At 37.8% G+C, this 72089-nt stretch overlaps 2 protein-coding genes, 1 non-coding gene and 1 pseudogene across 4 annotated transcripts in view; 3 read left to right on the top strand and 1 right to left on the bottom strand.

Moving 5' to 3' along the window:
• The first annotated feature begins 23716 nt into the window (after positions 1 to 23716).
• Positions 23717 to 26030, top strand: LOC145132215 (actin). Its single transcript, XM_079066924.1, has 5 exons — positions 23717 to 23967; positions 24380 to 24449; positions 24537 to 24930; positions 25009 to 25622; positions 25716 to 26030. The coding sequence occupies exons 2-5, from the start codon at positions 24390 to 24392 to the stop codon at positions 25779 to 25781; spliced, it is 1134 nt and encodes a 377-aa protein (XP_078923050.1). The 5' UTR covers positions 23717 to 23967; positions 24380 to 24389; the 3' UTR covers positions 25782 to 26030.
• A 22945-nt stretch (positions 26031 to 48975) lies between these two features.
• Positions 48976 to 49082, top strand: LOC145135208 (small nucleolar RNA R71). The gene has a single exon (XR_013719670.1). It is a non-coding gene; the product is annotated as a small nucleolar RNA R71 (small nucleolar RNA).
• Positions 49083 to 69264: 20182 nt separating this feature from the next.
• Positions 69265 to 70800, top strand: LOC145132838 (transcription factor MYBC1 pseudogene; annotated as a pseudogene). The gene is made up of 2 exons (XR_013718265.1): positions 69265 to 70326; positions 70426 to 70800. The product of XR_013718265.1 is annotated as a transcription factor MYBC1 pseudogene (transcript).
• A 561-nt stretch (positions 70801 to 71361) lies between these two features.
• The window catches only part of LOC145132761 (putative methyltransferase PMT6), a 3154-nt gene continuing 2426 nt past the window's right edge, over positions 71362 to 72089 (bottom strand). The window contains exons 6-7 of the mRNA XM_079067663.1: positions 71907 to 72045; positions 71362 to 71810 (exon numbers count right to left, since the gene is read on the bottom strand). Coding sequence (XP_078923789.1) covers positions 71652 to 71810; positions 71907 to 72045 — 298 coding nt within the window. The 3' untranslated portion in view covers positions 71362 to 71651. The remainder of the gene's footprint in view (positions 71811 to 71906; positions 72046 to 72089) is intronic.

Raw genomic sequence — 72089 nt, 5'->3', positions numbered from 1 at the left:
TGAATGATTAAGTTATTCAAACCATCTACAGTCGGTCATATGTTGGAAGTAGATATGAATCAAGACTGTCATGGGTTGGTTTGTAGAGGTCCAAGTTGGTGGACAAAGTGGTGCTACAACACTCATGAGTGCTCATAAGTTCTGAGTATTGGATTCAACCCGCGCTCATTTGAATCACTTTCATGGATTTTATCACGAGTGATCATGAGACGATAATATCTTATATTCTTCAAACCTAGAGATATGAGTTGTTACTATGAGTTGGTTATACATTGATTGCACGAAAACGCATTTGGTAACTCGATGTTATAAAACGTGCCTTTGTGTATGATTCAACAAGTAGTAGAACAAGCCATATGAGTCGAAGTTTATCCATTCCTTTTACCTTCGGGATAAAAGCGATATATGTGGGCCCCTCGATGATTTAGCGATGACACATGTGAGTGCTTGGCCAATCCAGGACTGATTTGATTTGTTCAATCAGTCAGTCATCATAAATCGAAAATCAGGAAACAACAAATAGACAGAGAGAATGATATAATCCATGTCTCAGTCCATATGATATCTAGAATGGAGGAATATATGATCCCTTATCTAATGGACGCGTCATTGATTTGTTCAGAGTTCGATAGCGGCTTTAAGAGCTACGATTGCTAGTCGGGTTATGAAGTCGTACTTGCAATAATAGTTTTAGACTTATCCAAGTGGGAGACTGTTGGATTAGATGTCTAAGCCCATAACTATTATTGGTATGTACTTGACCCGAGAGTAGCATGGTCCATTTGGGTTGCATATCATCAGGACAATTTGTTAGGATGGACTTTTGAGAGAAGGTTATTTATGGTTTATTAATATATTATAAGTTATAATATATTAATATGAAATCATATGTTTTAATTAGTATCGATCAAGAATTAATTTGGAATTAATTTAGTGATCAAAAGAGACTAATTAAATCTATGGGGACTAATTATGATAATTAGTTATATTTATATGTGTTGGGCTTATGATCCATGTTGGACCAAGTTTATGTATGGATACATAAAGAGTTGGGCCACATGAACCATGGATCATAAAACCCATGGGTATGGATTATGGGTTATACCCATGCCCCTTGGAATCCTACATATAAATAGGTTACTCCATAGCCAAAATCACCACTTCTTTTCTTAGAGAAATATGGAGGTGTTTTGGTGCATGGAATTCTCTCTCAAGAGCCACCTTTGTCCTAGGTGTGTTGTGATTCCATTTGAGGCATTTCATACTATTGGTGCTAAGCTCTTAAGGCCAAATACATCAAGACTTCAAGCCACATAAAAGGTATGTTTCCCTAACTAGTATATTATATGGTTTATGTCAAATGCATGCTAGTTATAGGTTTAATGCCTTGGAAACCATTTGCATGTATAATATAGAAAACATAGATCCAAGGTATTTAGGGTTGTATGTGCACCATAGGATGTTGTAGTATACTAAAACCCAACATTTCTTTGGTTTGGCATTGAATCATTGAATTTACTTAGAACAAGGGCTTTATGATGGTAGAAATCATCTCTAGCTTATGAATCATAACTCCTTTATGGATGTGTAAGCATTGACATCCTCTAGGAATTGGGGATTTCTTCATTCTTAAGGCTAATCAACTTCTTGGGTTCAATTGCTTCAATTGGATCTTTGATTTTGATTAAGAAGGTGTGTTGTGGGCTTCCCCAACCTCCATACTACCTATGAGAAATCTTGGAATATCATGCTTCATGATTGCTATAACCAATTTTGGGTGAATTATAAGCTTCATGTTAAATCCTAATGATAAACACACAAATGTTCATTGTGTTGAATTGTCTTGGCTTACCAATTCTCTCCAATATTTGAGCATCTCACTTTCTTGCTTAATTGCAAGTTTTAGTTATTCAAGTCTTTTAGTTTTCAAGCAATCATAACACCCCCCTTTTAGTTTAATTGTAGTTAGTTAGTTTATTTTCACTAGTTCTATTGGATTGCATTGGTGATTGAATACAACCATTTCCCCGAGGATCGATACCCCTTTTACCATTATATTACGTTTTATTTGCAAACAAAGGGTGTAATTTGCTTGGTGGACTTGACATCCCACCAAGTTTTGGCGCCGTTGCCGGGGAAATTGGTTATTGTTATTTGATTGTTTATGCCTAGGTCTACAAGAACCGGTGAACTACTCTACAATCCGCAAATTGAAAAAGAAGAAAAAAGGTTGAAAAAGTTAGCCAAACAAGCAAAGCAACAACAACTAGTTCAAGCTTCTTCCTCTTCTCCACTAATCAACATAGAAGATCAAGTTCATACTTCAAGTGATACCGACACCGAGCTGAGTTCTCCAATTGTTGGTCATTCCTTTGAAGACATTCCGTTTGAAAACTACATAGCCATGAATCACACTCCACCTCACAATCCCAACCCAAACCCAAACAATCAAGATGCCAATACCCCACCCCAACAACCAAGACAACAACAACAAGAATCTCTCATTGATATGCCACCTTGGAATCAAGCCCCTCCTCAAAACCAACCCAATTATCAACCACCACAACTACAAAACCAACAATTCCACCAAAACAACCAACCTCAAATCAATGCTTTTCAAGTTCAACAACAAGTACATTACCCAAATCAACCCAATTACCAACACCCTCCAATGTACCAAAACCCAATGTACCCACAACAACAACCCCCTACAACCAATATCCTAACTACCAACCTTATCCACCACCAATCTACAATCCCCAACAATACCCATATCCACCTTACCAACAACCACCCAATTACATGCAACAATATCCCAATAACCCCAATCCACCCAATCCCCCTCAAGAGTTGACACTTCGACAAATGATGGAGACGGATGTTACTCAGACACCTCTTGGTATTGTTTATCCCGCAAACCGCCGATGGATTGAATTGAAGTCAAGTTTCATACATCAACTTACCAAGTTCCATGGATTGGATAGAGAAGATCCTCAAAATCATTTGAAGTCCTTTCATATGATATGTGTTAGCATGTTGCCCGAAAATGTGACATTGGATGATTTCAAGTTAACCGCCTTCCCGCTCACCTTGGAAGATAAAGCTAGAGAGTGGTTATTCAACTTACCACCGGGATCTATTCACACATGGGAAGAGTTACTCAAAGCCTTCAATAGCAAGTTCTATCCCACCTCCCGAATTTCAAGCCAAAGAAGTGACATTTTGGGGATTCGTCAAGGGGAGAATGAGACTTTTCATGATTTTTGGGAGCGATTCAACAACTTGTGTACAAGTTGTCCTCAACACAACATTCCCGAACAACTACTTCTTCAACAATTTTATGAGGGTATGAATGAAAAAGATCAAAGGATGATTGATGCTTCAAGTGGTGGTGACATCTTCAACAAAACCCCTCAAGAGATAAGATCATTTTTTGGAACCAATTCTCAAAATCAAAGGAACTTTGGGACTCAAAATGAAATGAATAGAAATTCTCCACAAGTGGTTGGTGAAGTTAGCAACACTCAACACTTGGAATCAAAGCTTTTAGATTTGACTAATGTATTAAGTCAAATGGTGGTGGGAAGTGGTCAACAATTGATGGTATGCAGTATTTGTGCCATGACGGGCTATTATACAGATAAATGCCCCACACTTGGAAGTGAACCGGAGGATGTGAATGCAATGGGCGGATATCAAGGTCAACCAAGACCCATGGGATTTCAAAACAACTTCAATCCAAATTGGCAGAATAACCCAAACAACCCATACCCACCAAAGTAAAATCCACCAAACATTTTGATGAGACCCCATCATCCGCAATATCCTTCCCAAAAACCTCCATATCCACAAACTTCTTATAACCCTCCAAATTACCAAAAACCTCCACAACAAGGCCAATCAAGTGGTAACCATCAAATGAGCCTTCAAGAACTCATCACTTCTCTTGCTCAAAGCCAAACCCAATTTCAAGAAGAGACCAAGAACACTTTCTCCAACATTAAAGCACAAATTGGAGACTTGGCCACCGCTCTCAACAAGATGGAACAAAGGGGTAAACTTCCATCTCAAACCGAGAAGAACCCCAATGTGAGTGCAATAACCTTAAGAAGTGGGAAAACCCTTGGAGAAAGCAACCCCAAAAGAGTTTCAAGAGAAGAAGAAGAAGATGAGATTATTGTTGTTGAGCCTTCAAAGGTTGTAGTTCCTCCAAAGGAACCGGTTGTTCCAAACATTGAGCAACCCGAATATTCCAACAAGCCTATCAAGCCATTGGTCATACCACCACCTTTCCCTTCCCGGTTAGCCTTTTCCAAGAAGATAGAGGAAGAAAATGAATTATTTGAAACTTTCCGCAAGGTCCAAATCAACATTCCACTATTGAATGCTATTAAGAAAATTCCAAGTTATGCAAAATTTCTCAAGGATTTGTGCACCAAGAATAGGAAATTCAAGGCAAATGAAAATATTCAAGTCAATGCAAACGTGTCTACAATTATCTAAAAGAAGCTACCTCCCAAATGCAAGGATCCGGGAATATTTGCTATCCCTTGTACAATTGGTGATTTACATGTCGAAAGTGCCATGTTAGATCTTGGAGCCTCGATTAATGTGATGCCATATTTGATTTTTAAATCTCTCAGTGTTGGACCTTTAGAAGAAACCGGAGTAATCATTCAATTAGCGGACAAGTCAAGTGTGTCTCCAAGAGGAGTGTTGGAGGATGTGTTAGCACAAGTTAATCACCTTGTTTTTCCCGCGGATTTTTATGTCATTGATCTTGAAGAGAAGACTCCTTCCAAATCATCTATGATCCTCCTTGGAAGACCTTTCATGAATACCGCTCACACGATCATTGATGTCCATAAAGGAAAAATTACCATGGAGTTTGATGGAGAGATCATTCACTTCAACATCTTTGAAGCAATGAGGTACCCTAGCAACATTTCTTCATTGTACCGGGTTGATGTGATTGAGCCAATAAACGGGATAAGCCCTAATGTATGCACACACAAGATTCTTATGGAAGATTATTGCAAGCCTAGGAGAGAGGCTCAAAGAAGATTAAATTCTCCAATGATAGAAGTGATCAAGAAAAAGATAATTAAAAGGCTCAAAAGGTGCAAAAAGAAGAAAAAGGCATTTCATGACAAGCACATAACCCAAAAACACTTTATTCCGGGTCAAGGAGTTCTTCTTTATCATTCACGCTTAAAGATATTTCCGGGAAAATTGCGATCTCGATGGCACGGACCTTTTATTGTTATAAACGTGTTTGAACACTGTGCGGTTGAAATTAAGAGTTTGGAAACAAATCAAATATTTAAAGTGAATGGGCACCGCTTGAAACCATTTTATGAAGGCTTTGACACGGGAGAATTTGATAACGTAACATTGGAAGCCCTGATTTATGAAGGTTGACGGAAGCGGGACTATGTCTTGGCAAAGACGTTAAACAAATGCATTGTAAATAAATAATCTCCGCTTGAAGTTTTGGGTGTTTCTAAGATTGAAGTTGGTCTAAAAATAAGCATATGGAATTCTTGCAATGATCTTGGTGAAGTTTGAAAAAAATGCCAAAAATTTGAAATTTGCGCGGGTACCCGCGCAGCCTTTGCGCGACCGACCCCCAGCCGCGCAGATTCCGAGCTCCAAATTACTCCCACATGGGGTTGCATCTGATTAGTGCGCGCGACCTAACTCCACCCGCGCAAAGTTTGCGAGGGTACCCGCACAAATATGCCACTTCATAAGAAAATTTCGAGCCACTTCATATGCTTCCTTTGCGCGACTAAGCTTTCATCCATGTGTATTTAGGCGGCCAAGAACTCCACTTACACATCATTGTACGACCCATGTGTTGCTTCCGTACCGTCCTCGCGGGCCTCCTCCACCTTGATCCCGGTACGATCCTTCCTTAATCTCATCGTAAGCATTGAGGACAATGCTTCATTTTAAGCTTGGGGTGAGGTACCCTTATATTTTATTTTTTTATTGCATTTAGGTTGTATATAGTTGCATTTAGAGTAATTTATTTAGGACATTCATAAAAATTGCATAAAAAGTTCAAAAATATTGCATATTTTATTTCTTTCTTTTCTAATTTTCATACTTTTTAGATGCATTCTAGTTTAAGTTCATGCATTTTTGTTCTCTCTTGTCTTCTCATCCCTACAGGTACCAGAGCACCGAGTCATAAGTATTGAATCATAGATTGGTCCCGGGTCTTGATATGGAATTCCTTGTATTAGATAAATGGGACACGTTTTGAGCCTCACGGGCCATTTTAAGACCGCTTGTGTGGGTGTCAGATGCAGGTAGCTTGATTGGGTCTAGGTGCGGAGGGATGTGGTTGGTCAAGCCAATGTGTGCGAGCAAAGATTAGCCCGGTAAGGTATTATGAAGACATTGAAGATATTGAAGACTCGCATCTTGGTTTTGGAGGGAGTACCCTTTAGTACTCCCGAGTCTCGTCCGAGCCTTAGTTAGTTAGATTCTCACCACCTTTTTAGGATAGGTTATCATTTTTCTAGGGGTCTAGAGTAGATAGTTAGATAGATTTTGTTTATCACACCTTGCATTGAGGTGCTTGATGAACTTTGAAGTGGGTCCCCCAATTCACATCTTTTGGGACCAAGTCTTTTCGGTAACACCCATTTTTGAGTCATTCCCCACCCCTTCTAGTTGATCTTGGCACATTGTCAATGATCATTAGGCGTTCATGTTACCCTCCATCCTTTGTTACATGGTGAAATTCCTTAGACCTTCAAAGAAGAAAACACAAAAAAATGAAGAAATTGGAAAAGCGAAGACAAAAAGAAACAATGAAGAGGATTAAAGAAAAGCAACAAAAACAAAGAAGAAAAATGAAGAAAATGAGCAACACGAAAAGAAGAAAAAGAATCCAAGTTCAAGGCTTTAGTTCAAAAAAATAAATAAATAAAAAATAAAAAAATAAATGAAGATTCAAGAAGACCGAATATCAAGCAACAAAGAAGCTGAAGACCAAATAACAAAAGTTCAAGATTGAAGATTTAAGCTGTTAGGTTTAGATTTAGGTAAAGTAGAATTTTTATTATTTTATTTTAATTTTGATTTTTGGTGAGAAAAGGCCTTGACAATGAGACGGTAGAATGTAAAGGACTGTACAATGGAGAAACCTCTGAAACCGGATGTTTGCCCAGAGGCCGCGCTGCAAAACCCTATTTCGTACTATACACTTTAGCCTGACAAATGTAGGAATCATAGTGTGTGAAGAGGCGCCTTTCCTTCGTGCATTATGATCTGCATTGGTGATTTAAAGTGCCCCCACTGGGCGCATCTTTGTTTCCTTTGTCTTGAACACCGCGACTACAATCCAGCCGTGATCTATTCGCCCATCAAGTGGTTGAGAATGTGGTTTATGGCTCTAAAGCGGGGAACATTTTGAAGATACGTAGGGTCCATGAAGGACTAATTCTGACCATGTTGACTGATGTTGACCAAGTTCTATGGTACCTTTCTTTTTCCTTTTTAGTTTAGCTCATCCCCGAGTTCATTTTAGTCTTGTTCTAACTTGAGGACAAGTTAGGTTTAAGCTTGGGGTGATTTAACCAGAATCTCTTGTAGGGAGAGCGTGAATTTGTGTATAGATCTATATGGGATTGACAATCCCGCACCTTTGCTGTTCGCTACAGTTTGGCCGGCAGGCCTAGGGTGTCAAATATCATACCATTTCCGACGCCTGAAGAATGTCGCCGCAGGCATATCAGTCATATTAGTATGGTTAATAGAACTCACATGGATAAAACAGCAAGTAAATTACTAAGTAATATACTTCTCTTAAAACAGTAAGAAAAGATAATTACATCCCGACCAAATATACCTTCTGTAGTTTTTACTTACAGTAAAAACTATGTATCATGAAATCAAGTATGGTAAATATACTTGTACTTCTGGTTTTGAACATTTAAAACCACAAGGCAGTATTATGGATAATATAATATTTTCCAGGATTAATACTAAGGTTTTTACTATAGAACAGATATAACTAAGAATACTTTTACAAAGGAAACGGTTTATGGAATTAAACCACTCTTACAAACGAAACGGTTTATGGAATTAAACCACTCTTACAAATGAAACGGTTTATGGGATTAAACTACTTTTACAAAGGAAACGGTTTATGGGATTAAACCACTTTTACAAATGGGAACTTAGTCATTCACTTTCTGTAAACTAGTATAACATAAAGGACCCTTAGTGGTTAATTCTATAATTCCTTAGTTTTTACATCAGAGTTATACATAAGTAATATCCGATTGACAGTGAAATGTGTGACTTCCGCCTTACTTCCTGTTCCTTGCTTGGTTGTGGGCTTAGGGCAGATACACCCAGTTAACTGTCCGTTCGATATTAGGTTATATATAATTAGTATAAACTAATAATTACAGAGGGAAACTATTGAGGTTATCAATCTATCACCTCAGAAAATATAGGATTTTCTGGAGGAACCAGTGAACTAATCCAAAGAACTTAGGGTATACTTAACAGAACTAAAATACTTATGAACTCACCAGCTTAAATGCTGATCTACTCTTTCCAAATAACTTGTATTCTCAGGAATCCAGTAGACAGGTACACTCCCAAAGCTTTTGAGAAGACTACCTAGTACCGTACCGCGACTCTTGTCTTCTACTGTACCTACTTTGGTGTTTGAATATGTAATGTTTAAACACTTATGTAAAACTTATACTTATTAATGCAATGGTTGTTTGTACTTTGATTACTATATTGCATGTGTTGTGATACTTACCTGAAGTCCTCCGCCCCCGAACGTTTCTGCCGTTCTAGTTTGGGGGTGCGACACATAATGTGTTTTGATATATACGCCATAAAAGATGTTAGCATATCAACCTTGCAAATCGTGATCTAGTAGGAATTTAATCCAAGTTGAAGACACTATGTCAAGTTTAAGACTTTGATACTAAAGAAAGTCAAAAAGAGCAATTTGAAAAGATATTTTGGAAGCTTAGTTTGAGAAATGATTTACTAATGGAATTAGTAAAGATTGGAATATTGGTGACATGCTTGAGCATGAAGGGAGATACTTAGGAAAATTAGGACCTAAGTATAGAAATAGACAAATGTTGACTTAAGGTTGAATAACCTTATTGCACGATGTGTTAAAAGTTCAAAAAAAAGGACAAAAGGGTAAAAGTGTCCAAGAGGGTTAATAACCCCTAATGATGTAATAATAATTATTATAAGGGGTTAAAATTGTGATAAGACGACCAACGTGACGTGGACATCGAAGAAATTAGAAAGTGATGGGACGAAAATCTAATGAGATGGCTCGCGATATGATTCCGAGGACGGAATCCTTTTAATGGGTAGATAATTGTAACATCCTAAATATTAAGATAAGGTTCTTCAATTAATTAAGTAATTAAATAAAGGATGATTTACGTAATTAAGTCATTTAAATGATAATTATATCATTAATTGATATAAAGCTTAGAAAGTTAAAGGTTGAAATGTTAACATTTCAGAGTCAAGGGACCAAAAGTGCCAATTTGGCAAAGTGTGTTTGACCAAGGGTTGACTCAACTAATGGAAGTGATTACAAAAGTTATGTAATGGATGGAGAGGGACTTAGGATGTCTATTCTCAAAGAAAAGTCACTTATATTGGAAGAATGGACCATATTTGACAAAAACGAGAAATTAGAGGGACTAAATGTGAACAAATGGGAAATAAGATGAACACTCCCTTCTTTCTCTTCCAGTTACGTATTGAGCATGCTAGAGAGCTTCAAATGGCCATTTTCTTCTCCTTTCAATCTAGGGTTCAATCCAAGTGAAGAATGAAACAATCAAACAAAGGAGAGAAGGAATCAAGGCTTGAAAGGTAAAAATCTTCTCATCCTTTAGCTTAGAATTCGAATTTGTGAAGTGGGTATAATCCCCAATGTCGAATTTGATTGGGTTTAATGATTAGGGTTTTGGTTTCTAACCTCTCTTGAGTTGTTTTGATGATTATAATCTCAATCCAATCATCCCATTGATGGATTTGGGGATTTAGGTAAAAAGCTTCATGAACCCTAGAAAACCCAAATTGGGGATATTGCAATTGATGATGAAATGAGATTGGATTCTATGACCTAGATGACATTTTATAGCAATAAAACCAATTGTAATGCTCAAATTCATCCATGATGGTAGAATCAAACATAAAGATGGGTTTTAGATGGTTATGTGAGAAACTGTGATGAATAATACAATGAAATTGTTGGAATGTGAGCATTTGATGAGTATATGATACTCCTAATCATGAGTTGATACTAACAATATGATTTGAATGTAATAACATGAAGGCTTGAGTGATCTATAGTTGAATTATGGAATAATTGGCCATAAGGGCATTTTGGGAAATCTAGGGATAATTATATGTTGATTGACATATAAGAAGTGAATGACATTCATGAACATGAATTGACACTCTAGAGATGATATTCAAATATAAACATGAAGGATCTCTTGATCTATAAGTGGTTCTAGTGATTGTTTGACTATAAGGGGCAAATTAGAAACATGGAATGGAATTGAGGATTCCATTGTTAGTTTATGTATTTCCAATGAGATTAATGAGGGTTTATGTGCTTGACAACATTTATTTGAGGGTTCAATAAGTTAGGAACAAGCCTTGTGAGCTTTGGAATGTTCAAGTGAAAAATGGACTAGTTTACCCTTCTTTTAAACACTTTAGGATCATCATGATCTAAAGGTTTCAATGAACACTTAATGGATTAAGTGGAGTGTTTTAAGATGATAAAACACCTCCTAAACACGTGTGAGAACCTAAATAAATGGTACAAAGTGAACGGGAAAAGGGTCTTCAACAACTATGCAAAGTAGGGTGTTATTATGAGAAAAATAGAGTTTTGGGTGTGTCCAGACATGAAATACGGCCCGTGTAAATGCAAGTTTTAATTTACACGGCCCGTGTAAATCTCTGATTTGGAGATTTTCTTGTTTTCTTCATAACTTTTTCATACGAACTCGGATTTACGCACGGTTTTCGCCTACATTCATATTTTTGGATGAGGAATGATTTGAAACAATAAAATTTAGTATTTGAACCTTTGAGGGGGTATTTTGGTCATTTTAATGCCTTATGTCCATATATGGCGTATGTAGTGTTTGAAGAGGATTGCTATAGGGAAAGGAACTAGAAGAGCACTAGCTAACCTATGTGTGATTAAGGTGAGTACATGTTGGCATTTTTCCCACTTTGGGGTACATGGAAAAATGATTTTATGATATTGAAATGCAATGCTTTGATATATGAAATGTTTTGAAACGAAAGTGTCAAATGTTTTTGGAAAGGGTATTTTGAAAGAGTGCCTTAAAGGCAAGAATGTTTTTGAAAGAAAAGAACGTTTTGGAAGATCAAATGTTTTGAAAATATGATTGAAATGTTTTGAAATATAGATGCTTTACTTTTGAAATGATTTTATGATACTAATGTATGAAATGTGTAAAGCATGGAAAGTAATGAAAAGAAATGTAAAGTAATGAAAAGGAATGGAAAGTAATGAAAGGAATTGGAAAGTAATGAAATGAAAACTGCCCGGGCCATGATACCTCGTAAGAGGCACTGGAGGAATCTATCGGGGTGGCGCCTCCCCTTCGCGAGATAGATGTCCTAATGGAAATGATGCCTTGGTGGATTGATTTGTTCTTTCCACCTTGGTCTAGACTTGGGAGTGGTTCCTTTATTGGACGTAGACCCTAAGTATAAAAATGGCAACGGTTTAATACCGGAATTAGCCATTAATGATAAAAGAAAATGGAATATGGAAATATGTCTTTTGAAATGAAATGATAAGATATGAAATGAGATGAAATGATATTTATGATGCGTACAAAACGAGTTTTCCTTGAAAATGCTTGAAACTGATTTATGGTCTAAAACTATGTTTTGCAAAGATTAAACGTTTTTGATGAAAAGTGATAAATGTTTTGGGTCACAAACCCACGTAGCTCACGAGACATTTTTGTCTTACGTATCTCTTTTTAATGTCATGTATTCCAGGTTGCAATTAAGGAGAAAAATTGATAGATGGAAGTTAGAAGATTAAGAGATAGAGAATGGAGTGGAACTTGTTAAGTTCCTTATTTAATGTTATTGATGTAATTCGTATTTGATGGCTATGGTTGTATGATGCTTAATCGTAACACCCAAGGTTTTAACTGTAATTATTTTTGTGGGACCGGTTTTATGTTAAATAGGAGTTAATACCCAAATATTTTTATAACCATAGCATTTGAAAAAGTTTTGAAAAATTTGGGGTGTTACAATAACTCCTAAGTAGTTGCTCAAGAATCCGATCTTCAAACCATGCGATTGAAATCCATCTTCGCGATCGGATTCAGCATACTCTTCTTTTAAGCTTCCTTCCCTTTGCTTGATCCTGCCAGACAAAATGCAAACTAGTCACATCATGTATTAAGAATTATCAATTAGGAACTTAACAGAGTTAGATAGTGGACTTACCTGAATCAGAGTCAAACTTTTTGATTCTTCCTTTTCTCTTAGATCTTTCAGGTAGTTAGGGCAGTTTCACAACCAATGCCCCTTCTCTTGACAATGAAAACATATAGACTCTTTGGGAATGGTACACGGGACTATTATAGACTTAGCCTTTCCCTGTACCTTTTGGTCAACCGGGTTGACCAAGGCCGATCCCTTTCCATTGGGAAGAGAAAGCTTTTCTGGACTTCCAATGTTACCATTGTCAATGTCCATGGAAGTTTGAGAGATAGACCTTCCACCCAAATTTACTTTTCCAGTGCGCCAAAACATTTCTGATTCAGCAGCAACAAGTAAATAGGTAAGATCAATAAGGGTCATGTCGTGATCTATCACATAGTAGTTCTTAATGAACTCACTATACGACTCCGGAAGTGACTGAAGAACCCAACCAATAGCCAACTTCCTTGGAACAACGACACCCAACATTGTTAACCTGTCAATGTGTGACTTCATTCCTAAGACATGAGTGCACACAGGTCTTCCATCTTTATGTTTCATTGCTAGTAGGGATTGAGTGACCTTGAAATTTTCAAGTCTTCGAGCTTGTGGGTCAGGGAGAATAAATGGAGGAGGTGGAGGAAGAGAATTATGATTTCCATGAACCAATCGCAGGATATCATCTTTATTAGGAAAGCTTGTGCCAAGTGATTTGGGAAGATCATAGTTGTCTGAACCAGGCATCTACAATGGGAGAAATTCAAGTTAGTTGATTTAAGGTCCTTAATATAACACCCAACATGAAATATTAAGGCTAGGACCCAACACAATATTTTATAACTTGGAAGAGGGATGCCGTAATCCAGGCTATAAAATATTTGAAGGTAGGTGAATGACGATTCACCAATTTCCACCATGAAAAACGAAATAGGAATTAGGTTTTAATTGGTTTGAAACTCCTAGATCTTTTGAGATTCATTGAACTATTCAATGACATGTTTAAATCTCGAGTCTTCCCTCTCAAGTTTGTGACTGGGATGCCGAGGATCACAAACAAGGTGTGAATAACCATGCAAATATACTTGGTACCCTTAATATTTATCACTTAATCGATGTGTCGGTTAACCACACGCGCTCCACCGATCCTATGATAAACATTAAGTTACCCTTAGCCTACCTTGTTAAATCCAAGCTAGTGTGCCGGTTAACCACACGGGCTCCACTACCGACTTAAGCAAAGTGCAAAGTGTAATTTCATGGGTTAGCACCAAATTCACATTTTACTAAGTAACTAAGATTGAGAATTTATAAGAGTTTAGTTACTTAGTATTTATCATTAATACTTTTAATGAAGGGAGAATTAGAGTCCTGTCAAACCCGTTCGGCTAACGACCCTCCACCAGTCAAGGAAGCGGTGGGTGAGAGTGGACACCCATTAAGCTGTCATTTTATAGGCAACAACCTTATACCCCCTTATAGACCGGCTTTGTTAATGAGGCCTACTAACGGTAAGACTGACTTTCTCTTATACATATATATATTATTAACTTATAATACTATAAAGTATAAGGGTTGAATTTTAACTTTTAAAATTCTAAGGGTTTAATTTGGAATTAAAGTATTCATGAGGGGAAACTTTACAAATTCCAAAACTTGAGGGAAAGTTTTGAACTATTCAAAAACTTTTGGATTTTCATAACTTATGAGTTTAATTAAGGTTTTAAAAACTTTAATGAAGCGACTCTTGAACATCCATAACTTGAGGACAAGTTATGGAGTTCATAAGACAAAAAGACTCTTCAACTTTTATAACTTATGCATTTTAATGGATCTTCAAAGAAATGACTTTTGGTAATCCCTTGAGGACAAATTATGGACTCCATTAAAAAACATTTAGATCAAGAATTAACTAATACTATTTGCAAATAATTCCTATGATCTACCAAAACTCATAAGTGTATGAACAACCATATCAACAATTTCAAGAATTACATAAACACACATAAAACTTGAATTTTTGATAACAACCATGAAATTGGTTTACCATCATCATTACCATATCAAAAACAGGTTTTATAAGTCCAAAACAGTTTAAGGTAATGATTCTAGACCAATTCCAGCCTTAAAGCTAGAAGATATGCTGTCAGGGGGTCCAACTCGTCGAGTGCATGAACCAAATCGACGAGTTGGATGAATTTAGGCATGGACTCGTCGAGTACCTAAATGGACTCGGCGAGTCAGCTGTCCAGACAGTATACAAACTTCGATTTTAAGCAATTTGCATCAAGTATAAATGAAAACAAGCCTAGGCTCTGATACCACTGAAGGGTTTTGAGCATTCTAACACTCCTATGGTGTACATGCAACCCTATAAACCTTGGATCTATGTTTTCTCTATTATACATGCAAATATTCAATATTCCAAGGTTTTATCCTAACAAGCATAATATGAAGCAACTATACTACAAAAGCCTAGTTAGATGACATACCTTTTGATTGAGCTTGAAGTCTTGAAATTTAAGAGCTTAGCCCCAATAGTGTGGAAGCCTCAAGTGGAATCATAAATCACCAAAAACACCTTGGAAAACTTGAGAGAATAGTAAGCACACTAGAAATTGGCCCACTCTAGTTTTTACACACACTAGTTCCATTTCATGTGCCAAAGACCTCTTTATATAGTATGGAGGATTAGGGTTACATCCATGTAAACCCTAATACCCATGACCTTTCATTTCCATAGGATCCATGGGTTAAAAACTCCATGGACTATCCATGCAAGCTTAGCCCAACCTAAATGAACTTGGCCCATGCTATATATAAAAGAGTCCATATTTAATTAGTTCCTTTTTTATCACTAAATTAATTCTTGATCAATACTAATTAAATAATATGATTCCATATTAATATATTAGAACTTATAATATATTAATATAAATCATAAACATACTATTCTCAAAAGAATATCCATATAAATTGTTCCGGTGAAGTGCAACCCAAATGGACCATGCTACTCTCGGGTCGAGTACATACCAATAATAATTATGGGCTTAGACATCTAATCCAATAATTGGGCCCAAGAAACCCTAATTGGGTTCTAATTGGACCCACATTCATAAAACTTAACATTTTGGGCCTTGTGGGCCTAAAATGGTTCATTTTATTCCTAATGGGACAAACTGGGCCATAAATGATTTTATTAACCCTAATGGGCCATAAACCCATTCCTTTTTACCATATTGGGCTGTGAGCTTTCTTAAAGGCCCAATGGGCCGAAAAATATGGTTAGACTTCTTAAAATTTGAACAAGGCCAAGGTTGGGCCCAAATCATTTCATTCTTATTTCCTTTGCCCAAATCTCGGCCCAATAGAGATAATTATGCATATTAAACAAAAAAAGGAGAAATGAAGGGATTTTGTGCATATGACACCTCATGTTTGCATGGTGGATATCCATGCAAACATCACCTCAAACTTCCTCTCCTCCCCTCTTCTTATCTTCGGCCGAGACTCCCACCACCCCACCTCCATTTCTCATTTCAAGCACTTTCAAAACTCTCTCAAAAGAACTCCTCCTTCTTCCACTAAATTTCGAGATTTGTGGGTATTCTCAAAAGATTTTTCACCAAGATCCTCATCTTTGGTAAGTTCTCACTTGGATCTATGGTTTAGCTTCTTGTTTTCTTCAAAAATATCTTCTTGAACCATAATATTTCATGATTTATACATTTTTGCTTCATAGAGTTCGAAAATCCTTCAAGGAGCTTGCTAAAGTCGAGATCTTCACTTCATTCTTCATCAAAACTGAATCCAAACCTCAAAGTGAGTTCATACCCCCTAGATTTCGGTTTTAAATTGTTTTTGGGGGAGAATACAAGTTGCTATGTGTTAGATCTATGTATTTGTGCATGTTTATGTGTGTTTTCTAAGTGTATGTTGTGATTGTGTGAAGAAATTCATAGATCTAGACAATATTTGGAAACCACAACACTTTATACAACTTGCTATAAGGATAATATGCTAAAACATGTGAAGATCCATAAGAAAACTAAACAACTCTTGAAAGAGGGTTATTTTTTTTTTGACAAATAAACAAAAGATTGTGACTTTTATGCCATATACAGTTTTACAAGGGCTAAAATGGTCTCATTTACATAAATATGAGTTTTTATAATATTCATAGTTTCCAAGGGGCTAAAAGTGAAATTTTTCGCATAATGGGCCATAAAATGGGCCTTACGGATTTTTCTTGGGCTTAAGTGCAAAACTTTGGTTTTTGTGGACTAAAATGTCATTTTATACAAATTTGAGTCAAAAATGTGAATTTACGGAATATAGGGGCTGAAAATGTCACTTTCCTCAAAATTGAGCTAAAAATGTTATTTTTATAAAGTTTGGGCTGAAATTGTCATTTTTATAAAAAAAATGGGCTGAAAATGTAAATTCTCATAGTAAAAGGGCCGAAAACAGCAATTTGAATATATTTGGGCCAAAGACGTTAATATTTATGATTTTGGACCAAAAATGAAGTGTTTAACCAAAATGGGCCATAAAAGCCATTTTATTAGAATTAAGCCCATAAAAATGAAAACTCTTAGCCTTATGAGACCTAAAGTGTCAAATTTTCCAAAATGTGACTAAATTGTATATTTTCGGTCTAGTGGGCCAAAAATGTCACTATTACGAAAATTAAACTTTTTTATGTTATTCTGTTAAACTCTTAAACAAAAACAAACAACGAAATAATAACGATTGGACTAAATACATTGATAACATTTTATTGGGCCTAATGCCCTCGTTACATGGCTAATGGGCTAAGGCCCATTTAAATGTATATTGGGCCTAATATTTTCCAGGACATGTTTGTTGGACCTTTATGGTTAATTTCCATGTTAATTTGGGCCTGAACTATGCAACACATGTTTATTGGGCTTTAGTGGTCCATTTACATGCCTATTGGGCCTGGATTATCCTTTCACATGTTTATTGGGCCTTATGGGTCCATTTACATGCTAATTGGGTCTGGACTGAAAATCACATGCTTAGTGGACCTTAACTGTCCCACTACATATTTGTTGATCTTCATGTACTCATATACATACTTTTGGATTTGAAACTTAAAACATACCTGTAAACGTTATACTTGGTGTAGTACATTACTCGTGAACAAGTTAAGGATCTAGTGAGACTTGTCGGTTGACACCCTTGAGTGTATGATCGTAGCCTGTAGTTATAACCAGAGTCTCCTGGAGGGAGAGCGGGAGTTTGTGTATAGATCTATACGGGGTGACACCCCACACCTGAGCTGTTTGCTACAGCTAAACTAGGCAAGTCTAGGGTGACAAACCTTACCTTCGACAAACCGGCGTCTGATACGCCATGACAGTCATTATTAAGCATGGTTGTAACGACTCACATAGAGATCACTACCATCAGAATATTACGGAATACAAATACAAATCGTGGCGACACAAAACGTACACACACAAATATCTGGTCTTAGGGTTTTAAGACTACATTACTTTTATAATCATAAAATATCAGATTTTCTGGGGAAAAATATACATTTGCACACTGCCTTCAATTTACAACAGAAACAAACAGGATTTTTAGGAACTTATCCTTACATATTTTCTACAATGGAAACCACACATGCATTAATATTTGATTTGATACATCATTTTCAAACTCTTTTTGCAGAAAATATCGGATTTTCTGGTGTTTTACTATCGATACAAAACTTTTCATTTAAAATACACTTATGAACTCACCAACATTGTTATGTTGACCGTTTTCAAAGTAACTTGTATTCTCAGGAACTCGTTAAGCGGAAGAATCAACAAGAATATGGATTTTGTTTTGTGTACTGTTAAACATCGTACTTGAATGTTATGGACATGTAATTTAAAATATTGTACTTGATGTGAACAATGACAGTTGTATTATATTATGCATGGTGATGATGATGTTATGTTTCATTTATATTCATTATAATGATATTTCAAGATGAAGTCACGCGCAAGCCCCCAGACGTTTCCGCCGTCTGGTTCGGGGGTGTGACACATACCCCTACATTTTTATGATTTTTAACTGTTTTAGGGAGGAATACAAGTGAAACACAATGAAAATTGTGTTAATATCTAAAATGTTTTTAAAGTTTTTAAATTGTTATAATTATAAAAAATATTACATATTTATATATATATGTAAATTATATAATTTGGATTCAAAAGATTTAGAATATATAATTTGACCCCATTTCCTGTTTCTTGTTTGGTTGTGGGTTTAGGGTAAAGTTATTTAATCGAAGGTATAATTAATCACAATTATCTAAATATTACATTTATATAAATATAAAAGGGTTTGCAAACTGTTTAGTACTATTTGGTACAAATAGTGAACTTCATGAACCGATTCTTACCAACAGTTAAACTATAATAGATATAGTTTAGAGAACTCATTCATTGGTTTCAAATTTCAAAGCACATAACAGAAAACAAATAGAGTACTTAACGGAAAACGAGTAGAAAACATTCTTCAAAAAAACAATCAGAAAACAACCATATAAAGTATATCTTATATAGTTTATGAAACTGACCTACTGAGTATTTATTACAAAGTAACTTGTCAATATTCTATACATAATCATCAATATAGCATTTGTGAGACAACCTTAATGTACTTTTATAAATACCCCCAAGTCCTGAAATTATAACCAGAGTCTCCTGGAGGGAGAGCGCGACACTTGTGTATAGATCTATACGGGACTGACAATCCCGCACCAGAGCTGCTTGCAACAGCTAGGTCGGCAGACCTGTGGTGACAAATGTCCTACCAATTGTGATGCCTGAAGAACGTCGTGTTCAGGCGATCATAGGTCATCTAGTATGGTTATAATAACTCACATTTTGATATTGAATAAAATGATTAGTGTATGAATAAGTAAAACTTCACATAGTTTTATCTTTATAAAACTATAACACAGTATTTTACAAATATAAATACGGAATACTATTTTCGTATAGGAAAACGCCTTTTCTTTATGGTTTTATGTATACTAAACTACATTTTTACCACTTAAGAACACAAAAACTTTCATTCTTTTGCTTACCGTATAATACAACAGAAAATATAGGATTTTCTAGGAAAAACGTGTTTACTTTATCTAAGAACGAGAAAACGGATTTGAGTTATAAACATGCTTATGAACTCACCAACTTAATTGTTGACACTTTTTCAAACCACTTGTATTCTCAGGATCATTAGTAGACAGGTACCTCTCAGGTGTTGCGAAGGCGGAGCTTTACGTCTTAATTTTTGTTGTACTTTTAATGTATTTCAAGTAATGTTTTGAACACAATGTAAATACTATATTATCAATACGATAGTTGTTGTTACTTTGATTACTATGATGCATGTGTTGTGATACTTAACATGAAGTCATCCACCCCCGAACGTTTCCGCTGTTCCGGTTTGGGGGTGTGACAGATTGGTATCTCTTGATGGATAAAAATGGATGTTGGGCTTCATTAAGACATGCTAAGGAATAAAGTTGACAACTTTATGTATTAGAACCCTAATATGGACGAGATCTAAAAGTTGGACCTTATGGCTGAACGGATTAAGCACTTTTGGCTTAAGGTGGAAAGCAGCTCAGTACGTCGGGCGTACCAAGGGATATGTTGCGCGTATTGATGGGTGGTCGAGTACGCCAAGCGTACAACGCGTACGCCGAGCGTACGCCTCGCAGAGGATTCATTTGGGCTTTTGGCTTTCTGGGCCTTGGACTTTTGGGCCTTAGATGGGTTTTGGGCCTTGGACTGTTTGATGTAGGAGTGGGCCTTAGGATTTTGTTAGTGGGCCTTAAGTTGCTTGAGTTGTGCCTTTTTGGGCCTTGGAGTCCATTATTATGTTATTGGGCCAAGTTTGGTTAGGCCCATTATAGGAGAGGTAAATGGGCTTTTACCTTAGGGGTCTAGATTTGTGATTTAGGCCCACAATTATGGGTTATAACCTATTTCGGATTAGGATGATTTGTTGTGTTCAGTGTGGGATCTTCCGGTTCGGTAGCCGAGCATTTAGTTACGTATCAGCGGACTGAGGTGAGTTTTTCTCATTGTATCAATGGGTGAAGGCACCAATGCCGACCCATTATTTGTGATATAGGGTGTTAGCTATATTTGAGATATGTGTATGAAAGACCAGGATTTGGCCCCTGACAATTGTATGAAAGACCAAGATATGGCCCTTGACATTTGTGTGAAAGACCAGGATCTGGCCCCTGACAACTTAATGGAAGACCGGGATTTGGCCCTCGGCAGGAAATTGCTTGTAAGACTATGGGTTGACCCATAACACTAACTTATTTATGTTTCGTATGTGTTACTTTGGGGAAACTCACTAAGTTTTTGTTTACAGTGTATATTTGTGGTTCCGATACTAAGGGGAAGGGCCCGACGTGATGGCAAGACATTCTCTCCTCATTATTTTCTGCACTTTTGATATTGTACTATGATGTTTGACATTATTAATTAGGTGATGGTTTTAAAACAATGTGATGGTTGTAACTCTTGTTTTTAAAATGAAAAATTTTATCCTGGTTTTTAGGTCGTTACGTATTTCACAATCACTTACTTTATATAGTATCTTGAATAACATCATTTAAAATTTTAGAATTTGAAGCAATTTGTTTTGAACCTTTAAATATCCATGTGTAATTTTCACTTTGAATTTAAACTACCGTGTTCAAAATGAATTGGTAGACAGTAGAATAATGTATCAAGTCAAATCTAACTCACAGAAATATTTGTTTAGCTATAGAATTCAACTTTTCGAATTTTTAAGGGATATATACACTAAAGTTCCAATATTTTCATCGATTTGACAAGAAAGTCATAAACTTTATTTTTTTGACAGTAAAGTCCAAATTACCGGCAATTTTTGACATTTTTACCATTTTTTCCCGGTTAGCCGGTAATTAGGATTTTTTTGTCAAAAAAATAAAGTTTAGGATTTTCTTGTCAAATCATCAATTAGGACTTTACTGTCAAAAAAATAAAGTTTAGGACTTTCTTGTCAAATCGTTGAAAATATTGGGACTTTAATGTATATATCATTTTTTTGTTAGAAATTTAATGGTATGATACTTTTTAAGCATAAGAGTTATTGAAACATTCTCTAGTCAGCTAGATCCTATTGAAATCCTTAACGTTTACTTCTTGTTAAATCGTTCTTTTAATCTCAACAAACCGACATTGAAAAAAATGGAGATAATCAAGAAAGAAAGAAAGAACCAGGGTTGTGTTGACTTTTTGCAGTCCCAAAAATGGAGAAATAAGAAACCGAAAAAAAATGAAATTGCCCTTCTTTCCCTTCTCAACATTCATACCCTTTTGACTAGGCATGTGTTGTTTGTGTTTGTATAATCTATTCCCACTTTTTAGTTCAAGATTTGGCGGCGAAGCAAGAAGAAACTTTTACAAGGGTGAAAAGACATGTAAAACTTTCTTTTTACTTCGCCGCCAAATCTTGAACTAAAAAGTGGGGACAGATTATACAAACACAAACAACACATACCTAGTCAAAAGGGTGTGAATGTGGATAAGGGAAAGAAGGGCAATTTCGTTTTTTTTCGGTTTCTTATTTCTCCATTTTTGGGATTGCAAAAAGCCAACACAACCCTGGTTCTTTCTTTCTTTCTTGATTATCTCCATTTTTTTTAATGTCGGTTTGTTGAGATTAAAAAAACGATTTAACAAGAAGCAAACGTTAAGGATTTCAATAAGATCTAGCCGACTAGAGAATGTTTCAATAACTCTTGTGCTTAAAGAGTATCATACCATTAAATTTCTAACAAAAAAATGATATATACACTAAAGTCCCAATATTTTCAACGATTTGACAAAAAAGTCCTAAACTTTATTTTTTTGACAGTAAAGTCCTAATTGACGATTTGACAGGAAAGTCCTAAACTTTATTTTTTTGACAAAAAAGTCCTAATTACCGGCTAACCGGGAAAAAAGGTAAAAGTGTCAAAAATTGCCGGTAATTTGGACTTTACTGTAAAAAAAATAAAGTTTAAGACTTTCTTGTCAAATCGATGAAAATATTGGGACTTTAGTGTATATATCCCAATTTTTAATATCAAAAGTATGAATTTAAGATACATGAAAGCAATGGAGTTTATTTATAGTTTTTAAGAAATATGCACATATTTTTTCGTCATGTTATTCAAGCTAATGATATTTTATAATCTTCATTTTTAATAAGTAGTGAATTACGTATTGATTTTATCAATAACTTTCTTGTAAGTTTACAATGAATATACTTTTATAAGTTTTAAAATTTTACAAATTTAACGAACCAGGTACACGGTATTGAAATCGCTACCCGCCGGTTCCGGTTCCAACATTTTAGGTTCCAATTCCGAATAATTAGGGCGGGTTCCCGCCTACGCTCGTCTGCGAATATATTCGAATAGGAGGTTTTTCAAGTCCGGCGGAATAGCAATATGATGACTGTATATTTACAGATTTTATTAGATTTAACTACATTTTATTATATGCCTATATAAGAATGGTACATCTAATGTATTGGTTTCAAAGGTAATTTCAGTATCCCGGATATATGACATAATTTACAACTTTGCTTTTATTTTTAAAGCTCTAATTCCTTCTTGAATTTCATTTGACAGCAATGATGTTAGAGTGTGTAGATTTTACAAAATGTGATAAATCAAATACTGTATTACTCTCGTTTAACAAAATTTCCTTTTTCCCTTTTCAAATATCACATCTTTCGCCAAATGACACAAACGTCCCCTCGATAACTCGATTACAAATTGTAAAACAATATCGCGTATGAAATTTATCTTTTTTCTGTTTTTCAACAAAATTCATATGTATATTTCAAACATATCTGGGAACTATTATTTCTTCAAATAAAATTCATTAGCAACATCCCAATTTTATGGTGTTTATTTGTTTACTTTCATAATAATGTCTTCATTTTCATCTTATTGTAATCAAAATATAATTTGAAAAAAGTAATACAATTGATAATTGATATATAGCAACTAAAAAAACAACAAATTATATGTAAAAATAACATGATTTCAAATCAATTTTTATTTTTATTTTTATTAAAGAATCAATTTCTAATTTATGCAATCAAATCTATTTTTATGAATGAAGGCCACAAAGAAAGCGAAGCCACAGCCTCTGTTTTTACCAGATCTCGAAATCAGGCATCGTTTGACCATTCCATTCATTCATCCGGCATACACACACCACCTGTTTTCCACCTATAAACACTTCCCTTCTTTACCAACGGATTGTCGTCCACATCGCCCGATTTTCATTCCATTTTCTTTTACTCCATTTACCCTGTTTTTAAATCAACCCACATCCTTTCTTTCCTCCTACCTACAATCGTTTTCTTGGATTTCAATTCCAACGGGTTAGTGTTATTCAATCTTTGAATTCATTTGCTCTTGATTGCGTATGTGTTTTCACTTCCGTAATGGATCTCTACGTGAATTGACGCCTAATCTTCTCGTTTACAGACATTTGTATGTATGATCTTGCAATGTTAATGGTTTCGATTCTTTTGACCCACGAAACCCTTTCAATGTTCTTGCTATCGTGGTTCCTGATTGAATTCCGTGATGAATTAGTTTACATTATTAAAATCGTCATGCAATATTTTCGTTGATTAATTAGTTTTTCGAAGAATCAATACTTGAATACCTAAATTTCGAAAAGAACAACTGCATTTCATCAGATGAAATGATTCCCATCTAATGAATGAGTCGATTTGTATCATTTTAATTGATATAAAAAAATGTTGTAATTGACTTATTTCCTTCCAGGAACTAAAAGATGGCCGACTCGGAAGATATTCAACCCCTTGTTTGCGATAATGGAACTGGAATGGTGAAGGTATGATTATCAAAAAATTTCGGTATTTTGAATCTTGATCTTGCAAGTTGCAACTGAAGCTATGTGTTTGTGTTTCTTGTTTTGAAGGCTGGATTTGCTGGAGACGATGCCCCAAGAGCAGTTTTCCCTAGCATCGTTGGTCGCCCACGTCATACCGGAGTTATGGTCGGCATGGGGCAAAAAGATGCATATGTCGGGGACGAAGCACAGTCCAAAAGAGGTATTCTTACGTTGAAATACCCAATTGAGCATGGTATTGTGAATAACTGGGATGACATGGAGAAGATCTGGCATCACACCTTCTACAACGAGCTTCGTGTGGCTCCTGAAGAACACCCCGTTCTTCTCACAGAAGCACCACTTAATCCAAAAGCCAATCGTGAAAAGATGACACAGATTATGTTTGAAACGTTCAATGCTCCCGCTATGTATGTTGCAATTCAGGCCGTTCTTTCACTGTACGCCAGTGGTCGTACAACTGGTAAATCCTCTCATTCTGTTTCTTCATCGTTTCATAATCGGATCCAAAATCGGTGACCCGTTTGGCTTCTTGTTGCAGGTATCGTTCTTGATTCGGGAGATGGTGTGAGTCATACTGTTCCAATCTATGAAGGTTATGCTCTTCCTCATGCTATTTTGCGTTTGGATCTTGCTGGTCGTGATTTGACTGATGCGTTGATGAAGATTCTTACTGAAAGAGGTTATTCGTTTACCACATCTGCTGAACGAGAAATTGTGAGGGATATGAAGGAGAAATTGGCGTATATTGCACTTGATTATGAACAGGAACTAGAAACCTCCAAGACTAGCTCTGCGGTGGAGAAGAGCTACGAGTTACCCGATGGGCAGGTGATTACAATTGGGGCTGAGCGATTCAGGTGTCCTGAAGTTCTTTTCCAGCCATCAATGATCGGAATGGAAGCTGCTGGTATTCATGAGACGACCTACAACTCAATCATGAAGTGCGACGTGGATATTAGGAAGGATTTGTATGGAAACATTGTTCTCAGTGGTGGTACGACTATGTTCCCTGGTATTGCTGACAGAATGAGCAAGGAAATCACCGCCCTAGCTCCCAGCAGCATGAAGATCAAGGTGGTGGCTCCGCCGGAGAGGAAGTACAGTGTCTGGATCGGAGGGTCGATTTTAGCATCTCTTAGCACCTTCCAGCAGGCAAGTTTCTTAACCCTAACCCTAACCATAAGGATCTCTTGTTTCTGATTACAATTTCATCGGAATTTAACGGTTTTTTTAATGTAATTGCAGATGTGGATCGCGAAGGCGGAATACGATGAATCTGGGCCTTCGATTGTTCACAGGAAATGTTTCTAATCGGTGGAAAAGAAGTAACAAAGAGCAATCGGTGCTATTCACTACGCAATTCAGGTTCAGGAGACGTTCAGATTTTCACCGGAATTTGAGCTTGAGCAGGCAGAATAATATTCAAAAATCTTATAAATAGTTTTAAATAGTTTTTTTTTTTTGGTAAGAAAAACTTGTCAATCGTTGTGTTTTTTGTTTGAATAATGCACGAACACTGTAAGGGATTTGTTTGTATGAATGAATTACTTATTACTTGTAGCAGTATTGGTTTTGGTTTACCATAATTCGATTTGCATCGTGTTAATTGTTGGATATAGTGTCTAAGTCCATAACTATATTTGGTATGTACTTGACCCGACCCGGCATGGTCCATTTGGGTTGCACTTCACCCGAACAATTTATGGATAATCGTTTGAGAATAGTATAAGTTATGATTTATTAATATATTATAAGTCCTAATATATTAATATAAAATCATATTATTTAATTAGTATTGATCTATAATTAATCTAGAATTAATTTAGAGATCAAAAGTATGACTAATTAAATATGGGCTCTTGTATTTATATAGTGTGGGCTAATGCTTATTTGGAATGGGCTAGGCTTGCATGGAAAGTCCATGGATACTCCATGGAGCTTTAACCCATGGATCTCATGGAAATGAAAAGACATGAGTATTAGGGTTTACATGGATGTAACCCTAATCCACCACACTATATAAATGATGCTTTGGTTCTTGAAATAACACTAGTTGATGTGTGTAAACTAAGAGGGCCAATTTCAAGAAGTTTGTGACTATTCTCTCAAGTTTCCAAGTTTGTGGTGATTTGTGACTTCCATTTGAGGCATCCACATTATTGGTGCTAAGCTATCAAACTCCAAGCAATCAACTACTACTACAAGGTAAGTAATTCTACTAGTTGTATTTGATTCAAGTACCCCATGTCATGCTAGTTAGGATAAGAACCTTGAAAAAATAATTATTTGCATGTATCTTAGTCAAACATAGATCTAAGGTTTCTAGGGTTGCATGTACACCATAGGAGTGTTAGAATGCTCAAAACCCATCAGTGGTATCAGAGTCTGGTTTGTTTATTTGATACTTGATGCAAAAAAAAAAAAAAAAAAAAAAAAAAAATCGAAGTTTTGTTCAAAAGCTCGTATCAAAATTTCAAGTTTTGTATATGTACTTACGATTCTTGAAATTTTTGATATGAACATTCATAAACATATGAGTTTAGAAGATCATAGAAATTATGTGCTAATAATTGATTAGATTAATTTTTGATCTTTATGTGTTTTAATGGAGTCCATAACTAGTTCTTAAGTTATGGATAACCAAAAGTCACATTTATAAATAACCATTAAAAGAACACATAGGTTACAAAAAATGAAGAGTCTTCATTTTTAATAACCATTAACTCATAAGTTATGAGAAATGAAAAGTTTTGAAAGTTTACAAAACTTGCCCTCAAGTTTTGGAACATGTAAAGTCATATTAAAAACTTTAGTTCATACCCCTAGAATTTTAAAAGATAAAATTCAACCCTTATACTTTATAATATTATAAGTTTAATAATATTTATATATGTATAAGATCAAGTCGTCTTACCGCTAGTACGCCTCATTCACGAAACCGGTCTATAAGGGGGGTATAAGGTTGTTGCCTATAAAATGGCAACTTAATGGGTGTCCACTCTCACCCACCGCTTCCTTGATCGGTGGAGGGTCGTTAGTCGAACGGGTAGGACAAGGACTTATAAATTCTCATTAAAAGTATAATGATAATACTAAAGTAACTAAACTTTATTGAATTCCCAATCTTAGTTATTTTAGGAAAATATGAATAAGGTGCTAATCCATGAAATTACACTTTACACTTTGTTTAAGTCGTTAGTGGAGCGTGTGTGGTTAACCGGCACACTAACTTGAACTTAACAAGGTAGGTAAAGGGTGACTTAATGTTTATCATAGTATCGATGGAGCGTGTGTGGTTAACCGGCACATCGATTGAGGGGTAATACATTAAGGGTACCAAGTAATTTGCATGGTTACTTCACACCTTGTTTTGTGATCCTCGGCATCCCAGTCACAAAACTTGAAGGGCACACTCGAGATTGAAACATGCCATTGAAGAAAGTTCAATGAATCTCAAAGAATCTAGGAGTTTCTAAACCAATTAAAACCTAATTAAATATTTTGTTTTTCATGGTGGAAATTGGTGAATCGTCATTCACCTACCTTCAAATATCTTATAGCTTAGATTACGGCATCCCTCTTCTAAGTTATAAAATATTGTGTTGGGTCCTAGCCTTAATATTACATTTGGGTGTTTTGTTAAGGACTATCTCTATATCTAATCTAATCTATTCCCTTTTCTTTTCAGATGTCTTCCAATAACAATGCTTCTGGCTCAAACCCTACTAGCTCCTTCTCTCTCATGAATCTTTGTGGGAGAGTCATCTTTGATGGGTCCAACTTTACAGATTGGATCAGAAACATCAGGATGGTCACTCGGTATGAGAACAAAGAATATGTTCTCGACAAGGAGCTGAAGGTACCCGAGCCAACTGCTACTCCTGAAGAGGTTGCTGAATATGAGATACATGAAAGAGATGCTACAAAAGTGGCATGCATCATGATGGCCACCATGACAGCCGAGCTCCAAAAGTCCTATGAGGACTATTATCCTTTTGAGATGCACCAGGACTTGATGGACCGCTACCATCAAAGTGCTCGTCAAGAGCGATATGACATAATCTCCTCCATGATAACAACCCGAATGAAGGATGGTGAACCCATCACGGGCCACATGCAGAAAATCCAAAGGTATGTGGACCGTTTACTGAAGCTGAATGTGAACTTCCCTGAGGAGTTAGCAATAGACATCATTTTGCACTCCTTGCCATCGTGTTATGATCAATTCCGCATGACATATCACATGAACAAGGAAGAAGTCACCCTTAGCAAACTTCAAGGACTCTTGAAGACCGCCGAAAGTGGTCTAAAGGGTAAGTCGGTTGTTACTACTCCTACTCCTACTCCAACTGCGGCCAATGTCTTGGCAATCGGGCATGGCAAAGGGAAGAAGAGAAAGAACCCTTCTAAGGGTACCAAGGGTAAGACCCTTGAAGGCTCCTCTTCAAGCAAAACCAAGAAAGGTTTTGTCACTCCTTCTGCTAACCCTAATGAGGCTGAATGCTTCTATTGCCATGAAAAGTCGCACTGGAAGCGAAACTGCCCAAAGTACCAGCAAGATTTGAAGGATGGGAAAGTAAAACCCAACCATGCAGGTATATACACTATATTGTCTAATAACTCACCTCATTCTAAGTCTTGGGTCCTTGATACAGGTTGTGGTATTCATATATTTTGTGATTTGCAGGGACTAAAAAGAAGTGAGAATGTGGAGCAGGGAAATATAAACTTGATCATGGGAAACAGGAAAGCTTCACCTGTCACCAAGATAGGAGTTTATTCCTTAGTGCTAAATAGTGGGTTTACATTAGATTTGAATAAATGTTATTATTCGCCAGAAATGGCAAGAAATGTTATTTCCTTTCATGCATTGTATAAACAAGGTTTTACCTTTTATTTTGATAATAATAATGGTAGTATTGATGCTTTCTTTAATAATGTTCTTTATTTTAAAGCATTACCTTGTGATGGCATGTATGAAACTGTATCTGTTGTAGATTATCTAGGAAATAATGTATTGTGTATTAACTCTTCCACTAGCTTAGATAAAGCATCCTTATGGCATTGTCGTCTTGGACATGTAAGCAAGAAACGCATAGGCCAACTCCAAAAGGATGGAGTCTTGGAGTCATTTGACCTAAACTCAGATGATAGTTGTGAATCTTGTTTGCTTGGTAAAATGACAAAGTCACCTTTTACTGGCACTTGTGCTAGGGGTGAAGGTTTGTTGGACCTCATACACACGGATGTGTGTGGACCCTTCAGAACCGCCACAAGAGATGCTAATCGGTTCTATGTGACTTTTACTGATGATTTTAGTAGATATGGATATGTCTACCTAATCAAGCATAAGTCAGAAACCTTTGAGAAATTCAAAGAGTTTAAGCAAGAAGTGGAGAATCAGTTGGGCAGGAACATTAAGATGCTTCGATCCGATCGTGGTGGTGAGTATCTTAGTACTGAGTTCCTTGACTATCTTAAGGAATGTGGGATTGTCTCACAATTGACACCTCCTAGGACACCACATTTGAATGGTGTAGCTGAGAGGCGCAATCGGACCTTGTTGGACATGGTTCGTTCCATGATGAGTCGAGCTTCGCTACCAATCTCATTTTGGGGGTATGCCTTAGAGACTGCCGCCCATATCCTTAATCTAGTCCCTACAAAGAAGGTTGCCAAAACACCTCACGAGGTGTGGACTGGAAAAGTTCCCAATCTAGACCACATCAAGATTTGGGGTTGCGAGGCTTTCGTGAGACGCGAGACTCACGATAAGCTCGAACCCCGAAGCGAAAGGTGTATTTTCATCGGCTACCCACAGAAATCCTTTGGTTACATCTTCTACAGACCCAGTGATAATGTGGTCTTTATAGCAAGAAGAGGATTCTTTCGAGAGAGAGAATTCATGAGCCAAGGAAACAGTGGGAGGCAAATTGACCTTGAGGAAATTCAAGAGTCAAGTGGTGAAGGAACCTCAAACCCTAGCCCTCAACCTGAGGAGGAAACTCCTGTTGAGCCGACTGAAGAATCTATACCTCTGAGGCGTTCCACCAGAGTTAGGAATGCACCTGAGCATTATTATGGTTTTCATATTACTGTAGAAGGTGAGACACTTATCAGTGATAACACACTGGTAAATCTGGAAGAGCCTAACAGCTACACGGAAGCCATGGCAGGCCCTGAGGCTGCTAAATGGAAAAAGGCTATGGATAGCGAGATACAGTCCATGTATGACAGCCAAGTTTGGAACTTGGTTGACAATGTACCTGATCGTAAGATAGTTGGGTGCAAATGGATCTTCAAGAAGAAGACCGACATGGATGGTAATGTACACACTTATAAGGCACGACTGGTTGCAAAGGGTTATTCTCAAACTCCAGGAGTTGATTATGATGAGACCTTTTCACCAGTGGCCAAGATTAAGTCTATTAGGGTTCTGTTAGCCATTGTTGTATTTCATGATTATGAAATATGGCAAATGGATGTCAAAACCGTTTTCCTTAATGGAAAGTTGGTTGAAGATGTTTACATGGTTCAGCCAGAGGGTTTTGTCAGTACAGAGTACCCCAGTAGAGTGTGTAAGCTTGAGAAATCCATTTATGGATTAAAACAGGCACCTCGCAGATGGAATCTTTGCTTTGATGAGAAAGTCAAAGAATTTGGCTTTTCAAGGAGTGAAGATGAATCTTGTGTCTATATCAAGGCTAGTAGGAGTATAGTCAGCTTTTTGGTACTGTATGTGGATGACATACTACTCATAGGAAATGACATCCCAACCCTGCAGGGAGTAAAGTCCTGGCTTGGGAAGTGTTTCGCTATGAAGGACCTTGGAGAAGCTGCCTATATCCTAGGGATAAGGATTTTGAGAAACAGGAGTAAAAGACTAATTGGACTTAGTCAAAGCACCTATGTGAACAAAGTGTTGAAAAGGTTCAACATGCATAACTCCAAGAAAGGAGAGTTACCCATCCAGAGTAATGCCAGATTGAGTAAGACACAAAGCCCTAGTACTGAGGCTGAGATAGCATAAATGAGTCGAATACCTTATGCTTCAGCTGTAGGATCGATCATGTATGCTATGACGTGTAATCGACCTGATGTAGCCTTTGCTTTGAGCATGGTTAGCAGGTATCAGGGGAACCCTGGCAAGGCACACTGGACTGCGGTAAAGAATATCCTCAAGTACCTACGGAGGACTAAGGACTGGGTCCTTACCCTCGGTGGCAGTGAGGACTTGAGAGTTGTAGGGTACAGTGATGCTAGCTTTCAGACTGACAGGGATAATTTCCGCTCTCAGTCAAGCTGGGTCTTTACTCTAAACGGAGGGGCAATTACTTGGAAAAGTTCCAAGCAGGAGACAGTGGCTGATTCCACTTGTGAATCAGAGTATATAGCAGCAAGCGAGGCAGCAAATGAGGCTATATGGCTAAAGAACTTCATCGGAGACCTTGGAGTTGTACCAGCTATAAAGGAGCCAATAGAGATTTTCTGTGACAGCAATAGTGCGGTTGCCTTAGCCAAGGAACCAAGAGATCATGGGAGATCCAGACACATTGACAGAAAATATCACTTCATCAGACATCGAATAAAAGAAGGAATCCTCGTGGCAAAGAGGGTATCATCGGATGAGAACCCAGCAGATCCCCTCACGAAGGGACTGACTCGGGCTAAGCATCTCCAGCATGCTCGGAGCATAGGGCTGAAGGATGATATTAGTTTTAGTAGTTAGATAATCTTGAAATTTGTAAAATGTAATTGACATTTGATGATAAATAAAAGCTGTTATTTATGAGTACAAGTGTTGCTATCTCTTGTCAATCGTTTACTATTATTTCTTTTTGCATGTTTTGACTTCCAGAATAATTATGTTATGGTTTATATCATATTATTCAAACTCTCCACAGTCGGTCATATGTTGGAAGTAGATATGAATCAAGACTGTCATGGGTTGGCTTGTAGAGGTCTAAGATGTTAGACAAAGCGGGGCTACAACACTCATGAGTGCTCATAAGTTCTGAGTATTGGATTCAACCCACGCTCACTTGTATCACTTCATGGAATTTATCTCGAGTGATCGTGAGACGGTAATATCATATAAGTCTTCAAACCTAGAGATATGATTTGTTGCCTATGAGTTGGTTATGCATTGATTGCACGAAAAGGCATTGGTAACTCGATGTTATAAACCGTGCTTTTGTGTGTAATTCAACAAGTAGTAGAGCAAACATATGAGTCGAAGTTTATCTGTTCCTTCTAGGATTAGAAGCGATATCTGGGCCCCTCGATGATTTTGTTTTGACCTATGTACCGGGCCCGGTCAGAACTAAATTGATGTGTTCAGTTAAGTTCTATGTCAAACAAATCGGAAATCGGGAAACAAATGATGGACAATAAGCAACACCATGTTCCATGTATTTGTCCGGCTGATATCTAGAACAGAGGATTATATGATCACTTATCTAAAATGGCACTTCATAGTTCAACAGAGTTTAAAGAGCTACGATTGCTGATCGGTTCCTGAAGTCATACTTGCAACTATAGTTATTAGACTTATCCAAGTGGGAGACTGTTGGATATAGTGTCTAAGTCCATAACTATATTTGGTATGTACTTGACCCGACCCGGCATGGTCCATTTGGGTTGCACTTCACCCGAACAATTTATGGATAATCGTTTGAGAATAGTATAAGTTATGATTTATTAATATATTATAAGTCCTAATATATGAATATAAAATCATATTATTTAATTAGTATTGATCTATAATTAATCTAGAATTAATTTAGAGATCAAAAGTATGACTAATTAAATATGGGCTCTTGTATTTATATAGTGTGGGCTAGGCTTGCATGGAAAGTCCATGGATACTCCATGGAGCTTTAACCCATGGATCTCATGGAAATGAAAAGACATGGGTATTAGGGTTTACATAGATGTAACCCTAATCCACCACACTATATAAAGGAGGCTTTGGTTCTTGAAATAACACTAGTTGATGTGTGTAAACTAAGAGGGCCGATTTCAAGAAGTTTGTGACTATTCTCTCAAGTTTCCAAGTTTGTGGTGATTTGTGACTTCCATTTGAGGCATCCACATTATTAGTGTTAGGCTCTCAAACTCCAAGCAATCAAATACTACTACAAGGTAAGTAATTCTACTAGTTTTATTTGATTCAAGTACCCCATGCCATGCTAGTTAGGATAAGAACCTTGGAAAAATAATTATTTGCATGTATCTTAGTCAAACATAGATCCAAGGTTTCTAGGGTTGCATGTACACCATAGGAGTGTTAGAATGCTCAAAGCCCATCATTAATACCTAAGAGTCCACATTGGATATTATTGATACTCTAGGGTGAGTTTGGGTTGTTTAGAGCTATCACTATTTCATGGTGTCTTCAATTGGCAAGAAATGTAAAGTACAATGTCTAATTGAATAAACTAAGTTGGACCTCGAAGTGTGGAATAATAAGGTACATGGAAGGAAAAGCATGAGATGTTGTGGTAAGACCATAACTAAACATAGATAATGTGTATGGTGTATCGGTAAAACTCTAATGTTGATATAGGGTCCATTTGGCCATCTATCCAAAGTATGATGCCTAAATCGGGTAATTAAGTTGGTAAAGAAGTGTCGGACTTGTAAAACGGTAGTTGTAAGCTTGAAAAAGGAATATAAACGTTACAAAGGTATGTGTATGCAGTTTGGTGCTTCATAAAAGTGGTGTAACATCTATTTTTTTTTTCAGGTTTGCTTTTAGACCCTTGAGTTTTGTTGTGTTGCAAGAAGGGTCCCCGATGTCAAAATCTGTGACTTTTTGGTGTGGCTCGAGTACGCGGGGCGTACGCCTTGGTACGCTGAGTGTACTATGTCCCGTGCCAGTATGTTGTGCATACTCCGGTACGCCGGACATACATGGTTCAGACCGAAACCCTAATAATTAGGGTGTGTGCACATTTAAACACCATTATGCCCCCAAGACCTTTCCCTTTATCAGCCTCCATCCCAAGATCGACCCTCTTTGCAAACCCTAGTTCATTTTGAGCATTTTGAGCTTTTTGGAGTGATTGTGTGCTTCCTTGGTTGTGAAGAAGGACCTTCAAGGAGTAAGCTTTGCTCTCAAGACTTTGGATCCAACATCTCCTCTTCTTTGCGCACCATTGGAGGTATAAAGCTCCAAACTTGGCTTATGTTTCTTTAGATCTTAGTTAAGCATTGATTTTTGTAACAACCCGTTATTTCAAGTCAATATAATTAGAGGCGATAGAAATATAACTTTCATGAACCATACTTATGGGTGTTATTTAAGTATGTGTGATATTAATCTATGTTAGTTTAAATTATAATAAGCTAATACAAGTTTACAAAACACTAAGAACTCAAAGAAGTCTACACATATGCATGTAAGATATATATGTGCATGGTATGGAGTATTATTTATTTAAAATCATAATATATCTCAAATATGCATAGAATTCGCTTTTAGGAATCATTTCCCAACCTCAAAACCGAATCTACATCAAGGAATAAAGCAAGGACCGAATTCTCTTCAACCATTTGACTTGAAACCGATTTCCTTGTTCTCTTTGACACCAAAACCGAATTCTCTTCAACCATTTGACTAGAAACCAAATTCCTACCATTTACATTCACTTTAAGACCGAACACAAGGTGAATTCGGTCATATAAGACCGAATTCTCCAAGATAAGATCATAAAATTGCCGAAAACTTCAATGGTGATCTCTTAAACACATTTAACGGGCTTAGGACTGATAATTCGCTTTATTTCCCTTTTCCTTGTTTGGATGTAGGCTCAGGGTAGAATTATTTGTCCGAATGTCGTTTCAATTTTAATTATATATATATATATATATATATATATATATATATATATATATATAGTAACTTACACCAATAGGTTCAACGATCTAGCGATCCTATGTCCTGGAAAGGTTCCTCTGGAAAGCAAGAAGATCGAAAGGTATATCTGGGGGCTATCACCCCAGATTCAAGGAAGTGTGTTAGCTTCAAAGTCTGTTACTTTCGATAGTGCCAAACAATTGGCGCATTCTCTAGTAGATCATGGAGTCTGTCAAGGCTTCATGACTGCTGCTCCAGAACAACCCAAAACAAACAACAACAGCAAGAAAAAGCCATGGAATAAAAGGAAGTGTCAATCTTCCCAAGAGTCTTCCAAGAAACAACAGATAGTAGCAGTTCATGCTACTACTGTTCCTGCTGCCATTCCTGCTACTCCTACACCAGCAAAGCTGTATGCTGGTAAATTTCCGAAATGCAACAAGTGTAATTTCCATCACAATGGAAATTTCCGTGAGATGCAATGTATGAACTGCAACAGAAAAGGGCACACAGCTCAATTCTGTAGGTCACCTCCGCAACCGATCTCTCAAGTTCCTGGCGTTGGAGTAAGTCGGGCATGTTATGAATGCGGTGAATCTGGGCACTTCAAAAAGGATTGTCCAATGCTGAAGAATGCTAGTGGTGTGGGAAGAATACTAGCAATTGGCCACGAGGAAGTCGTGGTAGATCCTACTGTGGTCACGGGTACGTTTCTTCTCAACAATTCATACGCATGTATTCTATTTGATAGTGGTGCTGAGAAAAGCTTCGTGAGTCATAAATTCGAACACCTACTTAAACAAAATTCTCAACCACTAAAAGATAGCTTCACTGTAGAAATGGTCAACGGGAAAACCGAGAGCACTAACAATATATACATAAGATGTACCCTTACTCTAAATAAATTTTCCTTCCCAATCAACCTGATGCCGGTCTCCATAAAAAGTTTCGACGTCATCATTGGTATGGATTGGTTAAGTCCTAATCGTGCTAACATCTTATGTTACGAGAAAGCCATTCGCCTTAATCTACCTAGTAACGAAACTCTTATCGTTTACGGCGACAAATCCGGCGCGAACCTACAAATCATTTCCTGTATAAAGGCGCAAAAGTATCTTCGTAAGGAGTACTGTGCTTTTCTAGCTCATGTGGTAGATAAGAATCAAGAAATGAAAGACTCCGAGAGCATTCCCAAAGTCTGTAATTTCCCCGACATTTTCCCCGATGATCTTCCAGGAGTCCCTCCTGAAAGACAAGTCGACTTCAGAATCGACTTAATTCCTGGAGCTACCCCCGTAGCCAAATCACCTTATCGTCTTGCACCAGCAGAAATGCAGGAACTATCCAGCCAGCTGAATGAACTTCTTAACAAAGGATTCATTAGACCAAACTTCTCACCTTGGGGAGCACCGGTTTTATTCGTGAAGAAGAAGGATGGATCTTTCCGCATGTGCATAGACTATCGCGAGCTAAACAAACTTACCATCAAAAACCGATACCCTCTACCGCGGATAGACGACTTGTTCGACCAACTTCAAGGAGCAAGCTACTTCTCAAAGATTGACTTAAGATCTGGGTATCACCAGTTACGAGTTTTAGAGGAAGATATTCCCAAAACAGCCTTCCGAACTCGTTATGGTCACTACGAGTTTGTAGTGATGCCTTTCGGATTAACGAATGCACCTGCATTGTTCATGAACTTGATGAATAGAGTGTACCGTCCTTACCTGGACAAATTCGTATGGTTTTCATAGATGATATCCTTATTTACTCACGAAGTGAAGAGGAGCATAGCCAACATCTTCGACAAATCTTGCAAACATTGAGAGCAGAGAAGCTATATGCGAAGTTCTCAAAGTGAGAATTTTGGATTAGGAAAGTAGGTTTGCTAGGTCACGTGATCAGTGAAGAGGGAATACACGTGGACCCATCCAAAATAAAAGCAATCGAGAACTGGTCAGCACCCAAAATGCCTACAGAAATTCGTCAATTCTTAGGCCTTGCTGGCTACTATCGCAGATTCATTCAGAATTTCTCCCGAATTGCTAAGCCACTCACCACCCTGACACAAAAGGGTGTAACTTTTTACTGGGGAGAGAAACAAGAAACAGCTTTCCAAACACTGAAACGAGCCCTATGCAGTGCACCTATCTTGTCTCTTCCGGAAGGAACAGAAGACTTCATAGTGTACTGCGATACGTCTAACCAAGGGTTAGGTTGTGTTCTTATACAACGAGGAAATGTCATATCCTATGCCTCAAGAAAGCTTAAGACACATGAGGTTAACTATACAACTCACGACCTTGAACTGGGAGCAGTGATATTTGCTCTGAAGATCTCGAGACACTATCTATATGGCACAAAATGCACAATATTCACCGACCATAAAAGTCTTCAGCATATCTTCGACCAGAAAGATCTGAACATGAGACAACGACGTTGGGTGGAGCTACTAAACGATTACGAATGCGAAATTCGTTATCATCCTGGTAAAGCCAATGTAGTAGCTGATGCCCTTAGCAGAAAAGAATACTCAGGACGTCAAGTAAAGTCGTTGAACATGACAATCCATTCACACCTGTCCACACAGATCAAATAGGCTCAACTTGAAGCCTTGAAACCCGAAAATGTGGCAAGTGAAGCTTTAAGAGGAACGGATAAAAACTTCAACATCAAAGATGATAGAGCCCGATACTTCATGAACCGAATCTGGACACCAAAGTTTGGTGGTTACAGAGAGGTTGTCATGAACGAAGCACATAAGACGCGATACTCCATTCACCCAGGTTCAGACAAGATGTATATGGACCTTAAGAAACTTTATTGGTGGCCAAACATGAAGGATGAGATTGCTACCTTTGTGGGCAAATGTCTTACTTGTGCTAAAGTCAAGGTAGAGTACCAAAAGCCTTCAGGTCTACTACAACAACCGGAAATCCCCGAACGGAAGTGGGAGTGGATTACTATGGATTTCATAACTAAGTTACCCAAGACAACGGGTGGTCATGATACCATTTGGGTAGTCGTCGATAGATTAACCAAATCTGCACACTTCTTACCAATAAAGGAAACTGACAAGATGGAGAAGTTAACTAGAATACACATCAGAGAGATAGTTAGACTGCACGGTGTACCGATATCTATTATCTTTGACCGAGATAGTAGATTCACTTCACATTTCTGGCAGTCACTACAAAAATATCTGGGAACTAGGTTGGACATGAGTACAGCCTACCATCCACAGACCGACGGACAGAGTGAGAGAACGATTCAAACGTTAGAAGACATGCTTAGAGCGTATGTGATCGACTTTGTTAAAGCGTGGGATACCCCCCATTTACCACTAGTCGAGTTCTCATACAATAACAATTACCATTCTAGCATTAAAATTGCTCCATTCGAAGCTCTTTATGGTCGCAAGTGCAGATCACCTCTGTGTTGGACTGAAGTGGGTGACACACAACTGGCTAGAGGTCAAATTCCTGACAGTACTCTCACTTGTCCGGAGATCATTCGAGAAACTACTGAGAAGATAGTACAAATAAGAGAACGACTTAAAGCTTCCAGAGACAGACATAAAAGCTATGCAGACAAAAGGAGAAAACCCTTGGAATTCCAGGTTGGAGACCGCGTCATGTTGAAGGTTTCACCATGGAAGGGCATGATACGCTTTGGAAAGCATGGCAAACTGAATCCAAGGTACATTGGACCGTTCGAGATTCTTTCTAGAATCGGTCCAGTAGCTTACAAACTCAAATTACCTCAAGAACTAAGTAACATACATCCTATCTTTCACGCGTCTAACCTAAAGAAGTGCTTATCCGACAAGACTCTTGTTATACCACTCGATGAAATCGATATTAACGAGAACCTCAACTTCGTGGAAGAACCAGTAGAAATCCTAGATAGGGAAGTAAATAGAACCAAACAAAGTCGTATCCCGATAGTGAAGGTTCGCTGGAATGCAAAACGAGGACCTGAATTCACTTGGGAGCAGGAGGATCAAATGAAACAAAAATACCCGCGTCTCTTTCCCTAGTCTTACTATATCTCTAAAGTCTTAATTTCGGGACGAAATTCCCTCTAACGGGGGGATAATGTAACAACCCGTTATTTCAAGTCAATATAATTAGAGGCGATAGAAATATAACTTTCATGAACCATACTTATGGGTGTTATTTAAGTATGTGTGATATTAATCTATGTTAGTTTAAATTATAATAAGCTAATACAAGTTTACAAAACACGAAGAACTCAAAGAAGTCTACACATATGCATGTAAGATATATATGAGTATGGTATGGAGTATTATTTATTTAAAATCATAATATATCTCAAATATGCATAGAATTCGGTTTTAGGAATCATTTCCCAACCTCAAAACCGAATTTACATCAAGGAATAAAGCAAGGACCGAATTCTCTTCAACCATTTGACTTGAAACCGATTTCCTTGTTCTCTTTGACACCAAAACCGAATTCTCTTCAACCATTTGACTAGAAACCAAATTCCTACCATTTACATTCACTTTAAGACTGAACACAAGGTGAATTCGGTCATATAGGACCGAATTCTCCAAGATAAGATCATAAAATGGCCGAAAACCTCAATGGTGATCTCTTAAACACATTTTCCAAAGCTTACACCGCCTTACCTTCTTCCTTCATACTTAATTCATTCTATCCTTCATTTGATACAATCAGCGACCACAAAACTTTCCTCTCAAGTATAAAAGCCATTCTTTGTATCTACAAGCAGTTAAACTTCAAACACTCAAGAACACATCGTACATCTGCATACATATTTCCTTCACTATTAGTAAGTATTTTCTTATAAACTATTGATTTGTTATAATAGTTTACTTAATATTTGATTATTAATCGATATTATGTATATAATATTATTAAGGTATGTTTGTTAACACATATTCTATACCGGGAATCGTCACTACCACCTCGTTATCACCCAAGAACACACATACAAGGTGAGTTCATACCTCTACATTTTTACTACTTTTACAGTTTTAGGGGGGAATACAAGTCTAACACAATAATATTGTGTTTACAATCAAATGATTTCTAAATATTTCTAAAACGATTTTTAAACTACTGAAACTCTTTTAAATATTGTCAAACTCTTTTAAAGGTTTTATAAACTCTTTTTAACTTATATTTTGCCAAAATCATATATATATGACTAAACTTCAAAAATGGTCCCTGTAGTTTTCGAAAATCTGAAGTTTAGTCCTTAATCTTTAAAAACCTCACAGATAGTCCCTGTGGTTTCAAAACTTTTAATGTTTAGTCCTTCCGCCTATACATGAGGGGTATTTTCGTCATTTCAACACCCGGGGACCATTTATGAGGTTTTCTCTATTTAATAATAATAATAATAATAATAATAATAAAAATATAAATATTTAATGTAAAAGGGTCTCTCTCTCTCTCGTTTAATCAAACAACTACTGTTTGGATCTTGACCATCTGTATATTGTTCCCCACTGTCTTTTTCGACACTAGAAAGAGGCAAGAACATTTGAAACACGAACATAAAGAAGATGAACACAACCACAACACAAATCCATTGCAAGTAATCCAGCTTCTTTTAAACCATAAATCTTGCAAATTTCGATCTGGGTCTCTGCGCAAATGAATTGTTTCTCTCGTTTTTAGATGAAGATTTGAGTAACGGATCCCTCTTTAATGGCAACACTCCATTTTCAATAGAACCCATTTACATTACCACCAATCGAATTCCAACAGATCACATACCTAATCCAAATCAACAGACAAAAGGGGGCTACTTTTTTTGCTTTTGGCTAAGATGGGATTTAATCATCACGGAGAACCCAATAACAAAAAAGCTTTACATATTGTAATCAATATTTCTTGAAAAAGGGTAAATACAAAAAGGGATGCTTTTTTGCTTTGTTCTTGAGGTGTTTTGGCTGAAAGATGCGACCTGTTGTGGTGATCGGAGGTTGCTCCGGCAGCCTTCGGCCTCGTTTTTGGTTGGGTATTGGTCGAAATCAACAGAGAAAACGAATGGGAGTGGTGTTTGGTGGTGATTTTAAGTTGATGTATGTTAAACGAACTAGTTTTAATCCTACTTTTCAATTATAAATTAGACACACAAAGGCAGTGGACCTATCATTTGTGGTATAGTTAAATAAGTAGGGTATCGAACACAGGGAACGGCAAACTAAATTAATTACTAATATTATCTAAAACAAATAATAAAATGGGGTTTTCTCTAGTTTTACAAGACTAGAAACTTACTAACAGTTAAACTAAATAACTAACTAACAACTAAGCAAGCAAAGACCAACTAAATTCAATATCTAAAGGGACTTCTGTTCAGGTTCGACTCAATTGATCCTATGGTTGATTTAATGGTAATAGTGCAATGCATTAACCTTTTATTGGTTACCGATTCAGGTGATTAGGTTCACATTCGCTATCGCTAATTCTTAGAAAATAAACTAATTCAAGCAGTGGCCAATTGTCTAAATTAATTAATTCTCTAGGTTATTTATTCGGGTTAAATAAGACTTGTAATGGTTAATCAAATTAATAATTCAATTAGCCTCTTGTTGTTGGTTTATCAAACAACCTCACACATTAACTTACCTATTCTCTAATTAATCCTAGTTTCACATTCGCTAATCCTAGGAACATAATAAAGTGTTCACATAAATCACATGAGGTAAACAATTAAGAGATGTTCATGCAGCCTAATTGCCTTCCTATTAACAGAAAATAGTTATGGTTAATGCATAAGGATCTTTAACAAGCTTAATTTAACAAAATCACCAATTTAGAGTTAATCCTACCATTAATCAAACCATAGTCTCAAATTTGTCTTACCCAAACAGAAGCTAAAAAGTTTAGCTCATGATTAAGGCAGTAGAAAACTCAAAAACGAAATTCAATAACATAAACATGGTTTAGGTACTAAATCTAGTCAAGAGAAATTGAATTATGCCTTAGTTATCCTTCAAAATTGGAATTGGGTTGGATCTTCACTCTTCCAGATGCCTCTCTTCGTTCTGAATCACAGCTCCTCTCTCTAGGGTTCTCTGTTTTTTTAATCGATCTGGAAGGCTCCTTTTATAGATTCGACGCGACTCGTCGAGTCCCTCATTAAATCCCCGTGTACGGCAAGGCAAGAACTCTTCTGCTTCGCGAATCTTCGTGGGAACTCGTCGAGTCAATGCCAGACTCGCCGAGTCCTTTGTGGTTTTTGGTCCTTTCTTCTTTTGTTCACTCCAAAGTTTCCCGATAGCTGCTCCTGCTTCGTTTTGCTTCCAAGCACTTCTTTTGGACTGAAAATATAATTCAAACATAATTAAGTACCTTTTGTCCATAATATGCAATTAATTAGCTAACAAATGATAACAATCTATACTAAATATAGGGCTAAACATGCACATATCAAAATACCCCACACTTGACTTTTGCTTGCCCCCAAGCAAAACTAAATTTTAAACATACTAGCATCACATAAGATAATCCCAATCGAACCCAGCCATTATGCCAAGACCGCAACGCATGCATTTGTGTCTAAAATGTTCCTAAGAACCCCCCTCAATTCTAAATACTAACAATCCTCATAAACACTCGCCCACTTCTTTCGAACAATGCTCATTTTATGCATCCCTCCGAATCCATCCGCAGAAAACCTCCTAACCTCAAGGTATTTTTGGTTGAGCAACCCAAGCATACATAAACTAGAAAATTACAATTCTTGATACCACAATGTAGCTCTTTAGAATTCTTCACTTCTTTGTTATTTGATCTTTGATTTCTTTGAATTCACCACCTTGTTGTTTGATTTTTGGTATCTTCAACTTTTTGAATTTCTTCAAAACTTTGATCTTTTGATCTTCACTTTGATTGCTCCAAAATTCTTACAACTTTTCTTGTAATTCTCTCTCTTTTTTTTAACCATGTATCTTATTTTTTTTTTCACTCAAATCCTACATGCTTAAGCAGGGGCGCTCAACTTCAACCTTTATTGATTAAAGATAAAAATTTTCCTGGATACATTTCAAGTACACGATGTTAAACATATTGCATTCCTCAAACTAAGCGAGGTTGTGTTTTTGTCCCATGATTTCACTAGAATAAAGGGGGCCACAAATGCACTATAACGTATATAGGCTCAACTAAACATTTGGGTCTTCATGCAATCATCAAACATAACACTAGCATGGAATCCTAATTGCTTTTACCAAAATTTTCTAAATTAATCCTAGCAAATTTTATGCAAAATTTTTAAAATTAAGCCTAAAATTAGGATTCTAATATAACTAATATAATCAACCCCCTACCCCACACTTAATTTATGCAATGTCCCCATTGCATGTTATGCATGATAAAGAACATCAAAGTAAAGAGGGAATTGGAACAAACTCCCCTGGGATAGTAGTGGCGAGGTTGATATTGCTTCTTTTGAGCTCCTACTTCAGCTAACTTTGGCATGGGATCAGCTCATCCACGCCTTAGGTGTCAAAATCTCGTGTGGTTGACAACTCCAAATATAAGGGAAAAACTCTTGGAAATGCTCGGAAAATGATCTTCAAAGAAAATGCAGTCAAGTGGTGTACTAAATGTCATCAAATCAGCAGCTTTAGAGGTGTAATGTGGAACGACTCGTCGAGTCCAATAAGTGACTCGCCGAGTACTAGCGTGAAAAGGCAGAAATCGTGAAATCATACTGGAACTCGTCGAGTCTGGTAAATGCACTCGGCGAGTCCATCGCTGGGTGTCAAAAACAGATTCTGCTATAAATCCAGCTCTCGGTAAACTTCAAAAATATATTCTTCTGTTCTTCAGTAACTATTCACTCCTTAACCTCTCTATAACCGGACTCGATACTTAGACTCAATACTTCACCCTCTCTCATCAAGACTTGACTCTTCATTTTTCTCTCATTCTCTAGACCCCTTGCAAACATTCCCTAACTCAAATTCTGAAAAGAACCAAAACAAATATGAAATCAAGCAAAATAACTCAAAACCTACATAAAAGTTTAAACACGCCAAACAAACAAATAGAAATTGTCTTAAAACAACCAAGCATATAAAAGGATAAAAATTCAATCTTCATCTTCCGTGTCTCCTTCCGCATCTTCCTCTCTAACTCCACTTCCACCAGCGTCACGTCTGCGTGCATTCATCCTCTCCTCCCAAGTTGGTATATAAGGAAATTGACCCTCGTCCACATGTTGGATGTTGAAGTGGTTAAACATTTGGATGAAGGACCGGTTGGCAAAATTCACCCCTCTTCCCAAATCATCTTGATATTGTCTTCCCTCAACATTAAACCACTCCGAGGGTATTTCATCTTCCACCGGAATAACCTGTGAATCGGGAGGTGCTTGCCCGCGTCTTTGCCTCACTCTCCTACCCGGCTCCTCGGGTCCGATCACGACATCATCATGTGGAATAGCATAGTGTCCCCCTCCATAATCCACAATAATTCTAGCCCTTCGAAAAAGAATAGGATTAAAGGGAGGGGTCGGGACCATTGTCATCAAATTCCAAGCTCCCCGTTCCATCAACCCATATGATTTGGCTAGGCGGGTCACGAACATCCCGCCATTTATCTTTGAAGTTTTACGATCTTTCACCGCCCTGTCAGCTAAGTAAGATGCCATGCAGTAGGGGAGATTGCAGAAAATATTCGGAGTAATAATACTCCACAAGTAGAAAACATCAAGGTTTGGAACCTTGTCATCATCCTTCCGCATGTTTATTGTGTTTGCAATAAGGCGGTGGATCAATCTATGGGTGGGTGATCTAATACTCCCCTCTTGAGCGGATTTGGGGATATAAAGTTTGTTAGCAATGGTATTCCACCAAGTGGAACCCACAACACCTTCCGCAAACTCCTTGTGACATTGCTCGAGAAAGGTGCCAAAATCAGCAGTGGTAATCAATTGTTGGTCATAAATACCAAGTCTGCAAGCCAATTCGACCATACTGCATTGGCGAAATTCACCACCAAGGCAAAAAGTGACCACTCCGGTGTTATAGTAGTCGTCCCCTCCACCGAAACTGATAGTTGAGAAAAACTCCCAGCATAGATCCATGAACACTGACTCTTGTATACGGAATAGCCGGCTCCAACCATCACATGTAATAGACACCCCATCATGTATGTATACTTTGACAAGATACGGGGCCAACTCTTCTTCGTAACGAACTCTCCCCAGCCATTCCCAATCAATTGCATTTGGGACGCAAATCTCCTTCTTCTTAACTTCAACAAGCTTCTTTTTCCATCTTTTCATTGTAGACTCCGACTCAATTCTTGGAAAATTTAACCAAGGATGGTTTCCTTGGTTACCCCTAGAACTTTGTCCACCTCTTGGAAACATTTTATGCACAATAGTAAAGACATACAAACCAGAAAACATGTAAACGTTAAAATTAAATTTTTGGGACTGCCTCAGGGGCCGACTCGTCGAGTCTATGAACAAACTCGGCGAGTCGTTTAAACTGCTCGAGTCGCAATTCCGAATCTGGACAAATCATCCATCAAAACTCATAATTTCTTCCAGGGGTTTGTCTCGGACTGCATACTAAATATAAATCAACAACCAATTTCATTTATAACATCCTAATTAGACAAAAGTTAAAAACCCTAGAAATCTATTGTAGTCAAAATCGAAGTTGCAACCAAGATTGTTCCATTATTCTGCATAATTCGAAGTTATGAAGATTTATAACAAAAGAAATTCATACCTTTTTAGCAGAAAATGGAAGAAATCAAAGAAGATAGGATGATGCTTGAGAGAATTTTCTGGCACGTCGAGCAAGGGCGTGGTGGCCGGTCGAAGTGAAAATGTTTTACAATTAGGTTAAAAACCCTAATTTTACAGAAATGTAAAATTTATTTTTTTTCAGTAAATCGAACTGACTCGTCAAGTCTATTAATATGTGCAAAACACTTCTTTTTCCAAAATTTTCTTTATTTAATAATCACACCACCCCACTCTTAGGCCTTAATTACCCTCAAGCAGTCATTTATGGATAAAAATGAAGATTGAAATAGGAAAATCCAAAAAAAAAACGTAAACTAAAACGGAAAAAGAAAAGAAAAACAAACTCTTTTGTCGGGTTGCCTCCCGCTAAGCGCTTCTTTTTGAGGAGTCGTTAGCTGGACTCCTTCCCGCTCTACGTTTCTTCGTTTTCCTTCATCGGGAATCCACGCTTAATCTTTCGTTGTTTATACTTTGTCCTGTAAGCGTATATTTTTCTCTTATATGCCCGTCGCAATTCTTCCTTCCTTTTCTTTGTGACATCTTCTTCAATTGCATACTTGATCTGTTTCCCAATCTTCTTCTTCTTCACCCCGTTCCTTGGACCCATCTTTTGTACTTCTTCTTTGTCAATCTCGATTTCCCATACAGTTGCCACTTCATCATCACTTGATATTAAGGATTCTTCCTCACTTCCATCACATACTAAAGAATCCGGTAGTTCAAATGTAAATACTTCATAATTAGTAGAAACTCGGGCTCGAGGTTTGGTTCTTTTGATTGTAGTTGACTTGATCTCTTGATTAGCCATGTGTGACTCAATGGATGAGTTATTCATGTCATCATTCCAAGCCTTTGCATTCTCCTTTTTCTCCCAAACTTACCTTCTTGTCAAGCTGAATTGCTTCCTCTTTTTGCATCATCGTGTCAAGGTAAGCCAATTGTGCGTGTTGGAAGTCACAAAAATTTTCGACAATTTCACTCTCTTCTATTGGACTTTCCAAAGGATCAGGAAAAGTGTGACCGTCAAGGCCAGAAAGGGAATTTGTAAGTAGCAGGACAAGATCTTCAACATTTTTGAAGTTCTCGTTTGGACTCGTCGAGTCAGTCGATGCTACTCGGCGAGTCAGTGAGGTTTCCACAATTTTTATTGTTTCTTTTGAATCAGCTTCCTCTAGCAACCTTTCTATCTCCTTTAAATCTTTTCCAGCATCGAAATTCCCTCCAGAAGGTAATAGAAATTGACTTGGATTTTCTTCTTGTAAAAGTGCAAGCTCTCTTTCTAACACTTCATCATCCAAATCTATTGAGGAAACTTTTTCGTCTTTTGTCCTTGCATACTGTTTCTCTTGTTCTGCTTTAAACACCACTGAATCGTTCCCCACCCTTAGTGTTAGAGTAGATTCGCACACATCGACTAATGCACAAGCGGTATTCAAAAATGGTCTCCCAAGAATGATTGGAACTTTAGGGTCTTCTTCCATGTCAAGCACTACAAAGCCCACGGGGAAAACAAATTTATCGACTTTGATGAGAAGATCTTCGCACACTCCTTTTGGATGTATTATTGTCTTATCGGCTAGATGGATCTTCATATGAATCGGCTTTGGCTCCGGTAAATTTAGCTTCTTTAAGAAGGAATATGGCATTAGATTAATACTTACACCGGAATCGGTCAACGCATGAGTAGGAATTATGTTCCCAAATTGACAAGGTATGGAGATGCTTCCCGGATCACCCCTATTTTCAGGCAGCTCATTCAACACTAGTTCAGCTACTTCTGCCATATCTTTTCTAGAGGCAAAGAGACTCTTCAACAAGCTTGCATATTTAAGCGTTTGAAGTATCGTTTCAACAAATGGAATGTCGACTTGAAGGGCCTTTACATGCTCCAGAAACTTCCTATACTCTTTAACTTGATCATCAGGTATGGCTCGAATCGGAAATGGCAAAGGTGGCCAGGAAGGCTTTAAAGAATAAACAGTTTTGTCATCGGGCATTGGACTCATCGAGTCCATGACCGGAACTCGGCGAGTCGAGTCGGGTTTTGCTGAATTCGAGTTTCTTGTTTCTTCTACTTGCACCTTTATTGAGGCCTTCTGGGTAGGGGTCAGAGGAGTGAATTTTTTTTCAGAACTAGTTATTATAGCATTCAAATTCTCCATTCGTGGATTCTTTTTGGTATTGCTTGGAAGATCACCCGGTTGTCTTTGATTGATTTGTTGGGCCAGCTGCCCTAGCTGTTTCTCAATGTTATGAATAGATGCTTGCTGATTCCTTAGTATTGTTCTTGTATCTTGTATTGCAGCATCATGGTCATTATGTCTTTTCTCAGATGCAGCTACAAATTTAGTGAGCATTTCTTCCAAGTTTGGTTTCCTTTCTTGCACCGGCTCCTCCTTTTGGTAAAAACCCCTTGCTTGTTGTCTAAACTTTTCCTCCTTCGCCTTTTTGTACTCATCATATGGTAGCCATTCTTTCTTCGGTTTTCGCCAATCATTATCGAATCTATCTCCGCTTGAATAGAATACTTGGGCTTTCTTGTTTCCATTCTCATCCAAATCACAATCTTTAGTAAGATGAGGTCCGTTACAATTCTCACATCCAACCCGAATAGCATGGATTGTTTGATCCATCTTATCCATGCTTTTCAACATTGCCATCATTGTCGTCATGTCCTCAGAAACAGAATTCACCTCCCCTCTAATTGGATTATTCCTAGGATTATGATATTCTCTAGAATGCTTAGAGAATTCTTTAATTAGTTGCTTTATCACCGGGGGTGCCTTCTTTGTGAGCGGTCCTTGCTAGTCAAGTAATTGCCTTGTTGTCACGTTTACTCCATCATAAAAAATGGAGACTTCTTGTTGACTATTTAGATCATGATGCGGGCAGTTTCTTAGAAAACCTTTGTATCTCTCCCACGCCTCATATAAGGATTCTCCAACTTGTTGTTCAAAGTTGGCAATAGCTTTCTTTAATTTGGCTTTGAGGGAGGGCAAAATTGATCAATAAATTCTTCTTTCATCTTAGCCCATGTAGTGATGGATCCGGGAGGGAGTGACTTGAGCCAATCCTTTGCAGCACCTTTGAACGTGATGGGAAGCATACGAAGCAAAAAGGTATCGTGTGCCACATTAGGAAAATTAAAGTAGTCGGCTATGTCGCTGACCTCTTCTAGGTGCTTGTACGCGTCTTCGTGATCTTTTCCATAGAATGGAATCTCCTTAAGTTGGGCGAGTATGTGGCCTTTGAGTTCAAAATTTGCGTTTGCAGGAATCGCGGGTTAAACGAGCCCCGGACCGGTGTCTTCACGCATCTTCTTCTTCCATTCGCCCATGGGAACTTCATCGATGTTAGCCATGGTGGTGTCGAATCCACGTTCTAAATCGCTCCTTTCAAATTCGCTTTCTTCTCGTTCGGATTCGTACTCGATGTCCTCCTTGATTGGGTCTTCGTTCGCCAAGGAAATGCTGGATCCTCCTGATTTACTGCTCTTCTTCTTGCTGAAAACAGATCTGATATTCTTCAAAGGTGAGTTCTTTGAAGATGCGGATTCTCCAACGGTTTTTCCTTTGTTCTTCTTTAAAGTAGCTTCCGGGTCTTCAAGTGGTGGAATCAAGGGTGTATTTCCTCCTCTAGTCATAAACGTACTGCAAATAAACAGAAAGACACGCGTAAAAGAAATAAAAAAGAACTAAAAACGAAAATAGTTGTTCAGCTATGGACTCGTCGAGTCTGGTCGTAGGGACTCGGCGAGTTCGATGCAAAAACAGCAAAAATTGTAAACAAACTTCCTAAAAGCTAAAAACTGAAATTTAATTCTAATCCTAAATCTACTAAAAGCAGTAACTTTGTGCAAGAGAAATCTCACACAAAGGATCGACAACAATAGTAATCAATTTAAATTTAGAACTGTTCCCCGACAACGGCGCCAAAAACTTGATGTGTGTTAAACGAACTAGTTTTAATCCTACTTTTCAATTATAAATTAGACCCACAAAGGCAGTGGACCTATCATTTGTGGTATAGTTAAATAAGTAGGGTATCGAACACAGGGAACGACAAACTAAATTAATTACTAATATTATCTAAAACAAATAATAAAATGGGGTTTTCTCTAGTTTTACAAGACTAGAAACTTACTAACAGTTAAACTAAATAACTAACTAACAACTAAGCAAGCAAAAACCAACTAAATTCAATATCTAAAGGGACTTCTGTTCAGGTTCGACTCAATTGATCCTATGGTTGATTTAATTGTAATAGTGCAATGGATTAACCTTTTATTGGTTACCGATTCAGGTGATTAGGTTCACATTCGCTATCGCTAATTCTTAGAAAATAAACTAATTCAAGCAGTGGCCAGTTGTCTAAATTAATTAATTCTCTAGGTTATTTATTCGGGTTAAATAAGACTTGTAATGGTTAATCAAATTAATAATTCAATTAGCCTCTTGTTGTTGGTTTATCAAACAAGCTCACACATTAACTTACCCATTCTCTAATTAATCCTAGTTTCACATTCGCTAATCCTAGGCACATAATAAAGTGTTCACATAAATCACATGAGGTAAACAATTAAGAGATGTTCATGCAGCCTAATTGCCTTCCTATTAACAGAAAATAGTTATGGTTAATGCATAAGGATCTTTAACAAGCTTAATTTAACAAAATCACCAATTTAGAGTTAATCCTACCATTAATCAAACCATAGTCTCACATTTTTCTTACCCAAACAGAAGCTAAAAAAGTTTAGCTCATGATTAAGGCAGTAGAAAACTCAAAAACGAAATACAATAACATAAACATGGTTTAGGTACTAAATCTAGTCAAGAGAAATTGAATTATGCCTTAGTTATCCTTCAAAATTGGAATTGGGTTGGATCTTCACTCTTCCAGATGCCTCTCTTCGTTCTGAATCGCAGCTCCTCTCTTTAGGGTTCTCCGTTTTTTTTAATCGATCTGGAAGGCTCCTTTTATAGATTCGACTCGACTCGTCGAGTCCAAGACCGACTCGTCGAGTCCCTCATTAAATCCCCGTGTACGGCAAGGCAAGAACTCTTCTGCTTCGCGAATCTTCGTGGGAACTCATCGAGTCAATGCCAGACTCGCCGAGTCCTTTGTGGTTTTTGGTTCTTTCTTCTTTTGTTCACTCCAAAGTTTCCTGATAGTTGCTCCTGCTTCCTTTTGCTTCCAAGCACTTCTTTTGGACTGAAAATATAATTCAAACATAATTAAGTACCTTTTGCCCATAATATGCAATTAATTAGCTAACAAATGATAAAAATCTATACTAAATATAGGGCTAAACATGCATATATCATCACTCGAGAGGAAGGGGTATAAGGTGGTGGTTGGAAAACTCACATTTGCAGCAAATATGATGTCAGCGGATGGCGGAGCTGCGAGTGGCGGTGATGGGTGGCGTGATGTGGCAGCTCCGCTGCCTCTCCAATTGTGTTCTATCGGCGTGAACTCAGAGAGAGTGGGGCAAGGAAGATGGCAGGTGGTGATGAAGGTTTCTCAGTGGTGTTGGAGGTTTGTTTATGCTCGAGTTAGTACCACCGAGATGAAGAAGAGAAGGCTTGGCCTTTGGCTGGTCAACAAGTAAAAGGGTGAAGGCACAGGAGGGTGTTGGGTTTTTTTGTTCCATCAGTTATAGAAGAAGAAGAAGAAGAGAGAGAGAGAGAGAGAGAGAGAGAGAGAGAGAGAGAGAGAGACACCCTTTGACATTAAATATTTATATTTTATTTTTTTTAAATAGAGAAAACCTCATAAATGGTCCCTGGGTTTTGAAATGACGAAAATACCCCTCACTTAACGGTAGAAAGCTGACGGAGTTAGGCGGAAGGACTAAACATTCAAAGTTTTAAAACCACAGGGACCATCTGTGAGGTTTTTAAAGATTAGGGACTAAACTTCAGATTTTCAGAAACCACAGGGACCAGTTTTGAAGTTTTGTCTATATATATATATATATATATATATATATATATATATATATATATATATATATATATATATATATATATATATATATATATATATATATATATAAGATTTATAGGGCTTAGGACTGATAATTCTCTTTCTTTCCATTTTCCTTGTTTGGATGTGGGCTCAGGGTAGAATTATTTGTCCGAATGTCGTTTCAATTTTAATTATATATATATATATATATATATATATATATATATATATATATATATATATATATATATATATATATATATGAATATAAAAGTTAATTCAATCAGATTCATAATCTCTTTGTAACATGTCGAGCAAATGGAATACTTTCATGAATTTTGCATATCAAACATAAAACACATATAAATTATAATAGGTATGATTTATGGAACTCTGAAACTATTTTTACGAACTAGTTATACAAAGTTTAACAGATTACTCTTGTACAAATACTTTACATTCAAAAATACTAGAGAAACATCATACCATCAAATTATGATTTATTTAAAAATGACTTTTTATTATTTGTTATATATACGTAATCGTCAATATGCTTTTTGTGAGTCAATGTTTAGTTGTTTATTCATTTATGCAATACAGTTGAAGTCCTGATATTATAACAAAAATCTCTAGACAGAGAGCGAGACAAATGTGTATAGATCTATACGGGATTGACAATCCCGCACTCAGACTGTTAGCTACAGTCGGGCAGGCATGCCTATGAGTGACAAACGTCATTAACAGTTCTGATGCCTACAAAGCGTCATAGCAGGCCAGCTAGTCATAGTATGGTTATAATAACTCACCAAAACGATATGAACAAATACGATTAGTATATAATTAATTAAACCAAAGAGTACGAATACAAAGTATTGGTTTTACAATAATACGATTTACATTATTACATTACAATTACAGCTGGTGGACCAGGCATATTCATTTTTACAGGATTTTCATAGAGTACAATTACAAAACTTGGAAAAACATAAACAATACAGAAAACATTCTTTTTACGGTTTTATGGTATTAAAACTACTTTTCAGTTATTTTAGAAAATATTGGATTTTCTGAAACAATAAACATGGTTACTATTTCAAGAAACAAACAGTAAACTTTTAAACATATATACTTATGCACTCACTCAACTTAATTGTTGATACTATCTTTTTCAAAATACATGTATTCTCAGGGAACCAATAAACAGGTACATTCCCAAGCTTTTGAGAAGACGGAGTAGTAAAGAGTTGCGTCTTTTGTTTTGTTATATCTATTTTGGTGTCAATATACAATGATTGAACACACATGCAAAACTATTATTTCTTTAATACAGTGGTTGTTGTACTTTGATTACTATGATGCATGTGTTGTGATACTTAAACATGAAGTCATCCACCCCGGACGTTTCCGCCGCTCCGGTTTGGGGGTGTGATAATTTTCTTCCTTTTTGTCCCAAAGTCTAGGGCTTGGTGAGTATGAGGTACTCCTAAGCCCATAAGGTGTCCTTTCAGACGTTTTAAGGCATTTCAAGTCATAAAGATGCATGATTGGACTTTGATTTGTCCCCATCCAAGAGTTAGGGTGTATAAAAGGGTCAAGTAAGCTAGGTTTTTAGTGTTGGGCTTCTTGTAGCCATGCAAAGGCATAAAGTTTGCAACTTTATGGCCTTAGGGGTCTTAGTGGGTTCAGATCTAAGTTTTGGCCATAGGGTCTTAAGGCATTAAGACATTTTTCATGAGTTTGCATAAAGGGTACGTACGTCGGGAGTAACTCCCTGTACGCCGCGCGTACTGCATCCCAGTCGCGATTCTCCCACTTCGGCCAAGTACGTTGTGTGTACCAATTGGTACGTTGAGCGTACGATGCAGTCCAACTTGGGTGATTTATGGGCCTTAATCGTTGGGCTTTCTTGTTGGGCTGGACCTTAGACTAACTTGTTGTTGGGCCACTTCTGATGTTCGGCCCATATTGGACCTTGGATGATCCTTGTGGCTGGGCCTAGAATTTTATTGGGCTTAAAAGACCAACTTGGCCCTTCTTGACCTCGGACATTAGGCAAGTATTGTAGGTTTTTAGTATTGGGTTATGTCTCAATTATTAATTGGGACTCTATTTTTTAGTTAGCACGGGGATTTCTCCAGTCCAGCAGCCCGAGAGTTTATCTGGGGTTTTCAGCAGTTGAGGTGAGTTTCCTCACTAGATCCATGGGTCGAAGGCACCACAGTTGGCCCATTGTTTGTTGTGTAGAATTTTGGATGCCTTGTGATGATTATATGGAAGACCAGGATTTGGACCCTGAAATTTGTATGGAAGACCAGGATTTGGCCCCTGACAGTTATATGAAAGACTAGGATCTGGCCCCTAGCATTTGTATGCATGACCGAGATTTGGCCCTCGGCACTGAACGGAAAGACTATGATTTGACCATAGCATTTATCTTCTTTCATGTGGTATTTGGTACTTGGGGAACTCACTAAACGTTATGCATACAGTTTGTGATTATGGTTTCAGGTACAACCAGTTCCAAAGGGAAGGGCCCGGCATGATGGCACATCACCGTCCCCTCAGGGTTTCCGCATTTGAAATAATTTGTACTGTGATAATTTAATACTGTGATTTTTATGGGTTCCGAACAATGAATGAATGATTTGAATGATTTTTACATGAAAAAAAATTATTACTATTTTGGGACGTTACAAGTTGGTATCAGAGCCTTGGTTTGAGGGATTCGGGCACACTTACGGGTGTGTCAAAACTCAAACTGAGGAAATGATAATTTTCTTAAGAAAATAAAAAATTAAACTTCTAAAAAGGTTTTATCAAAAAGGAGGGGGTATGATGCGTGCGATCAGTCGAGCTCAAGTAAGTGGTTCCCAAGTTAACCATACTTATGTGTTATGATTAGTGTGCTTGATATGAGAACTGCATGCTAGATTAGGACTAAGGATTCCTTCGGGAATCATATGATAGAATTACATGATTTATGTGATGCCTTATAGCCCAATAGAACTTGATGGAATGTATTACTTGGAATTGATATTGGCTAAATTATTTGCTAAGTGTATGCTTTCAAAGTTGTATATGATTAGGATTGTATAGCCATAGAATGATCGATATAGCCTCATTTCCTGTTCCTTGTTTGGTTGTGGACTTAGGGTAGAATCTTCATTTGGCAGTCTATGTGATCCTATTTTGTGTACAACTTGCATGCATAAGGTAACCATCGGTGTTGATTGAGGTTCTTGGTACTACGAGTGGTGAGAGTTGAGAGTTCCTAGGAGAGTCTAGGATATGTATGTTGTGTAACATAAGTTTTGTTTATGGTTGTAGTGTGGTAACTTAGCGGAATCATGATTGACCTTAAGGAAGGTACAGGTAGGTGTGGAAGGTAGTATTGGGCCCATACTGCTGGAAGCACAAGACTTGTACCTGAGACAAGAGTAGACCTGACAACTCTAAGGAGGAGTTTGTGTTGGGAATTTTTCGCTCGAGTCATAACTGATTGTTAATATGTTGTATTTCAGTTTAAGGATGGTGATGATTACTCGAGGAGGTTCAGGTTCGGGTTCTTGTTTGGGCTCTGGTTCAGGTGTTGAACCAATTGATGAGAGGATGTGCGAGTTCATATCAGCTGAGGTTACTCGTGATATTTTGGATGCTATCCCTGTACTGTTCGATACCATAAAGGAGGGGATTATGGAGTTGAGGGAGGATATCAGGGAGTTCGTGAGCTTTTCGTGGTGCAAGACCCTGAATAATATGATCGAGAAGGACCGTGAGCGGGAGATTGAGTTGGAGCTCCGGACGAAGAGGAAGCTGGAGCAGGTTCAGACAACAGCGGGCCAGACTAAGAGGCCCAAGACCTCTGATGCTCACACCAGAGGCCAGCAGGGACGGGGCCGTAGTGCCAAGTACGACAAGCCACACAGTGGGGTTTGCCGATCAGCAGGTTCATGATGTTTTAGCTGTGGCCAGTCAGGCCACGTGGGCAGGGATTTCCCCAAGGGGGCTCTGATTTTCTTTCATTGCAATCAGACTGGCCATAAAAAGGCCGATTGCTCGAGGTTGTCCAGGGGATCAGTGGCGGCGCCTACGCCAACCACTTTGAGGATTTATGACGGCCGCCAGGGCAAGACGGAGGCTCCTGTGGTGAAGAGTAGGGCTTTTCAGCTGACCATCGATGAGGCCCGTGCAGTGCACGGATGTGGTCACTGGTATGTGTTTTATCTTTTATTTATTTCTTTGTTTATGCTTATGCTTATTTTGATCTTATATAGGGACCTTTTTGGTCAATGGTTTGTCTGCTCATGTTCTATTTGATTCGGGGGCTACCCGATCCATAGTGTAACATCCCCATTTTCTCGGCCAGAAAAGACCGATTTTGTTTATGCTTTATAAAAATCAGAGTACTTCTTTTAATAAAAATGTTGCGGAATTTGTTCCCAGAAAAACATGATAAATACATTATCAAAGCATTTCCGAAGAAATGTATTTTTATTCCTTTTAAAACCTTGGGATGTCATTGTCAATACAGAAACATAAGCATAAACAGAACTTACATTCATTTACACTAGTGATCTACATCTCTTTTAAATCTCTCAATGTAAAGTGGCTTCGTATCGACACCTGTGATAGAAATAAGCTTGAGTGGGTCAGGTTGGGAAACCTGGTGAGTACATAGGGTTTTCAACCCACAATAATATAATCATTATGTTTAATCATCAAACAATCAATCAACCCAATTACCCATCCCCATTATCTTATTTACTCTTAAGGATCTACCCTAAGAATCAACTATTCCTCGTTCATTCATTCCTAAGGATTATCCTAAGGAATAGGCACAAAATCCATCGTTGCTAATGACACATCTGTCAAGCACAGCTGCTAATATTATCACTTAGGCGCAGCTGCCAAAATTGTGACATTCTTTATGGGGCGCATCTGCCGGTATAGTCCTTTAGGCGCATCTGCCGGGGTTATGAGGTTCTCTATTAGGCGCTTCTGTCGGTAGAGTCCTTTAGGCGCATCTGTCGGGGTTATGAGGTTCTCTATTAGGCGCTTCTGCCGGTAGAGTCCTTTAGGCGCATCTGCCAGGGTTTTATTGACAGTATCGTTTTCGAGAGTCCACTCGTGATACAGGTCAATGGGTTTTTTAGAGTACACCGGTGAACACATCGTTCACAACACCTAGAGGTTGCGAGCCTGCTAGTGTTCCACTGGACTGTCTAGAATAGTCTGTGGTTGTCATCCATACTATGCTAGATGACGGGGCCAGCATTTGGAAAAAGGCTTCTCACATCATCCACCTCTCACCCTTACCTCATGGTCTATATTACCTCTCAACTTATCGTCCAACTCATATTTCATCTACCCATGTTTTACCCAACATATTATGTAGATATAAATACATATACAGTTTAAATCATATAAAACTTGTATAAAATCGTTCACCCAGCATAGATAACAAGTATACAGATAATATGCACACATAGAACATAGTTTATATAAAATACTTCATATCTATGTGTAAGATGAAAGTAACTATGCACTCACCTGATAAAGTGGTGACTTGGCACTCGGACAGCACTTCGTTACTCTTAAAATAATTTCCTTCGACAAAACCTAGTATCATTACCACTAGGGTTTAGTCTAATATTCACCGAGACTAATTAATAGTCTAGCTATTATTACTATTATATAAGCGTTAAACAATAATCTTCACCCACTATGTACAGACAGGGGTCAGACATGGAACACCGGAGGGCATGATCATTTTGGCATATAGCACTTCTGAATCCAGCAACCCAAGCGGCCCTTCAAACCAGATTCCCCGTACCGCGAGTGGTTAAAAAGATATTATAACAACACTTATATAACTCATAATAATAGCCCAAATAATTATTATAAGTTCCTAATAACATTACTATATTGAAACATAAGTTATACTAAAGATAGGGTAGGCGTAGCTTACTTACAACGGGTTTTTTCTCAAAACCGGGCTCCGCTTAGAGCAGCATTTCTGAGCCGAAAGGCTCTTTTCTCGGGGGTTCGGGAGCCTCGGGGATTCCTTCGGGTGCTAGGGGTTTACCTAGACTTTAGGGGGCTTAAGGGGAGCTAAAGAGAGGTTCTAGAGAGAGAAATAGAAGTTGGAAGGTGTGAGAAACGAGGGTGCCCCGACACTCTATTTATAGGCTGGAAATCACCAAAACTCATCGAGTTGGCCTCCAACTCGTCGAGTTCCAGGACAGGTGTCACCATCTGGTGGCTAGCCATGGGGAGGAAGCAACGGCGAGGATTTCGCCACGTCACCCGATTTCGCATAGCAGCCTCCCGACTTAGAAAAATCATAACTCTCGCATACGAGCTCCGTTTTCGACGTTCTTTATATCCACACGTAGGTAAAAACAAGATCTATAACTTTCATTTTGACTCTGTAGGCTAATTCTTGACCGGTCTTAAATTTAACAGTAGGAGGAGATTAGACTGTTAAATGACCGCGAAGAATTCGTAACTCTTTCATACGGACTCCGTTTTCGTCTGTCTTTTTATCGTTGAGTTCCTATTAATGAGATCGTCGACTCTCATTTAGGTCACGTAGGCCAAAAACCGCTCGAACTAAATTTCGAGTTTCGGGTCGTGCACTGTTATGCCAAATCTTAGAAAATTCATAACTTCCTCATACGAAGTCAGATTTGGGCATTCTTTTTTTTTGTATGCTCTTGGTTTAACGTATACTACAACTTTTGTTTAGATTACTAAGGCTAAAAAATCATCTATTGTAAATTCACTATTTACGTCTCCCGATGCCGTGCCGGTTTTGTCGTAAAACTTCAACGAGTCATAACTTCTTCGTTATAACTCGGATTTCGGTGTTCTTTATATGTACGGAACCTTTGTAACATATACTACCACTTGGTTAAGATTACTCCTTCTAAATAATCTTCCATCAAAAAGTCATTTTTGACTATTATTGTCTTTAAATTGACTAGCCCGAATCTGCGGGCGTTACACATAGTATCTCTTGCGCTCAACAAGAAGTTTCGAGATGCTCTGGGGACTTTAGATCTCCCTCTAGAGGTGAAGATTACGGATGACCGTACCGTGAGTGCTTCGAGGATTTTCCGTGGATGTGTCCTGAACATGTTTAACGAGAGGTTCTTTATTGATTTGGTGTCGATCCCCTTGAGAGGATCAAAGCTTATCATCGGGATGGATTGGTTGGGCCCCAATGGGGTCGTGATTGATTGTGAGCGGTAGATGGTGAGAGTTCGAACCCCAAGTGGGGGAGAACTGACTATTTCTGGTAAAAGAGCTTTACATGGGCCAACTCTTTGTTCAGTAGCCTATGTTTCCGAAACGCGGGTTGAGGGCACGACGAAGTTTGCTGATTGTTTTCCCGGAGGAGTTACTCGGTATGCCTCCTGAGAGACAGGTTGAGTTCAGGATTGATCTTGTGCCAGGTGCGGCCCCGATTTCCATAGCGTCATACCGTTTGGCACCACCTGAGATGCATGAGTTGTCATCTCAGCTTCAGGAGCTGTTAGGCAAGCAATTCATTAGACCGAGCAGTTCTCCATGGGGAGAGCCGATACTGTTCGTAAAAAATAAGGATGGTTCACACCGGATGTGCATTGATTACCGGGAGTTGAACAAGTTAACGGTGAAGAACCGTTATCCCCTTGTGCGGATTGATGACCTCTTTAATCAGTTGCATGGTGCAACTTGGTTCTCCAAGATTGATATGAGGTCTGGGTATCATTAGGTGAGAGTGAGAGAGGAGGATGTGGAGAAGACCACGTTTCAGACTCGTTATGGGCATTACGAGTTCGTGGTTATGCCATTTGGGCTCACAAATGCGCCTTCTGTATTTATGGATCTGATGAATCGGGTATGCAGGCCGATGCTCGACCAATCTATTATCATGTTTATTGATGATATCTTGGTGTATTCCAAGACTAGAGAGCATCATGAGGAGCACCTTCGAGAGCTTCTAGGAGTGTTGAGGCGGGAACGACTTTATGCCAAGTTTTCAAAGTGTGAGTTTTGGTTACGAGAGGTCCAGTTCCTTGGGCACCTCGTTAAACAGGATGGGATTTTGGTCGACCTGCCCAAGATCGAGGCTGTGATGCAGTGGGAGGTTCCGAAATCTCCCTCAGAAATTAGGAGTTTCTTGGGTTTGGCAGGGTACTATCGGAGATTCATTCAGGACTTATCCAAGATTGTGGTACCCCTCACTCGTATGACGAGGAAGGGGGTGGATTTCCGATGGGGCCCTGAGAAGCAGTCGAAATTTGAGACTCTTCGCCAGAGGTTATGCGAGGCCCCGGTATTGACCCTCCCGGAGGGAGTTGAGGATTTTGTGGTATTCTGTGATGCATCCATCACTAGTTTAGGGGCGATCGTCATGCAGAGAGGACGAGTGATTGCTTATGCTTCGCGACAACTGAAGTCGCATGAGACGCAATAACCCACGCATGACCTGGAGTTGGGGGCAATGGTTTTCGCCCTCAAGATTTGGAGACATTATCTTTATGGGGTCTGTTGTACTGTCTACACGGATCATAAGAGTTTGAGGTATATTATGGATCAGCCGAACCTGAACATAAGGCAACGTAGGTGGCTAGACGTAGTCAAAAATTATGATTGTGAGATCCTTTACCATTTGGGTAAAGCAAATGTGGTAGTGGATGCTTTGAGCCGCAAGTCGGCTGGGTCTTCGGTTAGAGAGATGTGTATGAGGATATCAATCGATTCTCTGCTTTTGGGATTGATCAGAGAGGCTCAAGTAGAGGGAGTGCGGAAGGAGAACTGGAATCAGGAGCGGATCAGGGGTGAGATAGACAGGTTTGTCACAGATAGTCGAGGCTCATAAGTCTCGCTTTTCTATACACTCGGGATCCACCAATATGTATTGGGATTTGAGATTGTGTAACGACCCAAATTTTACAAAGAAATTTTTCATTTTTAATTAGTCAACCGTTTTTCATAAAACATAAAGGTTCCAATAATTGTTTTCAAACCACAAACATTACAACATTATTATTTCCAAAACATCAGAGTGTCCCCCAAACCAGGTCGGAAAAGAGAGATAGAGTGCACGCCGCATCATCACGCCTTGCCTTTGCTCTTGGACTCCGATGGACCTACAACAAATCCACAAACGGTAAGCTGAAAGCTTAGTGAGTCCCCCAGAGCATACCCCACACAAACCACATATCACATTAGCTATAAAGCTACCTCTACCACATATCACATGTCAATTAGCCATGAGCTATCTCTACCATTAGCCACAAAGGCTATCTCTACCATTAGCCATAAGGCCATCTCTACCATTAGCCATAAGGCCATCTCTACCATTAGCCATAAGGCTATCTCTACCATTAGCCACGAAGGCTATCTCTACCACATATCATGCACACATACATATCACACCTCTACATAACAAATAAACCAAATATCACAAAATGGGCCGGCCTTGGTGCCTTAGACCCATTGGTATGGTGAGAAAACTCACCTCTCAAAGGCTGAACTGGCAAACTGTAGTCAGATATATCTCACGCTGCTCCTCCCAAACTGCTTATAATCAATGAGTAAGTAACTCAGCATAATCCCATAAATACCCCAGGGTCAATCCTGGTCAAAGTCAAAGTCTATAGTCAAGGTTAACAGTCCATGTTGATCTTGACTCGTTGAGTACAATCATTCACTCGTCGGGTTCCCTGCTTAACTCGTCGACTCGCCGAGTCACCCGAGGGACTCGTCGAGTTCCTTGGTGTGTACGGCCGTACACCTCTGACCGTAAACCCTTGGCCGAACACCCTTGGCCGTACACTCTTGGTCGTACACTCTTGGTCGTACACTCTTGGCCGTAAACGAGAAAACCCTCTCGACTCGCCGAGTCACTTGCACGACTCGTCGAGTCCCCCAAATTTCATCATGATTACGGTCCTTTCCAGTGGTACTTAAGGTCCCAACCTTTAGATCCATCATCTCCTATTGCAGATATCACGTAAAGTTGCAAACTTTACGTGCATGCATAGCCTCACATGGCTATAACACCCAAAACTAACCTTCAAACAAGGTTCTTATGCATGGAGAGGGAATGAGCTCAATAAAAGATGCAACTTTATGATATTTGGGGCCTAAGAAGGTCCAGATCTGGAACCATATCCTTGTGATAGGTCCATATCTAAGCTTGCTTCCACTTCCTCAAAGTTGATCACAACTCTCAAATAGAATTTATGCTTAAGGTAACAGATTCATACCTCAAATCAATGCCCAAGACGAACTAGATGCTAGATCTAGTGTTTTCCCCTTGATACTTCTTCTTCAAGCTTGGAATCCTCCCCAAAATCCCAAGGATAAGCTCCCAATTGATCTTGCTTCACTCACAAGAGGGTGTGCGGCCGTAAACGTCTTTTTATGGTGCTAAGGGAGGCTAGTGGGGCGTATAATGACGTTTATATAGGGGGCAAACCCAAAATTTAGGGTTTTCTTTAAACAGCTCGGACTCGCCGAGTCGGACGTCGACTCACCGAGTCGGTTCCGTTCCGCGTTTCATGATCTCACGACCCTACTCGATGAGTTGACCTCCCAACTCGCCGAGTCCATGCATAAATCCTTTCCAACTTAAACCAGGTGTTACAGATTGAGCTACTGGTGGCCGTGTATGAAGAGGGAGATAGCTTGGTATGTCGAGAGATACTTGACCTGCAGGATGGTCAAGGATGAGCATCAGAGGCAGCATTGCAATATGCAGCTTGTGGAGGTTCCCATGTAGAAATAGGAGCATATTACCATGGATTTTATCACTAAGTTTCCGAAGACGGAAAAGTAATTTTATGCTATATGGGTCCTCGTGGATCGATTGACCAAGAGTGCCCACTTTTTGGCTATCCGGGAGAGTTCTTCGGCCGAAAAGTTGGCCGTTGTTTATGTTTGGGAGATCGTTTCTCGCCATGGGGTCCCGGTATCCGTTGTTTCTGATCGAGATGTTCGGTTCACTTCTCGATTATGGTAGAAGTTCCACGAGGAATTTGGCACGAGGTTACATTTCAGCATTGCATATCATCCTTAGACCGACGTCCAGAGTGAGCGGACGATACAGTCCCTTGAGGATATGTTGTGGGCCTGTGTTATTGATTTTGGTGGGAGTTGGGACTCCTACCTACCTTTTGCGGAGTTCTCCTACAATAATAGTTATCACTCTAGCATTGGTGCTCCGCCTTTTGAGCTCTTATATGGTCGGAGGTGTTGTACCCCAGTTTGTGTTGGATTAGGTGTTTAAGCCCATAACTATAACTGGGATGTACTTGACTCGATAGTAGCATGGTCCTTTTTGGTTGCCTTCACCAGTGCAATTTGATAGGATGGACTTTTGAGAATAAGGTTATTTGTGATTTATTAATATATTATAAGTATAATATATGAATTGAGAAATCATACTATTTAATTAGTATTGATCAATAATTAATTTGGAATTAATTTAGTGATTAAAAGAGACTGATTAAATATACGAGGACTGATTTTGTAAATCAATGATTCTTATAGTGTGGGCCAATGATCCATGGTTAATTAGGATGGGATAAACCAATACGATAGTCCATGGATAGTCCATGGAGGTTTAACCCATGGAGCCTAAGTAATATGAAAGGTCATGGTGCATTAGGGTTTTCATGGATGAAACCCTAGCCTTTGCAACACTATAAAAGCAACCCCCTAGAGCCAAAATCGGTTGCCCATTCATTCCAAGAGAGTGATAATTGATTTTGTGCTAACTAGCTTATTCTCTTAAGTCTCCTCTTGCATTTGGTGTTTGTGACATATTAGAGACATCACACTTGAGGTGCTAAAGCTTTCTAAGGCCAAGAATAACAACTACATCAAGAGGTATTCATCTAACTATGAGTTTTATATTGTATATCCTCCATTGTATGCTAGTTAGGATGTATGCTTTGGAAAATTGAAAATGCATGTATAATTAGAGAAAATGCATGTGCACCATCGGAGTGTTATAGTACTTAAAACCCAACATTTTGTTGGGGTGAGGTTGGTCACAGGGTCATGAGAAGGACCAAATTAGTCCTTCATACCACAGAGCTTATTCAACAGATCAGGCAGAGTCTGGAGACAACACAGAGTCGGTAGAAGAGATATGCCGACCGACGCCGATCTGAGTTGGAATTTTAGGTCGGTGATATGGTATTACTAAAGGTCTCACCTTGGAAAGGTGTGATACACTTCAGTAAGAGGGGGAAGTTGTGCCCCCCGGTATATTGGGCCTTTTCGGGTGATTGCCAGGGTTATCAAGGTAGCTTACAGGTTGGATCTACCTGAGGAGCTCAATCAAATTCACAATACTTTCCATGTTTCGCAGTTGCGAAAGTGCGTATTGGACGATGAGGCAGTGGTTTCCTTGGATGATATTCAGGTCGATGAGCGCCTGAACTACGTTGAGATACCAGTGGCTATTCTAGAAAGGAAGATGAAGGTTCTGCGCAACAAGGAGATACCTTTGGTAAAGGTAGAGTGGCAGCGTCGGAGAGGCTCCGAGTGGACCTGGGAGCCGGAGGCTGAGATGTGGGAGCAATATCCTGAGTTCTTCGCCACGGCAGAATTCGAGGACGAATTCTAGTTCAAGTGGGGGAGAATTGTAACATTCCAATGATAAGGTACTTCTAATTTTAGCCCTATAATTTAATTATGTTGCATTTTGGTCCCTAAGAAAAAGGGAGTGTGCATTGGAAGCCCTTATGGCATTTTCGTAATTTAGGAAGGCTGGGGAGTACACCATGCGTACGTGTGTACGCTTAGCGTACTAAGGCCCGCCATAGTACATAGGGCGTACATAGGTACGTAGGGCATACGTGCCAGGCATGCAAACCCTAATTTTTAGGGTTTGACTCATATTTAAACCCCATTATAGCCTTATTTTCCCTCACCTCATCAACCTCCACCCTTTTGATATGTTTTTGCAACCCTAATCCCTATTGTGGAGCTTTTCTAAGCTTTAGTGTGTGTGTTTGTGATTTTGAATAAGAATGAAGGAAGAAGAGATCACCTTGAAGGAGTAAAGCTCTCTAGATCCAGGATCACACCACCTTTTGGTACCATTTTGAGGTATCAAGTTCTGAACTTGGTGTAGTTTCTTGTAGATCTTGTGTTGGGCTTAGTTTTAGGTTCTTCTTGTCCCAAATGTGGTGTTTCATGAACAAATCATGTTCTTGACCCATTAAGCTGTCCTTTCAGACCTTTGGAAGGGTCTAGAGTCATAAAATGGAATCCAAATGGTTAGTTTTGCTCCATGCATCATTTAGAAGGTCTTAATGGATTAAGACCATGAGTTAAGCACTTATTGGGCATGCTAAGCCATAAAGTCGGATACTTTACGACTCTTAAGAGTATTTTAGTCATGGATCTGCAATATGGACGTAAGAGCTTTAGCCATTAAGCTCTTATTGGATTTTTGGACTTCTAGGAGTACGCCCCGCGTATTCGGAGTACGCCCTGCGTACGAGGTCAACCACCCCGATGGCGGTCAACATGCAAGGATGCGAGTATGCCCAGCGTACCTTCGAAGTACGCCCCGCGTACTCACTCTAAGTCGATTCAGCTGAGTTGACTCGGTTGGGTTGACTCAGTTGACTTAGTTGGTTTAACTAGTTTGACCAAGTTTGACCAAGTTTGACCTTAGGAGTATTTTGGGTATTTTGGGATTTTGATTGAGATTGGTCATTTGGTTGGAATAGGAGGCGGGTAGAGCTGATATTCGTAGTCGAGACCTCATTAGCTTTTGTTCAGTTTGCGAGGTGAGTTTTCCTCCCTTTAACAATGTTGGAAACTTTTTTATAGTAAGACATTAAAAATACTAGGAAAATAGTACAAGATAATTAGACAATTCGAATCATCATCTGCTCCTCCATGTGTGCGAGCTTAATGTGTGTTGGTAATGAGGTTGATAATACGGGGAGTGAAATAAGTTAGTTTCAATATTTTAACAAATTTCTCAATAATGACATATTAAGCGTATAAAGAAAAACAATATCTCTTTATATCTTTCAGTTTATTCGACCTTTTGCGGTTTTATTACAAAAAACCACACCAACCCAAAAAATTTAGATTTTTGAATAAAAAATAAACCATCAGTTTTTCAACATGACTCTAATTTTATGCAGTTTTTGTTTTTTTTTTTGGCGTTGTTTTTTTACACACCCATAAAGGAAGGGGTGTGTATGGGTCGGTTTGAGGCGGTTATATGCCAAAATCGAACCATAACCAAACCATCCAGTTAAGGCATTTTAGTAACAATTAGGTATTGGTTAGTATCAATTTTAATCGATTACGGATGTTCGGTTATTGGTTAGTATTGGTTAACCATTATGGTCCAACTTGACTTCAAAATATAAAGTATATTGCTATAAAAAGTGAAAAACAGAAAGTACATTACTATAAAGTATAAACAACACCAGAAAGTGTGTTGCTATAAAACAGAAAACAGAAAGTTCATTTTTATAAAATGAAACATTTTTATAAAAGTACATTGCTTTAAAACTTAACATCATAGATTATATAAAGTTTCAACCTTCTCCTCATTCCCTAAGTGAATATTCTCTATTAATTAGTATAATTCTCGACCCTTCGCAAGTTTTCTGGATGTGATCCAGGAAACGTGTGCGTCAAGATTTAAGACAAAAAACTTTTTCCTACTTAAAGCAAACTCAATTAACTAATTAAGCACTTCTATCAATGTTTTGGCAACCAAAATGTTCTCTATATTGGCAATCACACACGACTTAGTAACGATTGGAATGTATCTTAATTCAAACTTGTCAAACGTTTCAATTGTATATACATTTAGCCACTTTAACTGAAAAAAAAGAGATTTCAAAAAAAAAAAAATAGTATATGTTTAGAGCTTTCCATTCATAATCTAAAATTTCTTTGAGTAAGATGATAAGCAATAAAATTTTATACTCTCTTTCAGTTGGATACTTGCATCATGTCTGTACCGTTGTATAATTAACAAATTATACAAACCATTTAATCTAAACCGATTTAACTAAATTAAGGTGTTGTTTGTTTTTTCTGAGGCAAAATATTGGTAGTCTACGGACCACATATGCATACCTCTGCAGTAGAAGAAGTGGATCAAACGTCTGCAGTCTAAAAGAAATATAATGTTTGTTTTTTAACATCCGCGGGCTGCTGAAATAAACTAAAATCTAACTAAACTGATTTAAAAAAAACTTAACAGAGTTTTTTCAATAATTTTATGACTGTATTATAGATAATTAACAAATATAGATCAACTTTTATGTTTTATTGTATAAAAAGCGAAAATAAAATGATATAAATTACCGTATATATTTAATAAAAACAACAAACTATGGTCGCAAAGTTATACCTAAACATTACAATTAGGGATAAAAGAATTTAACACATAAAATAAATGGAAATAAACTTTTATTTTAAATGAAACTTTTCAAAATTTCCATTTTACTTTTTCAATTAAATCAATTAAAAAATGACCATAAATATTTTTTTCTAAGAAATGAATGATACTGCATTAAATAATGTTTTATAAAATTTGTCACAAAAATATAAAACAATAATAAGATTTTTTTTTCATATTTATATAAACAACTCTAATGACCTTTATTGTAATTAAATCATTATTTATATATTTGTCACAAATGTCATGATTATGTAGTTGAACTTTTTTTCTTTAAGTATTGTAACATTTTTTTCTAAATTGTTTATCATAGATAAAATTGAAATAAATCTAAGTTTAAAAAAAAAAAAAAACAAAGATGTATTGATTTTTTAGGCTAGAAGATGTCTTAAGATGTTTGAAGACTCTGGTCCACATTTGCGCCAAGAAGAGGACACGCAAACCCTTTTAGGTCTACAGTCTTCATAAAAAACAAACAGTCTGCAAAGCCTAATGTCTGCACGTGGTCTGCACGGCACAGACAGAAGAGGCCAAGAAGATCTGCAGGTAAAAAACAAACAACATCTAAATCATCGGCACTTTGTTCTATCAAACTACCCTTACAATTATCATCTCCTTGTATAAATTACATCACATATTATATATATATATATATATATATATATATATATATATATATATATATATATATATATATATATATATATATATATATATATATATATATATATATATATTCATTAATACTATAGGTTCGGTTTTTAGTGGTTCAGTTTTACAAAAAACCATAACTGAATCATATGTATCCGCCTTTACGGTTAATCAAAATTAAAATTGCACATTGTTTTTAGTAGTGGTTCTGTTATATTGGTTTCGGTTTGAGTTATTGGTTAATATGCTCACCCTTACAAAAAGATAAGGAGTAAGTTCTAATTGCATTTTGGATGATATAGAATTTTTGAACATGTCTAGTTGGATATTAATGTTAAATGTGTGAGTTTGTATTATGTTTTACAATAAGGTTGTAAGTTGTAACACATTCACTCTTATCATAGGCAGGGGCGGATTTAGGGGTGGTCACCGGTGACACCGGCAACCCCTAACTTTTCCGGCCGTAGTGGAAAAATTTTCGAAAATTTTTAAAAATTTTATTTTTTCTACTATCGTGCAACCCCTTACTTTCCCGTGCACCCCCTACCGAGAAATCCTGCGTCCGCCACTGATCATAGGAGTCTTGTTTCGTTACATCTTAAGGAATTGACCCATTTAATCCATTTAACATATGTTTTCCATGTTAACATATCATTGAAAAAAATTTAACCTCTTGACCAAAACCGGGTTAATAACGAAAAACACATATCGTTATCACAAGGAAACATATAACAACTTGTGTATAATTATATACATGTTTATACATGTGGCATGGGATTTCCCTTACTACCCTAGTCAAATAATTCATTAGTAACCATAATACTATGTTTATCAAGATATATTTATATCTTAAAACGATCATAAAAGTGATTTTTTTTAGTTATAACGTAATTCAAGATGCATATATTTGTGATTTGTCATACCAAAAACAGGTATGAAAGACATTATCTTTTTGTTCGTTGAATTCAGAGTTGAAATACAAAAGAAAAGAATGGACAAAAAAGGCAAGTTATTTTTAGAGGATTTATGCGTCATGACAAAAACGATCCAAAACAAGATTTTATTGGTTTTGTGGTTTTATTCAATGTTTCATTCAATTGATATCTTTACCAAACGGATCATGATTGCTTTAAAATAAGGAAACAAGAAGAAAATCCACCTCGAACCCCCCCTCCCTTCTTTTCTTCTCTCTATCATCAAATCTCGAATCTTTGTAGAGAGGGACAGATCAAAGGAGTTGGATACTCGATACCTATGAACATTTTGCTATCTGGGTTTTGATTTGATAACCGGAGATGAAGGAAGATGAATCTAATTGGTTCTCAAAGTGGGAAGAAGAACTGCCGAAGCCAGAAGAGCTTATACCCTTATCTCAAACCCTAATCACACCTGATCTTGCGATCGCCTTCGATATCGGAAGTTCCCAAATCCCACTCAACCACCATCATCAGTCACTCCAACACCACCAACAACCGCCGGCGATTTCAACCCCTTCGTCACAGCCAAATTCGGGGGAATTCGATTCATCTGAGCTTGGTGGTGGTGGTGATGAGCCGGCTCGCACCTTAAAGCGTCCTCGTCTCGTCTGGACTCCGCAACTCCACAAGCGATTCGTGGACGCTGTTGCTCATTTGGGGATCAAGAACGCCGTCCCCAAAACCATAATGCAGCTCATGAGTGTTGACGGGTTGACTCGAGAAAACGTCGCGAGTCACCTCCAAAAATACAGGCTTTACTTGAAACGTATGCAGGGTTTGTCTTCCGGTGGCGGTGGCAATGGTGCTGGTGGATTTGGGTCTGGCGGAGACCCCGCTACCGACCATTTGTTTGCAAGTTCACCAGTGCCACCTCATTTTCTCCATCAATCTCACCCCAATTCCGACAATTTCCTGCCATATATGCCGGTGGCCGCACTTCAACAGCAACATCACCACCAACAGATGGCGGCCGTCGCAGGGCATCATCTCCATCGGCATGTGGGCCATTTTGGGTCGGTCACTAATGGGCAGTCCAATCATCAGTTTTTGAGCAGACAATCGAATCAACCTCTTCACAGGGTAGGGACTCCTGTTCATAATTCTTACATGGATGATCTGGAATCTGCAAAAGAGAAAAAGGCTCTGACATTGTTCCCAATTGGGGATGATTGAATTTGGGTACTTTCTTGAGCTTCGTAATCTACTCTGTTTATCAAATTAAGCATCACTTCTGTAACATTTTCCCTAGAAAAATCCTTTAATTTACTTGTAATTTAGGTGCTTTTCACTCCTAAACATTGAATTATTATTGGTGTATGGTGATCATGCCAAATTTGCTGCTATGAGGGTTTTAAGAGTTCTTGTTGAACAAAGATGACATTGTTGATGATGCTGGCGATAGTGAAAAGCATATGCCGATACAAAACGTCTTCTTTGACAAAACGAGAAGACCGATGACATGGCAATTTGCTACATATTTAAAGACCTGAGCTTGTATCCATGTTGGTAAACTTCATATGTGTAGGCATTTTACTTCTCCTGTTACTTAGTTTACTTGTGAAAAAAATGATCTTTGCTTCATTGTAAATTCGGGGTTGTTGGTAGACCCTGAAACCGATCTTTGATCATATAATTAAAGAAAATATCTAATAATACTCTTGTGTCATGTTATACTGTTGGTGTTGGTATGATGCAATAAATCCATCAAATTTGTCATGCATCATAACTTGCCTCTTTCTCACACATTTTGTATCCTTATTATATGGACCGATTGACTCAATTAAGTTGTTGTTTGTGCATTATATTATGTCAAAAGAAAACATCCATATTTAGTTTACTAAATTAAAATTTCTTTTCAATTTAATGTTAAACGTTTAACTGGGGCAATTGGACTACTATACAAAATGACTTAATGTGTTAAGCTAAAAAACATGTCTTAATGTATTAAGACACTAGCATTTTACCTATTTGCTCTTCTTTTTCCCCTTACGTTTAAAATTGACGATTATTGATATAAATGATTAATACTAGAAATTTGTTTTTTTGGAAAGTAAGAGTAAAATGGTCATTTAGTCTTATTGACACGGTTACAATTTATTTTATCTAGAAAAAGAAACTATATAACATTTTATCAAACACATCATTACTCATGCAGCCTCTTACTTTAATGGGGAAAAAACTCCAAAATCTTGTTCTCTTATAAGTACACCAAGCTAAAAAGAAATAATAACTTACATTAGATATCAAAAACAAGAAAGTGATTACATTGTTGTACATAAGCTGATAATAATAGTAACATCATTACATCACCATGTAGGAATAAGCTCCATTTACATGGTCGTCTAACAGAAAGATCAAGAACAGACTCGTTCAAGATTTACAATGAACAAAAGAATGAATGGTATAAATTAACTAATCTACAATGCGGAGGCATACAGCCTCATTACACAATCAAAACTATCATATTTAAAGAATTTGAAACTGTAATTAACATTATATCAACATCAAACGATTGCCCAGAACTTCTTTTGGCAAATTAAAACCGGTTCTGATACCCCTTGAGGACTTTCTAGAACATGTGAAGTAACATCCCAAAGAAACTTGGGTGCAAGATCCGTTATTCTTGATATAATCAATCCAACATCTCTGATAATGATAAACCCCTGCAATGCATGCATACATACACGAAGTTTCTAATTACATTTGTAACGATCTTTAGGGGTAAATGGGTAATTTTAGCATGAAAAAAAAAAGGTTACCTGAGGCCGAACAAGACGATCCATCTCTAGCATGATATCTTCCAACAAGCATCGATCATCTTGTTTTGAATAGTGAGAAAAGAGATAATTCGCATGCACCAAATCATATGTGCGTGGATATGAAGAAAATGGCTCACACCTACAAACAACAATGTGTAAAATAGCATCATGTCTACAATTATA

The sequence above is a fragment of the Lactuca virosa genome, chromosome 8 (assembly GCF_052849685.1).
Source record: "Lactuca virosa cultivar CGN04683 chromosome 8, Lactuca_virosa_CGN04683_v6, whole genome shotgun sequence".
Lineage (NCBI taxonomy): Eukaryota > Viridiplantae > Streptophyta > Magnoliopsida > Asterales > Asteraceae > Lactuca > Lactuca virosa.
Note: the sequence above shows the minus strand (reverse complement) of the source record. Positions and strands in the feature narration are given on the sequence as shown.

Bases quoted from the DNA above. Each gene is read 5' to 3' on its own strand.
- LOC145132215 (XM_079066924.1), top strand. From the start codon at position 24,390: ATGGCCGACTCGGAAGATATTCAACCCCTTGTTTGCGATAATGGAACT. The intron at 24,931-25,008 runs GTAAATCCTCTC...TTCTTGTTGCAG, and splicing joins CGCCAGTGGTCGTACAACTG to GTATCGTTCTTGATTCGGGA. The intron at 25,623-25,715 runs GCAAGTTTCTTA...ATGTAATTGCAG, and splicing joins CTCTTAGCACCTTCCAGCAG to ATGTGGATCGCGAAGGCGGA.